Source organism: Lactuca sativa, chromosome 8 (assembly GCF_002870075.4).
Source record: "Lactuca sativa cultivar Salinas chromosome 8, Lsat_Salinas_v11, whole genome shotgun sequence".
NCBI classification, from domain to species: Eukaryota; Viridiplantae; Streptophyta; class Magnoliopsida; order Asterales; family Asteraceae; genus Lactuca; species Lactuca sativa.
Window position 1 is genome coordinate 200,041,288 of NC_056630.2, and position 72,089 is coordinate 200,113,376.

At 36.3% G+C, this 72,089-nt stretch overlaps 2 protein-coding genes across 2 annotated transcripts; one reads left to right on the plus strand and one right to left on the minus strand.

Moving 5' to 3' along the window:
- Window positions 1-27,386: 27,386 nt before the first annotated feature.
- Window positions 27,387-29,329, plus strand: LOC111904654 (uncharacterized). The gene is made up of 10 exons (XM_023900393.3): window positions 27,387-27,543; window positions 27,637-27,695; window positions 28,051-28,091; window positions 28,184-28,215; window positions 28,407-28,435; window positions 28,502-28,538; window positions 28,630-28,686; window positions 28,811-28,887; window positions 28,982-29,055; window positions 29,145-29,329. Exons 1-10 carry the CDS (start codon window positions 27,460-27,462, stop codon window positions 29,162-29,164), a joined length of 510 nt encoding a protein of 169 aa, XP_023756161.1. The 5' UTR covers window positions 27,387-27,459; the 3' UTR covers window positions 29,165-29,329.
- Window positions 29,330-37,767: 8,438 nt separating this feature from the next.
- LOC111904647 (uncharacterized) lies at window positions 37,768-40,080 on the minus strand. Its single transcript, XM_023900386.3, has 6 exons — window positions 39,770-40,080; window positions 39,060-39,140; window positions 38,707-38,835; window positions 38,528-38,590; window positions 38,304-38,431; window positions 37,768-38,214 (listed from the first exon to the last, which is right to left on the minus strand). Exons 1-6 carry the CDS (start codon window positions 39,851-39,853, stop codon window positions 38,022-38,024), a joined length of 678 nt encoding a protein of 225 aa, XP_023756154.1. The 5' UTR covers window positions 39,854-40,080; the 3' UTR covers window positions 37,768-38,021.
- Between the last annotated feature and the right edge of the window lie 32,009 nt (window positions 40,081-72,089).

Genomic DNA, 72,089 nt, shown 5'->3' on the forward strand with positions numbered 1-72,089 from the left:
TTTGGCCCTTGCCACGTCGTGGGATCCTTTTGCCACGTCGTGGGCTTGATCGTCATTGCATGCGTCATCCCAAGTTGCATTTGGGGGCCTCCCGGAGGTGTCAGGACACTTGCCACGTCGTGGCAACCTTGTTCCACGTCGTGGTCTCTGACAGTTTTGGGGTTTTGCGCCCCGAACTTCAGAAATTCATAACTTTCGCATACGAACTCCGTTTTCGACGTTCTTTATATCGCCGCGAAGGTGAGATTATGCTCTACAACTCTCGTTTAGACCCCATTGGCTAATTTTGAATTGATTTTTAATATATTATAAGTATATTACTTATATAGTATTTTTAGTAGGCCGAGACAGGAAAACTTCGTTCGAAATTCATAACTCCTTCATTTGAACTCCGTTTTCGTCTGTCTTTTTATCGATGGACTACTATCGAAGAAATCTTCGACTCTCGTTTAGATTACTAAGGATAGATATCTATCTACCTTAAATTCACTATTTACGTCGCGCTGGGTCGCGCTAGGTCGTGTCGGTTCTGTCGCGAAACTTCGACAAGTCATAACTTCTTCGTTATAACTCGGATTTCGGCGTTCTTTATATGCACGGAAACCTTGTGACATATACTACAACTTGGTTAATATTAATCCTTCTAAATAATCTTCCATAAAAAATTCATTTTTGATGCTTATCGTCTCTAAATTGACTAGCCCTAATCTACGGGCGTTACAATTATCTCCCCCTTAGGATGATTACGTCCCAGAATCATCAACGAAATAGGACTTGCATAATGATTCCACACGTTATTTATTCATCCTAGGTAATAACCGTAACTTCTATGTTTCCTCGAAAGAGTATTTAACTCTACGGATTTCTTGATCGCAGACGATGCCCAAATCTTGCATCTGCTTATCGTACTATGGTGTACTTTCAATCGTAACCCTCGAGTTACCAAATAAGTCGTTATTATGGACTCCTTCTTCTTCTCAGGATAATTACTTTCATTTATCTATTGTAACAAACCGATGGGTCGTACTCTATCGACCTCTCATCGCACGATGCGACGCTTAGACTCGGTCTTTAATAAAGTTAAATTCCAGAATGGAATATACCTTCCTTCATATTCTAATGTGATATAATCACATTTCAGCATGTAGCATTTCTACCTACAAACTTCTTTTAACAACGAGAGCGACACTATCAATCGCATTAACTTCAACCTTTTGACTTAAGTCAGATGTTACATCTAACTCGGTCCTCTAGACCACGTACATACTCCTCGCCGTCGAACTCAAATTTAAATATGACCACTAGGGTCGGAACAAGAACCATATTACTAGTCATTACCGAAACAAGGGTAATGACACACTTGAACAAAACGGAATCAATTACTAGTTTCTTGGTAACCTTGTGACTTTCCCTGATCCAAGTGCGAGTCTTGTGCTTCCGGTAGTATATGCATCTACTACCTTTCACACCTACTCATACTCGTCCCAAGTATTGTCCCGCAGTCGACCAAGTAACCATACAAGAAAATCACAAAACGATTTAACACATACAAATGTTTCCAAATAATCATAAACAATTTCCCTAGACTCTACTAGGACTCCTTCATTGCTCAATCTTCAATCATCAACTCTACTTCAACTCGATTGGTGATGGAAATTCCAGATGATAAAACAACTTCAAGAATTACACCAACCGTTCCATCATCCTGCCAATCGAAGGTGTACTTCAGACGTACCGTACTCCTCTAAACGTACTTTTATTTCATAAGACATACTCTAAAGGCAACATATCACTCTTACGATATCTTCTGATAGGTGTCATCCACTATCATAAGCCTTCTTCATTTCCTTCATTTACTCAAATATCTACAAGTCTTCACCATGACCTCTTGTACATCCAAGCAGACATTTGGTGTACCAAGCGAGAATTTTTTAAGATAAGAAAGTTTTTAATTACGATAAACGTATAAATCACCTTATCACCCCGAAACGTTTACATGCTAGTTCTAATTTCATAGTCGTACGCTTAGAATCCTAAACACATAAGGTTTCCAGATCCGGTCGGCAACAGACCATAGATCCGAACAAATAATAGCATCAATTTAGCTATCACACAAAACAATTAGCACATAAAAGCATTTTAGGCATCATTCCTAAAATAAACTAGTGCTTGTGTCAATTTACGTGTACTACCTAACATATTTTAAACACACTCCTCACAATCACTACTTAGAATTCTAAGTTTAAGTCTAGAAATTTCCTACATATTCCTAGTTCGCTTAAACTAATGCTCTGATACCAACTGTGACATCCCCAATTTCACGGCCAGAAAAGACCGATTTGTTTATGCTTTGTTTTATAAAATCAGAGTATTCGTTTAAAGAAAACGGTTGCGGAATTTGTTCCCAAAACAAGATATGATAAAAACATATCAAAACATTTCTCAAAGAGAATGTATTTTCATTTAAATAATAAAACCTCGGGATGTCATGTTCCGATACAGACACATAAGCATAAACAGAACATACATTCATTTACTCTAGTAATTTACATCTCCTTTAATCTCTCAGTGCAAAGCAGCTTCATATCGATACCTGTGATACAATTAAACTGAGTGGGTCAGGCTTGGGAGCCTGGTGAGCATATAGGGTTTTCAACCCACAATAATATAATTATTATATCCAATCATCAAACAATCAACCCAATTACCCATCCCCATTATTTTATTTTAATCTTCCCTAAAGATATTATCCTAAGGGTCATCTCCTCTATCATATTTACCGCTCATCTCCTTACATCTTATATCCTTATATGCTTGTTCCTAAGAACTTTTCCTAAGGATCATCGCCTACATTGCATAGACAATACTAATTCGGGGATCACTCCCTCAATATATGTCTAGTAAGGGTTAGGGTATCATCGCATGATTACGCAGCCACAACATCGCCTGGACTCGTAAATCATAATAAGGGTAAGACTATCATCGCATGAATACGTAGCCACAACATCGCCTGGACTCATAATTCATAGTAAGGGTTAGTCTATCATCGCATGAATACGTAGCCACAACATCGCCTGGACTCGTAATTCATAGTAAGGGTTAGAGTATCATCGCATGAATACGTAGCCACAACATCGCCTGGACTCGTAATTCATCACCTACAGGTTATGAGCCTGCTGGTGTTTCCACGGGGTCATCTAGAATAGTCCGTGGTCGCCATCTATACTCTGGTAGATGACTACATCGCCAAATTGCCACATCGCCGGTCAAGGTTATGGTATCTCCTCTCATCTCACATCACCTATTTATCATCACCTTTATATCATCACCTATTTCTCATCACCTAATTATCATCACCTATTTCTCATCACCTAATTATCATCTCCTATTTCTCATCACCTAAGTATCATCACACATCATCTAATTCATCTACCCATGTTCTACCCAACATATTTGTAGATATAATATACATATACATATTAACTCATTTAATACCTATATAAAACATCCACTCCATACACATCTCAAATAAACAACAATATATAAACACATAGCATGTATTTCATAGCCAATACTTATTATATATATGTTAGAAGAAAGTGATCACATACTCACACGTATAAACAACAATATATGTTCACATAGCACGTATTTTATAAAATACTTCATATCTATGTGTAAGATGAAAGTGACTATACACTCACACCAAACATATACTTAATACATTCAAACAATACTTGTATTATAATCGTGTTTATGAAAGGGACTATACACTCACTTGATCAGAAGATGATCGGACAGCACTACGGCTTGTAGAAGTAGTATTCTTCGGTGAAACCGGGATCACTTCACACACCGGGTTTCTCGCAAGCAGAGCTTCGGCTCGGAAACTCTTTTCTTCTCGGGATCTTCGGGCTTCGGGACTTGCTTCGGGTCTTGGGGTTGATACCGGGGCTTCGGGGGGGTTAAAATAGGGCTTAGAGGGTGTATCGGGAGTGGGAGAGAAGGGATGGAGCAACCATAGTCGGCTGGCCCTTCAAATCTATTTATAGGGCCATTTTGGCCCTTGCCACGTCGTGGGATCCTTTTGCCACGTCGTAGGCTTGATCGTCATTACATGCGTCATCCCAAGTTGCATATGGGGGCCTCCCGGAGGTGTCAGGACACTTGCCACGTCGTGGCAACCTTGTTCCACGTCGTGGTCTCTGACAGTTTTGGGGTTTCGCGCCCCGAACTTCAGAAATTCATAACTTTTGCATACGAACTCCGTTTTCGACGTTCTTTATATCGCCGCGAAGGTGAGATTATGCTCTACAACTCTCGTTTAGACCCCATTGGCTAATTTTGAATTGATTTTTAATATATTATAAGTATATTACTTATATAGTATTTTTAGTAGGCCAGGACAGGAAAACTTCGTTCGAAATTCATAACTCCTTCATTTGAACTCCATTTTCGTCTGTCTTTTTATCGATGGACTACTATCGAAGAAATCTTCGACTCTTGTTTAGATTACTAAGGATAGATATCTATCTACCTTAAATTCACTATTTACGTCGCGCTGGGTCGCGCTAGGTCGTGTCGGTTCTGTCGCGAAACTTCGACAGGTCATAACTTCTTCGTTATAACTCAGATTTCGGCGTTCTTTATATGCACGGAAACCTTGTGACATATACTAAAACTTGGTTAATATTAATTCTTCTAAATAATCTTCCATCAAAAATTCATTTTTGATGCTTATCGTCTCTAAATTGACTAGCCCTAATCTACGGGCGTTACATCCACACTCCTGGATCTATAACTGTGCCCAATCCATACTCCCGGACTAGGGACAATTAACTTAGCCTTAATCCATACTCCCGGACTAATAGCAAGTTTATCTCTTTACCTGATCCATACTCCCAGATCTAAAACTAATTTATTGGTCTAATCCATACTCACGGATCTAAAACTAGCCTCTTGATCTCATTATCCAACTCATCCTTTTATCACACATAAACTATCTCATCTACCCATGTTCTACCCAACATATTTGTAAATATAAAATACATATACATTTTAACTCATTTAAAAACTATATAAAACATCCATTCCACCAACATCTCAAATAAACAACAATATATAAACACATAGCATGTATTTCATAGCAAATACTTCCTACTTATGTGTTAGAAGAAAGTAACTATACACTCACTTGATCAGAAGATGATCGAACAGCACTACGACTTGTAGAAGTAGTATTCTTCGGTAGATCTGGAAGATCTTCACAAAAACCGGGCTCCTTGCGGACAGGGCTTCGGCTCGAGAATAACGCTCCTCGGGATCTTCGTGACTTCAGAACTTGCTTCGGGACTCAGGAATGATATCGGGGCTTTGGGATATAATTGGCACGCAAAACGATGCAAAACTTAGAGAGAAAGGAAGAAAATTAGCAAGGAAAATGGCTGATCTCAGGTTCTATTTATAGGCTACTGGGTCTGGGATTACGCTCAGCATAACCTCGAGTACGCTGGGCGTACCAGGCCTTACGTTGGGCGTACTAAACGTCACTGCATGCGTCACTTGGTGGCACTTGAGTATTGGTCAGGCAACTTGCACCCCTCTGAGTACGCTGGGGGTACTCAAATTACGCTCTGCGTAATATGACTCGTCAAACTTCTAAATTGCGTAACTTTCGCATACGAGCTCCGTTATCGACGTTCTTTATATCCACGCATAAGTCAGACTAATCTCTACAACTTTCGTTTAGACTCCATCGGCTATTTTTGAATTTATTTTTATTATTATATTTTTAACAGGCCGGGACAGGAAATGTCCGTTAAAAATTCATAACTTCCTCCTCCGACGTCCGTTTTCGTCTGTCTTTTTACCGTTGAAATACTATCAACGAGATCTTCGATTCTCGTTTAGATTATTTCGGCTAGAACTCTCTCGATCCCAAATCGAGTATTCGGGGTGCATACCGCTAAGCTGAAACTTCAGAAAATCATAACTTCTTCATGCGAAGTCAGATTTGGGCATTCTTTTTATGTAGGCTCTCAGTTTAACGAAATCTATGACTTTCGTTTAGATCGCTAAGGCTAAATATCACTCTAACGTAAATTCATTTTTTATGTCACGTTGTGTCGTGCCGATTCTGTCGCGAAACTTCGACAGGTCATAACTTCTTCGTTATAACTTGGATTCCGGCGTTCTTTATATGTACGAAATCTTTGTAGCATATACTACAAATTAGTTAAGATTATTCATCCTAAATAATCTTCTTATCAAAAAGTCATTTTTTTGACGCTTATCGTCTCTAAATTGACTAGCCCTAATCTACGGGCGTTACACCAGATCCAGATGAATCAAAACGGCTATAAACACATTTGTCAGATTGGTTTAAAGAAAAACCATTTGACAAAATAACTTCATCAAACTTGAAATGCCATTTTTTGGAGATTTTTTAAGTCCATACAATGATTTCACAAGTCTACACACTTTTTGCTCATTTCTAGGCAAAACAAAACCTTCTGGTTGTTTTATATAAACTTCCTCGTCAAGATCACCATTCAAAAAAGTTGTTTTAACATCCATTTGATGAATCACTAGATTGTGAATAGCTGCCAAAGCAAGCAACAATCTAATGGTCGAAATCTGTGCTACCGGTGCATACGTATCAAAATAATTGATGCCGACCTTTTGTCTAAAACCTTGTATGACCAGACGATCCTTGAATTTATCAATGGTTCCATCTACCTTCATTTTCTTCTTGAAAATCCATTTACATCCCAAAGGTTTAGAACCAGTAGGTAAATCAGATAACACCCAAACATTGTTCTCTATAATGGATGACATTTCTTCATCAACCGCAACATCTCGAGACTCCATAGCTTCCTTAAAAGTCTTTGGATCAGCCTCAAAATGAGAGGAATATACGTATTGTTTCTTCACTTTATCCCTCGAACCTTCAACCAAAAATAGTTGAAAGTCCTCGCCAAAATTTTTCGCGACTCGACCTCGTTTGCTTTTACGAAGTTGCTGTGTTTCTGGAATTGAAATAACTTCCTTACCATCTGATTTAGGCACCTCACTTGTGTTTGGAATCGGATCCTTTGGTCTTTGAATTGAAGAATACCGCAGCTCATCAAAAATCGCATCTCGCGACTCTATAATGGTATGAACGGAATATGCCTCATTAGGTTCTATAACATAAAACCTATAAGCTTTGGAATGTTCTGCATATCCAATAAATATGAAGTCAATTCCTCTTTCACCCAATTTTTTCTTTTTAGGTTCGGGTAATTTCACAACTGCTCGACATCCCCAAATTCGAAAATAATTCAAATTTGGTGCTTTCTTGTGCCAAAGTTCATAAGGAGTAACTTTGTTCCGTTTATTTGGAACCCGGTTTAGCACATAATTAGTTGTGAGCATAGCTTCACCCCAAAATCCTTCACTTAAACCCGAAGAAGAAAGCATCGAATTTACCATTTCTTTTAAAACTCGATTTTTCCATTCAACAACACCATTTTGTTGTGGATTGTAAGGAGCTGTGGTTTCATAAATGATTCCATCCGATTGAAAGTATTCAGAATCCATGTACTCTCCTCCCCTATCCGTCCTAAGACATTTTATCGAAATACCCAACTGTAATTTGACTTCGGTTTTATATACTTTAAACTTTTCCAAAATTTTTGGAATGTAACAAGTACACATAACAAAACCGACTTGAATCATCAATAAAAGTAACAATGTACTCTTTATTTCCTAAGGAAGGTGTAGCATGGAAATCACATAGATCACTATGAATCAATTCCAACACTTCTGATTTTCTATTAACATTTGGAAACGGTTATTTCGTGATTTTAGTTAACATACAAGTTTTGCATTTTTCAGAATTAATGTCAAAAGTTGGAATCAATCCGGATTTTGACATTTCAACCATTCTTTTAATATGAACATGTCCTAATCTATTATGCCATAACATAGAATTATCAAGATTAGATGCAGAAGTCATAAAAGTATATTTGACATGTGATGCAAAACAACTTATAACGTTTAACTTACAAACACAGTCACAATAATAACCAAATCCCACAAATATTCCACATTTAGACAACACATACTTGGTCGACTCCATAACTTGTTTATAACCCATACAATTCAACAAACCACTAGACACAAGGTTCTTTCGAACCTTTGGAACATATAATACATCAAACAAACTGATTGTTTTTCCAGAAGTAAACCTAATACTAACAACACCAGTACCTAAAATTGGCTTTGATCCTTCATCCGCCATGTGTAAGACAGAACCTTTATTTACTATGTTCAACTTCGTGAACCATCGTTCATCATTACACACGTGATGTGTAGAACAAGTATCTAGCCGCCATGAATCTGTATCAGCCCCCTGTACAAAAGAAACTTCTGGAGTTAGTAGCATAACATTTAATATTGAACATACAAGATCAATAGTTAATTGACATTTGGTTGCAGATTGATCATGAGACCCACTGCCACCACCAGCACCCTCTTTTCCACTACCACTAGCACCTTTATTTCCAAGTTTCACCTGCCAGTCACGTTTCATATGCCCTTTCAGATGGCATCTCCAAAACACAAGTTCCTTGGAATCCTTGTATTTTTTGTTAGACTTTTTGTTGTTACCCTCATACTTATGTTTTTTACCCTTGCCCTTGTGATTAGAATTGTCTTCTTTATCACATTCAACTATATGAACTTGGGGCTGTCCAAATTTAGATTTGCCCTTTCCAGTTCCTTTGGCATTCTCTTGATCACGAAGTCCTTCTTTGATTTTCAAATGACTCCCAAGTTGAATCAAACTTCTCTCTTCCTTTCTATGTTTCAGATGGTGTTTGAAATCTTTCCATGAGGGTGGAAGTTTATCAATCACACTTGAAATAGCAAAGGATTCATCCACGGACATGTTGTGTTGTTTGAATTGACCATAAATTCAAAGGATTTCATTATATTGTTCCATTACAGATTGAGAATCAACCATTTTATAATTGTTGAAATTAGAAACAACGAAGTTTTTACTTGAAGCATCTTCTGCAATATATTTTTCTTCAAGTGTGTTCCATAATTCACTTGCTGTTTCAATATTTTGATGAGTGTCAAAGAGGGAATCACACATATCATTCAGAATGTGACCAATGCAGATGTAGTTGTCATTCTCCTATTTGCTTCTCTTTCTCATCTGTTCCAGACTTGCATCTTCAACCTCTTCTGGTTTTGGAGTAGAAAGAACATAGACAACTTTCAAAGTGGTCAACCAGAAGTGCATCTTCTTTTGCCAAAGTCTAAAATCTTGGCCCTGAAATTTCTCCAATTTGCCAAACGAAGTATTCATGTCTTTCAGTGAATTGCCAACCATCTTTTCCAGAAAACGAAAATATCAAACAAGATTGTTGGGGAATTCAAAATAGGGCAATGGGAAATCTGGATCACAAACAGGAATCGTGTAAACACTTTCCTTGTTTGATATTTCGACCCTATATGCCTTGGGTATCACGAAATCCAAACTGGGATAATTCCTAAAACAACAATTCTGATTTTAGGCACAAAATTAGAATCAATTTTGATAAGATGAAGATGAAGAAGAAGAGTTCATCGTTTTCTCTGTGCTTCAAAAATATATGTCGTTTTCCTTAACTTATCCAAACAACGGATAAATGAAAAACAGTTTCCAACGGATATATGCCGTTTTCCTTGGGACCCCCGACTTGACACAGTAGATTAGAGTTCAGTACTAATAATGTTTAGTAAATACAAGTGTGCACTCCCGCACCTCCTAACTTGTATTATAATTAAAACATTATTCTTGAAACACTTGTTAAGTCCATTACACTAAAATATATTTGATGATAAAATAATCAACAATTATTGCATGTTAATGTTTCTATATATAATTTATCATTATTTTTTTCTAAACGACTTACCTTTAAACTATATCATAGTCATCTTTTTCGGTCAAGACCGTCCACTCCCACCATCATTGCCCATCTCCCACCAACATCATTCATCTCCAACAACAAACATTATTATCTATCACCACCGTTAGCACCACAACAAACATGAATTTAAAAATAAATAATATAAAAAGACTAGATAAGTAAATATGAGCAAAAGTTGTTTGTGAACTTCCAATGTTATTTTTCCTTTATTAACCGTAGGCTATAAATACATATATAAAGATAATAAGATAATGGTTTGAATTTAAACTGATAAATCATGTTACACGTACGGATAAGGGACAAGGCTCTGTACTTATCTCTCGTTTCCTTCAATTGATGTATCAAATACGATTTTAACAAATAATTCAAAATAACAAGACATAGTTTATTAGTAAAACAACTTACTCGTTCGATCATATATATTGTTTTGGGTAATTTTATTTATCTTATTTATTTAATCTGTTAAATAAAAAGCCCAAATTACTTAATTTTTAAATAGATGATCCAAATTACTAGGTGTAACAAAACGTAACATGTTTACTTACTTGACTTTAGTTGTGGAAGGATGGGGAAGGGGACAAGATGGTGATGCCGTTACGCGTTTTATGCAGGGTACTAAAAAAGGAAAGTGAGGTTGAAAATGAAAATGGACCCTTTGCCCACGCGTATTTCCTATGTGGACCATATTGCCATCGGTTCTTGTTCTTAGCCAAATTAAAACCATTTATTACACACACAAACCATAAACTAAATATACATGTTATAATAACAAGTATTTAACGAAACCATGATGGATGTTTCCTTTGTCCCGATGGTTTTTATGCAAAAAACGACATGTCCCATTTGGAAAATGTCTGGATTTAGACCAAACGTGGTCATTTATGATGAGTACTCTTCAATTTCCATTATATTGGTGGCAAAATATGTGGAGCATGCAGGCTGAGCTGTATGTGTTAAATATAATCAATAAGTGGTGCTCCATGTCATGTGCGTCGTAACTAACTCTGAGTTTCGATCGAGGAAAACATTGAACAGTCCTATAATTGTACATTCATTCGATTGATCATCTTCTCGATATCTCACCGGTTAACAATTAAGTCAATGCACCGAACGTGCATCGTGCATTGTCCACTAGCTCACCAGAAAAACACATCTCATGTCCTAACCATCTTCCAAATCTTTTTTGTTTCTAATTCGATTGTTATTTGTTACTTGTATGTTGTTACTGTTTAATAGTTTTGTTTTTTAGAAACTACGGATAAAATTATATATAAAAATAAAAGTCTACGATTAGCAAGAAGCTAAAATGAAAGCAACATACACGATATAATTACACGAGAAGATGAATAAAAGATGAATAATTTCAATCTACACAACCACCATAACCAATGTTACTTGTATTTACATCTAACGTATGAGGGAGATGACATTATCTACGATCTTGGTTGGGGAGACGCCTACCTTCTTAAAAATGTTGTCTTCGTCGCAATCTATATATTCCAAATGGTACAAAAAAGATAATACTAGTTAATAGTTAGCTAATAGTTAGTTGTTGTTTATTGTTTATTGCTAGGTATCCATTTGTTAATAATTAGTGATGGTTTGTTGAAACTTTGAGATGTTAATATGAAGAAGGTGGATATTATTTTCTAGGTTTCTATTAAGTTTGCTTTCATTTCAGTGACTAAGAATACAAGGGATATAATAAGACAAAGATAATAAAAACCATCAATTTCAAGATGATTAAGTCATAAATGGCAATTAATTGATGGTACGGGAGTGTTTGTCCTAGAAACCAAAAGTGTAACAAAAAATAGACGCATGTACTAAAAGTGTACAATGAAACATTTAGGCTAAAGATGCTTGTTTGTAGAGACCACTTTTTCGTAGAAAAAATACTTAAATTTCTTTCCATAAATTCAAATTGAAAGGGATATATATTTTGTTGGTTGTCGATAAAATCTCTTTCAATTCTAACAACATTTGTAAGATGGTTTTGTTATACCCGAAGCCTATCAATCTCTGCATTCGCACCTCGAATCCACTTCTTATACTCTTTTAGTTTTTTCCGAGTTTCAGCCACCTATTTTTGTTTTTCATTCAATTTTGTTGCTAGAAAGTCTTAACGATGTTTAGGTATCTGACTCAGAGTCCCTTTCGATTGACTTCTTCAACTTCAACCATAAATTCGAAAATTCCATCATACATCTTATATGGAGTGGAAAATTTGGACCATCAAGAAATGGGTTAATGTCAAAACAAATATAACAATTATCTTCTTTACAATGCTAAATATCAAGTTCAGATGAACTCATTATAAAGTAATTACTTTGATCATCTAGTTCGTTTACAAAACTTTAAACAACTTTGAAGTAAGTTGGTAGGTGGTAAATTGGAGATGGTAGGTGTTAGTTGAATATAGTAAGTTGGTACGTAGTAAATTTAGGGTGGTGGGTGTGTGTCCGGAATGTAATTATATTGAAATTTGTATCGGGAATGTATAGTTTCTACATTTTTTTCTCTAATAAATAAGACTTAGGACTTTAATATTTTTTACACTTGTTCTACAATTATTCAAGTCAAAACAGTGGTAAAAGTGCCACTTACATGGACTATGAACGATAAGATTGCACTCGTACGTTCTTGCAATATGATTACGAATGATAATATCGTCATTGGTCCCACATATTACTAATAGGATCATTTTGGATATAATTGACATATATGTTTCACTATAAATTCGGTCGTAGAGCCTATCGAACAAATATTCCAGCATGTGTGTTACTAATATACTAAGGGCATGTTTGTTTGCATCTTAATACCTCTTAATAATGGGTAGGTCTGAATCTTTAAGATTCAGACAGTTTGTTTACCTCTTAAGTTTTGGTTTGAATCTGAATTTTAGCACTTATCGAATCAAATTTGAAACTCCATCTGAAAAAATAAAAGACATGCTATGCCCTTAACCCTAAAACATTTTCTCTCTTTCTCGTCCCCTTCTCCTCCTTCTCACCCGCTTCTTCTCCCTCATCGATCTCCAATAATCGTCCACTTCCTCCGATCTACAACACCGTTGCTGCTAATTTCGCCCCCCCCCCCCCTCTGCCGCCAACTGTTGCAGCAACATAGACCTCCACCTATTTACAACGATGTCGACCTCTGATTGTTGTAAGGTTTTCGTCATTTTTTTGCCCTGGAAATCATGTATCAATAGATATAAACTTGGTTTTTTTTATGGAATGTATTGTTGATTGTCGACGTCTTCTCTACCTCCGGCGACTGCTGCGCCTTTGGCAACTTTGCCTCCCACGTTCCCTCTTTCTGAAGACTGATGCTATGGTATATGATGTTTGATAAATCTAAAAACTGATAAATCTTAAATGATATTATGGCTTGATTCCTGAAATATAAGTTGATGATCTTGCTGATTTTATTGTTTTATGAAATGTATGTGTATGTATAGTTGAAATCTGTTGTTGAAATCTGTTGAGTTTGTGTTTATTTGCTGAGCTATATAGCTGAAATCTTTGCTGATATTGGTGATTTGTGCTGAATTATTGTTGAATTCATTTGCTGAAATGGAATTATGAAATCAAATATATGTGTATGTATAGTTGAAATTGAATTAATTTGCTGAAATTGAATTCATTTGTTGAATTTATTTGTTATGGGCTTTGTTCATTTGGGTTTTTTAATGGGTTATGATTAGTGATTAGTGGGTAAGATGATGGTTCAAGATTATGTTTGCCAATTTTTTACGGGTTTCATCACATATGATTTTAAGGTGTGGTTTCGATGGTTACAGAAATAGAAGGAAGGAAGAGAAAACATGTTTTCCTAAAATAACCTTGGGTTAAAAGGGAGAAAAATGACTAGAGAAAGTTGGAATGAAGTGAGGGAATTGGTGAAATGTGAGGAAGGAAGATAAAACATGTTTTCCCACTTGTTAGAGTTTCTGTTTGTATGTAATTAGAGAGATACAAAACATGCATGCCTAGATAGAATTATAGATCCACAAAAAAAAATTATTCATACATTTATGTTTGATTTGGATTTATGTTTGATTTTTATTTATGTTTAATTTGGATTTTGCAGTGTTTATATTTTTATATAATTATTCATGAAGTTGATTCAGTTATTATTATTATTATTTATAATTATTCATGAAGTTGATTAAGTTATTTTACAAACAAAAATCTTGAATTCAACAAAAAATAATATAAAATGGTAAAATGATCATTTTTATCATTCAATATTGTAATTCAGAGGTTCCAACCAAACATCATTTCAAAATCCAGATCTTAAAAATTCAGACCTTCTTAGAAATTCAGACCTCTTAACAATTCAGATCTTAAAGATCCAGATCTTGCCAAACAGCCCCTAAGATAGTCTAAAATGTACATAGGCAGTTCGAAATGTTGAAATCTGTTCCAGAATGTAAGTCTTACATGTATGCTAGTAGTATAGTGTTGACTAAGTAAGCCTAAAATTGACTATGTCAGTCTTGGATGTATTATGCCAGATTATGTAGCAACTTTATGTAAGAAGTGATCGAACCCACAACAACCCAAGAACGGACTTAATTGCTCGTTTTTCCTTTAGTAGTTGTCTCTGTTTCTCTGATACGGTTGTTTCTGTAGTTGCAACAATCCGCTCTTTCTTATAGGATCCATTATCCGGGATATTGACTTTCTAGATAGCTTTTTAAAGCAAGTGTTGCGGAAATGCCTAGATAGCTGCCTCCAGAGTAGGTGCCTGGCATACTGGCACAACGTGATCCCATGGAAGTCCCTTTGCGTACTTGTCAATTTTCGTCAGCTCGTCTAGGAAAATGCGCAAAGCAAACTCCATTTTGTCTGTGAAGGCATTGGTGTATTCATCAATTGACATGCTTAGGGTTGACAATTCTCGACACAAACCGCGACACGACACGAAATAAATGGGTTTGGGTTGAGTTTTCAACCCGCCAACCTGTTTATTAAACGGGTCATATATGAGTTTCTAAAAATATAAACGGGTTGACCCGCCAACCCGTTTATATTTTTAATAAAAAAAATTATTTTATTTTTAAATGTTATTATGTATCAATTATTAATATTTAATAAGTATTATATAATATATATACCATTTGACTGTTTTGACATTTTGACTCGTGGTGGATGGCCTAAGGTCGTAAGTCATAAGCAGTAAGGCTATGTATGTAACCGTTTTGCCCATTTGCCCTAAATAATAATCTCAAAATCAAATCTTGTATGAGTGTATCTCCCTCTTCCAGACTTCCAGTCTCCCGGTCTCCCACACTCCCACTCTCCCTTTGTTACTCTGTGATCGAATTCAAGTATCAAAATGGTGTTGGGGAATTGACTTTGTTTTTTGGGAGAAAAAAATGGGAATTTTGGCTATTACTTTAGTACTTGAATTATCTATGTTTGTATTAGTGTTTAGTTTGAACATGTTTCTATGAATGTTTTTAATTTTCATTTGGATGTTTAAGACTTAAGTGTCTAAAATTCGGATATGTTTGCATCAACCATCAAGAATTTATTCATGTTTCATTGTCAATTTTATTTATGAAATATGACCATGAACCCAAATCTAACCCACGAACCCGCCAACCTGAGAAGCTGTATAAATAAATGAGTTAGGGGGGGTCATATATGGGTTTATGTTCCAAACCCGCCAACCCGTTACTTGTATATTTAAATAGGTCGTGATTGGGTTGGCATATTTTAAACTGCCAACCCGCTACACGCCAACCCGAACACGACACGATTTCCAGGCCTAGACATGCTTCCCTTCTTCAACGTCAGGAATTGGTTCTCTAGCTCAAGCAGATTTTGGGGCCAAGCAGTACTTGTGCTTAAAGTGCACCAAGAACTTTGTCCACGTCAAATGTAGTGGCTCATTGGGGCTTAGGTTTTTCCCCGGAGTGTTCCACTAGCGAACACTGCCACCTCTGAACTGACGCACGACAAATGTGGTTTGTAGCTTGCCCTTGCAACCACATGTTATGAATGCCAACTCTATCTCTAAGATCCAGTCCATAACTCCAACTGGATCTTCTTTCCTAGTGAAAGTCGATGGCTTGTAAGTCGTAAAGTCTTCGTACTTGCATGTGTTCCTCTTGATTCTTTTATCTTGGTTATTCCTCCTAACAACTGGCAGTTCAGCTTGACCAACGGTCCTAGTGTAATTCCCTTCCTCTGAATATCCGTCATTTAGTTTTGGTTATTCAACATGCATCATGGGTTCAACCCATATTATGCAGCAACATCTGCCTCATCTCTTCCCTCTGTTCGGCCATCATAGACCGAATCATGGCTTGTACTCCAGCCATTGTGATAGGCTTGGGTGCAGCTACTACTATAGGTACTTGCTCAATCAAGTGGGGTTAAGGCTGTTGATTCCTGTTCCCATTTGCGTTTCTAACTACGCTTTGGGTTCTTGCCATTTTGATCTATTCACCAAATTAGTCAAATTTAGATCTTTATTCACGATAGACGTTTAAATCCTCCTTATCACTCTGAAACATTACATGCTAATAGCGTAGTCGAGCGCTTAGAATCCTGAGTGCATAAGGTTTCCATATCTGGTCGGCAATAGACCATAGATCGAACAAATATTAGCATATGAGGCATCTTTATAGCTATAACATAAATCATTGGCACATCAAAGCATTTTAGGCATCCTCCCTAAAATAAACCAGTGCTCGTGTCTAAAATATAGTAGCCACTCATCTCATAATCATTGCTTATCATTCTAAGTTTAAGTTTAGATATCTTACAAATTCCTAGTTCGCTTAAACTAATGCTCTGATACCAACTATGACATCCCCAATTTAACGGCCAGAAAAGACCGCCTTTGTTTATGCTTTATAATAAAATCAAAGTAATTTTTTTTAAAGAAAGTGTTGTGGAATTTATTCCCAAAACTATGATAAAGATTTTATCAAAGCATTTTCGAAGAAATGTATTTCATGATATTAAAACCTTGGGATGTCATCGTCGATATAGATCAAAAGCATAAACTGAAACACTATAGGCCTTACAACGTGTATTTATATCTACTGGCCTATAATCCGTTATCCCTCATCAAGTCATCGTAACTATGCTCTTGTGTCACTACCTGTAACACAAGAAACTAAGCGGGTCAGGCTTGCGAGTCTGGTGAGCACATAGGGTTTTCAACCTACAATAAATAAGTTTATTATTTTCATCAAATCATTCAACCCGATTACCCATTCCCGTTATCTTCACTTTACGTCCCTAAGGCATCTTTTATAAGGGACCCAGCCTAAGCATTTTCATCGGGGTGACAACATTGCTTAGGGGATACCTCAACAATTTATGTCAAATAAGGCAACCATGAGGGGGATGGAGTACTACTGGTGAACACGTAGTCAAATAAACACCTACAGGTTGCAAGCCTGATAGCGTTCCACTAGACTGTCTAGAATAGTCTGTGGTCGTCATCTATACTCCGTTAGATGACTGGATCATCGTAAACATCGAGGTCCCTCATCATTTTATTTCATCACACATCAACTATTCCATCTACCCATGTTTTACCCAACATATTTGTAAATAGAGTAAATTACTGAAATCGTCCCTATGGTTTGGTCAAAATTGCATGTTTGGTCCCTAACTTTTTTTGCACTCGGATCGTCCCTGTGGTTTGATTTTGTTGCATTTTTCGTCCCTTACATACATAAAGTTAGGGACCAAACGTGCAATTTTGACCAAACCATAGGGACGAAAAATGCAACAAAATCAAACCATAGGGACGATCCGAGTGCAAAAAAAAAGTTAGGGACCAAACATGCAATTTTGACCAAACCATAAGGACGATTTCAGTAATTTACTCTTGTAAATATAAAATACATATACAATTTAAATCATTTAAAACATGTGTTAAATGTTCATCCAACATAGGTATCAAGAACACAGATAATATGCACACATGACACGTAATTTATATTAAATACTTCATATCTATGCTTAAGATGCTTCACTTATATTAATTTATTTTCCATTGACGAAACCTAGTATCATTACCACTAGATTTTAGTCTAATATTTACCGTGACTAATTATTATTATTATTATTATTATTATTATTATTATTATATAAGCGTTAAACAATACATTTCAACCACTATGTATAGACATGGATCGGACATGAAACACCAGAGAGCAGGACCATTTTGGCATTATAGCACTTCTGAAACCCAACAACCCTATGCGGCCCTTCAAACCAGATTCACCGTACTACGAACGGTTAAAAGATATTATAACAACACTTTTTATATCATATTTTATAATATATATTGTTTATAAGTTCATAATAATGATAATAAATTTAAACATAAGCTGTATTTAAAGTAGGCTAAGCATAACTTACTTACAAGGGGGTTTTCGCTAGGATTCGGGCTCTGCAGGGGCAGAACTCCGTCGCTGAATCTTTCTAAGAAAGACTCTTGCAGCGCTTCAGCGCTCACCTTACTATACTAAAACTACAGAAAGAGAAGTCGAATCATGAGGGCGAAATTCTCGGGGGATAAGAAAAGAAAGACGCTTGAATCAAGAGAATGATAAAAGAAATATGAGAGCCTAGAGGCTCTTGTTTATAGAATTGAATTTTCAAAAACTATCCTCCATAGTTACTTAATGACCTTATAGTTATATAAACGACTAAACACTCATTTATAATACTATTTTAAATAGATTTAACGATATTTATACTAAATTAATGTCGAAAGTACTCAACACTAGTCTTACAACGACCGCATCATCAATACCTTTCTAATGATATATACATATGTATATATGTATTTGTATATATGATTTATATTTTATTTTAATACGTAAATATGTTATTAAAAATTATTACTCGTTCATACGAACTCCGTTTTTGGCATTCTTTATATCCACGTGTAGCTACTGACAAGATCTACAACTTTCGTTTAGACTCCATCGGTTAATTTTGAATTTATATTTTTGTCCATATTTTTATAAAATTAAATTATTTTTCTAAAATCATAACTCTCTCATACGGACTCCATTTTTAACATTCATTTTCTCAAAATTCCTTTTTAAGGAGTACTACGATTTTCTGTTTGGTGGTATTAGCTAAAAGTCAACCATTCTCTTCATAACTTTTTACGTCACACATTCTTTGTGTGCGTCTGAATTTTATATCTTATAAAAATCATATCTAATTCATATGGAGTCAGATTTCTGCAAAATTTATATTTTCAGAATCGGGGCGACGTGTACTTTATATATATATATATATATATATATATATATATATATATATATATATATATATATATATATATATATATATATATATTGTTTTAGCGAACTTATTTTTGCGATTTACAAACAATTCAGCTGATTTTTCCTATTTTATTATATTATAATAATCATGAAACACATTATATTCACATAATTCTTTTTTATTACGTCAAATAGGTTACATTTGTTGACCCAAACTGTTACATCATCATAATATTGGTGGAGTCGTTAAACCTTCTTTCTTCTATTTTCGGAGAGTCAGAGACAACGCACCTAGATAGGGGCATGTAACGACACACTTACTCTCTGGAAAGAGAGAGAACATAAAGGAAATCAAGGGGCACCCTACTCCACCAACGCGGCAATTGTCTAAATCATTTGACTCTTCTTTTCACTGAGTAACCCCCCAACTTCTACTTCAAGTTCAGGGAGCTCCTGGAGGGGAACATGAGTCTCAACAGAACCTTCCTTTTTTTATCTCTCCTTTGCAGCGAATTTTATCCATTTGCTCAGTTGGGGAGCCGACGTACCTTCAAGCGATGGCTGGGCAGTGATCTTTGTGGTAGTTGGGTGAGGGGGGACAACCCCGACCAGCCGGCCTGTACTACTAAATAAAAAGGGCTATGGAGATGAATGATGATCTTTATTTGACTAGGTTAGAGAAGATGATGGTCAGACTAATCCAATCAGCAGAAACCATATCCAAAGGCATGTCTTCAATTCATTCAACATTCCTCCAATCCCAAGTAGCTCCCCTATCACTTTACAATCCTCATAACTTCAGTTATCCAATATCCACCTTCATAAATCAACATCAAACCCCTTCCAACAATTATAAAAGTCCATAGGCAAGTCACAATACCCATATTAGGTGGATCATGATGCAAAAACTAAGGCCTAAAATGCATATAATCTTGCTATGGCTTCTCACCCCTTGTCTTCCTCTTTCGAAATACGCTACTCCATAAGCCCCGTAAGGGAAGGAGTACATGGTCATTCCTCGATTCTTGATGGGTCTGCTTCTTTCCTTAATCTCAGCTCTCACCATTTCAACCCATATATAAAATAGCCCACAACTCTCACCAAACCTACCAGCTTTTCAGGCTATTCAATCCCCGTCATTCCATTTTAGCTCACCTCCAACTAGAAAGTGCTCACCGTGATGTTTTCTGAGAATACATCATTCAAAAATGGGATTTGGTTGGATGGATCTCGCAGAAAAATATCATTTTTCTAAAGGGGCGCTACAACTAGCAGCCACTTTCTTATTACTAAGATAGGTTGGCAGTAGGGGTTTAGAATCTAACCCTCAAACCTTTCCTTTAAGATAAAAAAAGCGTATCGCCCTTTCCTCTATCAACTACCATCGGAAATGCGGAGAGAGCCCATCTCTTACTGTTAAATCCAGTAAAGCTTAAGAGAGGTACTGAAAAAACTAAGTGACCCGAGAAGCCCACCCTTTAGGTCCCTTTTCATAGACAAGAGAATGAGGATCATAGTGTCGACGGTAAATCCTTCTTTTACATCCCACCCCCTATACAAATTAATAGGAAATGCTACAAGCCATTGTTGTTCTTTTGATAATGAACTGCTCCGGTACAACAAGCTAAAGTGACCTCTACGCTTCATCCTCGGTGCGTAGGGCCGATTCCCATGTGTTAGAGGGAGGACCAAAAAGTTTGTGTTAAGCATATAGTTGGTTCCACACGGAATCAATCGAAGGAGATGAGAAGGTATCGTAGATTGGGGTAGCAGTAGCTGGTCATAGTTAATTTATATAAAAAAATGTGCATCATGAAATGATTAAATCCTAATAATGAAATATAAGAAGAACAAATAAAGATCGGATTTGCTAAATGAAGGTGTAGAAGTGGTTGTAGTCAAACAATAGTAAGGAGAATTCGCTTAGTGTTTCGATTCAGAAGTACATTTAGTTTCACAACATTCTTCTTAATAAGATGAGTTTCTAAACACAGTCAAGTCGTAAGACAAAGAAAAGTGTATGTAACAATTTTTCTATGGAATAGCAAGCAATCACGTAAAGCAAGACATGGGATATTTATAATGAATAAGGAAGTCTTCTCGTCTTTAGACCCATCTAAATCCATCTTCCCTAGGGACTACGAAAACCTTCCATTTTGTGGTTTTGATCCTCTTTGCTATTCTTTCGTTTTTATGGTTATCCATCGGTTGTAGAAAGACTCTTTTTTTCGATAAGTGACTCTACCTCTGTTGAGGCCAAACATCAAGTTGATACCTATAGGTTTGTATGTGGGTATAAAACTAGAATCCTCAGGGATTAACTTTTTACAGATTCTGCATAGAAAACGATCGGGCTTAAATATTGGGTAGCCCCTCGATTTCGAGTCGGTGATTGTAAGATCAGCACAGATTAGAACTAAAGCAATTCTATGAGATCAGGAAGAAATTAATAAGACAAATTAGAAGTGAAAGATGAAAGCACTGTACCGAGGAAACAAAATATTTCTAGTTCTATTAGCCTCTTACTTATGTTGTGAAGAAAACAGGGACATATAACTACTCAGATTCCATGCTTCTCAAAGAAATGCCCTTGTCACGGTCTTTATTAGAGACTAGAGTCTAACCATTAAAGAAGTCTTTCACATGCTTTTGAGTTAAGAAAAAAGGCCTTATAGCACCTCTCAAGAGATAGGATTTGGTATCTGAATAAGCATCAAGAGTGTGAAGATGCCCGGTAAAGGTAATACCCTACAAGCATGAGCTCCCCCTCTGAAAGCGCCCTGAATGAATAAGAAATTTACAGCAGAGGTAGTTGTAGATTCTTATTCGAACAAGTTGAAGCTAACAACATGTCGATTACATATTGGGGTTGGTAAGAATAGAGGGATATTGCCCCTCTAACCTAAGTGGGTCTACCTGCGAAGCAACTGGTACTTGGGCAGGGATCTTGGGGGGGGGGGGGTGTGCAAGGCCCTCGCAACAGGAAGAGGCGGTTGTCATTTGAAAGAAAACACTCTTAGTTTTTATAAGGTTCCAAACCTTCGCACCCTAATGAAAATCATCAACTTTGTTCTAATTGATAAGATTTTCATCTAGATGACATCATACAAAGTATGATACCCTTCGATGGTACGACCTACGTATCGGTGAAATGAATAAAACTTTGAATAATCGAGACTAGGAGGCCAGGGAGTGGTTGATCTCTAGGAAAAGAAAGGGTTTTACAGGTCAGAAGGATAGAGAATAGGGTAGGAATGGGTAGGGCTAATAGCGGGTAGTGAGCTCTATGGGATCCCCAGGGTCGCTTGGGAGCACCTTGTTGCTGCTGAGGATCATAATTGGCCGGAGGTGCAGCGTTGTTATGAGGGGTCATGGAAAGAACATGTTCAAAATCACGATCAATTCCTTTTTCAAATCCTATTGCATATGTATGAGCTCTTCCTACGTGTCACAAATGCCCTACGAAGTTGAATGTGGTGTTCCATAAGGCTGTGATAAAAAAAAAACAAAAACTGAATAACGGAACCCAACCAAATGATGTTTGGTTTATTTCGTTCGGGTTATTCGGTTATTTGGTTAACTCGGTTTGGTTAACCGAATAAGGATACATTATTTGGTTTGGTTTTGGTTAAAATTTTGTTATTTTGGTTAAACTGAGACAACTGAATAAGCTATATAATTAATATATATTTTATAGTTTTATATCTATAAATTAACATTTTATATTGAACTTGATGGATTAGTTACTAAAAAAGATTTTGATAACTCATTTAACTATGAACCATTATAATTTTATAATTGATTATATATTATATTTAAAAAACAACAACTAATTAGCCAAATGTTAATTAATCTTCAGTCATTTCTTTTATCTTCATATACGAGTAAAGCTATTGTAACATCCCGATGATTTAAGGTACTCCTAGTTTCATCCCTTTAATTTATTTATATTGCAATTGGTACCAAAGTTCAAGAAATATATGCATGAAGGGACTTAAGCATTTTGGTAAAATGAAGCTTCGGAGTATGCCATGCGTACGTGATGTACCCTAGTACGTTGGGCGTACATCATTATATGCAGGGCGTACCAACTAAATAAGGAAACCCTAATTTTTAGGGTTTGGCTGGTATTTAAGCATCCTTATGGCCTCATTTCCTTTCATCTTACCAGCCACCATCCTCTTATTCATGTTTGCAACCCTAATATCCCCTTGAGGAGCCATTTCTAAGCTTGTGTGTATGTTTTAGTGCATTAGAAGAAGAAGAAAGGAAGAGAAGACCTCCTTAAAGGAGTGAAGCTCTCTAGATCCATAATCACACCACCTTTTGGGGCCATTTTGAGGTATCAAGTTCTGAACTTTGTGTTGTTTCTTATAGATATTGTTTTGGGTTAGATTTAGGTTCTTTTTGTCCCAAATGTGGTGTTTCTTGAAAAAAGCATGTTCTTAACCCTTTAAGATGTCCTTTCAGACCCTTGGGAGGGTCATGAGTCATAAAAATGAGTTTCATATGGTTGGTTTTGCTCCATGCATCTTGTAGAATGTCTTAATGGATTAAGAAGTTGAGATAAGCACTTAATGGGCATGTAAAGTCATAAAGTTGCAAACTTTATGACTCTAGAGTGTATTTTGGACATGGATCTGAAGTTGGGATGTAAGAGCTTAAACCATTAAGCTCTTAATGAAGTTTTTGGGCTTGCGAGGGTACGCCCCGCGCACTCGGAGTGCGTCCCACATACTCGCTCGACCACCTCGATGGTGGTCAACTGCGAGGGTTGGAGTACGCCCAACATACCTCCGGAGTACGCCCCACGTACTCGCATTGGGTCAGATCGGTTGGGTTGACTCGGTTGGGTTGACTCGTTTGACTTAGTGGGTTTGACAACTTGACTTGACTTTGACTTTGACCAAGTTTGACCTTAAGGGTATTTTGGGAATTCTAACTGAGTTGGTCATTTGGATGGAATAGGAGGCAATCAGAGCTGAGATTTAGAGTTGAGATTCCTTCAGCTTTTGCCCAGTTTGTGAGGTGAGTTTTCCCTATTGTCCTTACGGGTCGAAGGCACCAAGGCCGACCCATTGGCTTGATATTCTAGTATTCACTGATATGCTGAGTATAGAATATATATGCATGAGTATACTAGTTAGTGATACGATAATGGTAGATCTGTAGGACTACCTGTGATTTCGTCTGCATGATTATTTGTATATGTTATTATCTATTATATGCTGATATATTGTGTTGGGTTGGGTTGAGGCTGTACTGCTTTATGTGGTAGCCAACAAACCCTGGAGCAATCCATATATAAGCTGAGGGCCAGGTATGGCATGCCAGACTCATACTGAGGCTTCATGAGCATTCCAGATACGAACTGAGGGTCAGGTAGGGCATGCCAGACTCGTATTGAGGGCTTGGTGGTATTCAGTCCGAGGACTGATTTGGACGTGGAGCAAGCCAGGCATAAGCTGTGGTCCATGAGGGCAAGTCAGACTTATGTTGTGGGCTCAGTTGTAATCCATTCTTTTAGCTGTGGACTAATTACATGTTGTTATTGTATATGTGTTATTTGGTTATGTGTTGGTACTTTGGGGGAACTCACTAAGCGTTGACTTATATTTTTGGGTTATGTTTTAGGTACTTCGTATGACTGCGTAAAGAAGAAAGTGTGATCGCACACATCCTCTATTTATGATCTATGGTTTTGGGAAAACTCTGATGTCATAAATATTTTGAAAACTATTTGTAAACACTTTTATGGTTTTGGAATGTATTTAAAAAGTTTAAATTTATCTCAATTTTTATAGCTGTTATAGCTAAGTTAAATTTCCATTACAACTTGTATGTCTACATCGACACTTTAAAACAACATATCGTGAAAGACTGAATATAATGTGATGTATTAATGTATTTTTTCATTTGGTAAAATTTTAGTAAGTTTTTTTCTTTTAGTTTATTATTTATTTTTACAAGAGAAATTTTATTTGGTTTAACCAGTAATAAACTATAATCGAATTAACCAAAACTGATTAAACCGAACCTTATTTGGTTTGGTTATAGTTATTTTTAAGATGTAAAAAAACCAAAAAAATCGAACCGATTAAACGAAAAAACCAAATAAAAAAAACAAACCAAATAACACAACTAGTATTCTGGAGCAAGTGGTTCCTTAAAAACTAAAAAAAAAAAAAACTTTTGTTAATGAGGTCATTTATATGAGAAAAGTTCAATAGAAAACAATTCTTAATCAAGGAACCAAAGAATCAATCCAAAGCGTCGGAATTTAAAACGATCAACGGCAAAAGGAATGATTGTAAACTTTTATAATGGACGCACATGTACCAGATTATAACAAAACTCATTTTCTTTTTTTTCATTTAAAATTATTTTTAGGCCAAGTTTTTTATCGAAAAAAAAACCCGAATATACCGTTGTTCACGATTTTTCGTCCTCTTTCCATAAAGATCCATGATGATATATAAAAAACGAACTTTTTTTTTTTTCGAAAAAAACTCACTTAAGTTTCTTAGTTTTTTTTAATATTTAAGTTTATTTATATATAAAAAATATTATTTTTTTGTACTTTATTAATAAACATCAACACCGATTAAAAAAAAACTCGAGCAGTGTAGATTCACACTGTGAATATAAACTGTAAATATTTTAATTTTTAATATTCACAATATGAAAAATCTCGAACAGTCCAGATTTACATTGCTCTGAATTATTATTATGCACACTGTGAATCTGAGAATGGTCATAAAAAAAAACTCTCGATCAGTATAGATTCACATTGTGAATCTAAACTGTAAATATTTCAAATTTTAACATTCACAATGTGAAAAAGCTCCGATCAGTTCAGATTCACACTGTTAGGGGTGTTCGTTTGAATGGATCGGTTCGATTCGATCCAATTAAGTAAATCCAAATTGATTTCAATTTTCAAAATATGGATCCAAATAGTCTAAACTAAATTCAAATCGGATTCGATCCAATCCAATTACAATTCGGTTGGTTCGGTTTTTATGATTCGGTTTTCAAAAACCATAACATTTTAAAAAGACATAGAGTTATAATATGATCTAATTTTACAGAAGAAGCAAAAACAAATTATTTATTTGTGATTTAAATTTATAAACAACCACTAAAAGGCATATTATAGTTTATTATTTAATAGATAAATTTTTTTTTGAGAGAAAAGTACATATTTTTATTAGGTTAAACCTTTTGAACTTATTTAAAAATTTATAAAATTAATAAATAATTATAGATATAATGAAAATAAATACATAACAAATTGTTATTCGGTTTTTTTGGACTATTTGGTTCTTATTTTATAAACCAAAACCAATCCGAAATCCAAAATAATAATTCGGTTTTGTTGAAAACCAATCAAAAAATCTGAATATCCAAACCAAATTGTCCAATTGGACAATTCGGTTTTATCCAAATAATGTACAACCCTACACACTGTGAATCTGACTTATTATTATGCACACTGAATCTGAGGAGGTTCACAATGTGAATCTGAAACAGGTTTACAATATGAATCTGAACGGGTTGACAATGTGAATCTGAACTGAAATATCGTTTTTTTTTAAACATGAATATGAATCTATGTTTAAAAACTACAAAAAAAAATTTATGAATTTTGATATATTTATTAATTTTTTTCCTATAAAAAAATAGACCTTAACTTTTTTCATCAAAGAAATGAAATGAGTTTTTTTCGAAAAAAAAAATCGTTTTTTATATATCATCATGGATCTCTATGGAAAGAGGATGAAAAATCGTGAACAACGGTATATTCGTTTTTTTTTCGATAAAAAACATGGCCTAAAAAAATTTTTAAACGAAAAAAAGTGGTGATTTTTTTTGTAAATGGTGGATTTTTTTGGTATAATCCATTGTGTGTACGTCCAATATAAAAGTGTACATCGGCGGTTGATCGTTATGATTTCCGATTATCACGATTGGTTCCTTGATTAATTATGGTTCTCTGTTAAACATCACCCTATTTATAGGAGGGTTAGATTAATTTATGTCACTTATTATTTTGACAAGAGTAAACCGAGGGTTAAATTCGATGTAAAAGTGAAGGGAACTTTTGTAAGCATCTCAACCACAAGGGTGTTTTCCGACTTTAAGTAAAAGTTGGAGGAATGAATAAACTCGGCACCTGAAAACCAGCCATAGAGACCCTCGCAGACGAGAAAGAAAATGGCGAACATTCGAGTTTTGAAAGAGTGGTTCGACCGAGTTGACTCAGAAAAAACAGGGAACATCACAACAATCCAACTCCAGGTTCTTTCGCTTCCAACCCTTTTAATTCCAAGCTATTTTGATCCCGAACTTTTGAATTCTCTCGATGAAAATTGACGAATTTTATATTGTTAGACTGCTCTTGCTGTTGGCAATCTACAATTTCCCGTCACAGTTGTTCAACAAATGATCAGGTTGGCATAATATCCAGCTTCAACATCATCAACTGTTTAGATTTCTTCCAATTTCTGTTTTGTTCTTTATTCTGGGTAAATTGATGTCAAATTCATCAGGAAACTGAAAATTTTCGACCAACAAAGTCAAACCAAAAATTTGGATTCTTTAAAAGCTTAATTTTGTAAATCATAGCCTATTTATGATCTTTAGAATCTTCAAATTGCACTTATTATAAAGTAGCAAGTAGCAACTATGATCATGAAATGATGTAATGTCGTAATGCACCTTTTCCCCTTTACACAATCGCAGTATATTTCACGTTTATAATGTGCTTATGGATGTTTTGTTTTTGTTTTCTTCTATCTTCTACAGGATGTATGATTTTGACAGAAATGGAACCATGAGTTTTGAAGGTAAACCTCGTATCTTCACTACTTAATGCAAGCTTAATGTGTTAAATCTAGTGAACGTTTGAATTTGACTTAGTTTCTTTTCCTCTTCTCAGAGTTTGTGGCTCTTAATAAGTTTCTTCTAAAGGTTAGAACTTTTCTATGTTCTTCCAAAAAGATTATTCTCTATGACTTTTGAGGTCAATTATGCAAACTTTTCAACTTAAAAATGACCAAATCTTTTCCAAACAATCCACCTACATACAAAAAGAATCAAATAAACCACTTTGAGTTGCTAAAAAATAATAAAAATTATAACTTTTTCCAATATCTTTACAGGTTCAACAAGCTTTCTCAGACTTAGAGAGGTAAGCGACATTCATTTATCTCAATTAAATAAATGGAATCACTTAATAATGTTTTTGGTCAAACAGGGGTCGTGGGTTTCTTGTTCCTGATGAAGTCTATGAAGTAAGTAACATCATTGTGGGCCCCTGTATTTCCTCTATTACCCTTGTTTAATACGTATAGGCTTTTTACTCTGTGAATTCAATAATAATAGGCTTTGATGAAAATGGACATCTCTCTTGATTCTCCCGCATTTTACACTGTTTGTGAGGTATGAATTATGTATATGATATTACTTATTTAATCAATCATGTTACATATTATAATTTATAAACGTAAGGTGAAAATTATACTTCACTTTATGGAAATTGCACCAATTTACGTTTTGGATGTAGAGCTTTGATAAAGAAAAAAATGGAAGATTTCGGCTGGATGATGTCATGTCCCTTTGTATATTTGTTCAATCTGCTAGGTAATTAAGCAAGATCATATACCTTTCATTTCATACAAATTGTTCATAAAGATCGTAATGGGTGTTTGTGTAATTTTGGTGTTATGTTTTGTAGGAATCTTTTTAATTCTTTTGACACGAGTAAACAGGGGAGGGTGACTCTTGATCTTAATCAATTCATATTTTGTAGTGAGTTTACCTTCTTTAAGTATGTTCTAATGTTTATGGCTTTATATATTATAAATGACCTTTAAGCTTGTTTTTTGAATTATTTGCAGCTGCGAATTGTAGAATATGAAGCCTATGTGATATCCCACGTGGAAAATAACAATTTAGTTACAACAAATGCGATTGAGTTTCTATAATTGGTGTTAATATCTCTGTATTTATTGGGATCCATTATATAATGATTTGGTCTTTAGCTATAATCTCATTAATCTGTATGTACTATGTAGCTTTTATTTGTGTACAAGTGTTTGACAAAATTAGTTGTAGGCTTTTGATTTGTTTAAAATTATATAAAATAACATTTGAATAAAAGTTCAAAACTGAAACATAAAAGTTAATTTGCAGAGATTGTAAATATGAAATTTCTCACTTTTTTTTTCTCAATTTTCATTTTCATTTTGTGTCATAAAGATAAATATGTAACGATGATAAAAAGAATTATGAAGTTTCAAAATCACCACAAAAATGAAAATTTTGGAAGAAGCGTGTCCAAAACATGAATTTTATGTTACATGATTGCTCATATTCCTTCAGGTATTATTGCATTAATATTCTTTCTAAGAATTCATATCCATTTCACATACTTCTAAGGATTGCTCATATTCCATTATAAGGTTCAAATCCATAACATTTATGCCAAGAATGTTGTTATTTATAAAAAAAAAGTAATCATCTCTATTCACATATTAATCATACGTTCTATTGACCCTAAGTGAGTTTCATCTTACTATTCCTATAATTAAGTTAATTCATGTTAGTTTTGATTATACAAATTTCCTTCTTCATATCAAACATATTTTCAAACATGCAATATTAATCAAATCAAGTAAAATTTGAACCCAATTAAAAGCTATATTATCATATCGTACCCTCAATCGATGCCTTTGATGGTAAAAATGTTGTTGAAATGAGTAAGAATCTTCATTCTCAAGCTCCTAAATCACCGAGGATAGCTCTAGCAATTTAGTCAAAAGATGACTTTTTTCGCTTTTTGGTCCATGTAGTACTATCGTAAAGCCTTTTAATCCGTTGGTTGTAAAATGTAGAAGGTGAGCGTTTAAATTTGTGAAAATAATAGTATCCCCTATCTTTTTTGGTCCAAAAGTATATCTTTTAGAGTAATTTCTTAACTATAAATAACAACTTACTTATAATCCATTACCTATAATTATTGCAATGTACTTACATTTCTGTACCATAATATCAATATGTAACAAGTCAAATACATTTCTCATATTGGTGACTAGAGTAAAGTAAGTTCCTATGACCAACAAGGTAGAGCTGTAACATATCCATTACCTGTGAAACATGATTTAACAAGTGAAAAGGGTTCATTTGGAAAAATGTTTGAAAGTTTAATGGTTTATATTTATAAAAGGTTAACCTATAATAAGTTGTTTTCGTTGCAACTTGCAAGGAAACCCATACAAAATGCGAGGAGGGATCAATGTTGGAATCCGCCTTCTTCTGTGATTTGAATTCTCTGACCAATGGGGTGTTTGAGATATCTTTTTGAGAGGGAAAAGAACTTTTGGGAAAAGATAACATACAAAAGATGTTTGGGAAAAGCTTCTTGAAAGCTCCTTTTGGATTTTTTAAAGAGGGTGTTAAAAAACTACAATCACATTTTTCCCAACATCTTCATTTCTTATATCATTTAAGGACAAAGAAACAGAAGGTTTTCAAGAACATACATCAAAAAACCTCACTACAAATACCCTATTCTACTCTCGTAACAAAACACTCAAACCCTAATCTAGGATGATAATCTGAGATGAACAACTGAATATTGCACAATAGAACACAAAGAACAATTAGGAAAAAATATATCAGATCTACGACTCAACACTTCGATCCTTTCACAAAACCCTAATTGACAGAACTTGTACAAGAGAGAAAACGAGACAGAAGAACAGGATGAAGGTAGCTGAATCTGCCCTCTTTACACTCTCTCTCTTCTTTTATACCTGCTATTGTTAACCGGATATAACCCGACCCATATCTAGGTCCGCGCCTTTCTTTCTTTACCCTGCATATATCATATTTAACCAATACACATATACACAAAAAATAAATATAAGATTGTATACTTATTCATAATATTTTCAACATCCCCCCTCAATCGAAATATTTATTTTTCACTTTTAAAAACATCAACAACACCCATTTTCTTAGTTAGAAAATCATGCTGCTTAACATTTAAAGATTTAGTTAAAATATCTGCAGTTTGTTCAGATGAACAAATCTTAACCAACCTTATCACACCATTAGAAATCTTTTCTCTAATAAAATGCAAATCAATTTCAAAATGTTTTGTTCTTTCATGAAACACTGGATTTAAAGCTAATTTGATAGTTGACTCATTATCACAAAAAACTGAAACAGGAATTAAATCTTTAACTTCTAATTCAAACAAAACTTTTAATATCCAAATTATTTCACAAGTAATAGATCCTAAAGCTCTATATTCAGCCTCAGTGGAGGATCTAGAAACAGTAGACTGTTTTTTACTCTTCCATGATATTAAACAGTTATTAAAATAAACCAAATATCCAGACACTGATTTCCTTGTAATCATGCATTTAGCCCAGTCAGCATCTACAAACCCTTTAAGCTCAAATTTATCAGATTTGGTTATAAACACCCCTTTTCCAGGACTGTTTTTTAAGTATCTTAAAAGTCTAAAAACAATTTTTAGATGAGATTTTTTAGGCTTATGCATAAACTGACTGAGTACTTGAACAGCATATGAAATATCTGGTCTAGTAACTGTCAAATATATCAATTTACCAATAATTTTCTGAAACTCAGTTTTATTCTCCAATAATGAATTTTCTTTTTTATTTTCATCAGCCTTTATCAGAATATTTGTTTCCAATGGAGTATTTACTGATTTACACCCAAGCATACCATACTCATGTAACAATTCTAAACAATATTTCCTTTGATTTAAACACAAACCATTATTAAATTTTATTACCTCAATTCCCAAAAAATATTTTAAAGTTCCAAGATCTTTAATTAAAAACTGAGTTTTCATAAAGTCTTTAACTTTCTGCAATTCATGTTCACAACTTCCAGTTAAAATAATATCATCTACATATACAAGCAACATAGTTATAGATCCTTCAAATTTTCTAACAAATAATGAGTAGTCACTTATACTCTGCTTAAAACCAAACATAAACAAGGCAGAACAAAGTTTTTCATTCCACTTCCTAGGAGCTTGTTTCAAACCATATAAAGATTTTGTAAGTTTACAAACCCTAGAATCACCAACAGAAAAATATCCAGGAGGAAGAGACATATAAACATCTTCAGTTAAGTCACCATATAAGAATGCATTATTAATATCTAACTGATATAATGGCCAAGAATTGTGTACAGATAAAGAAATAATTATTCTTACAGTCACAATTTTTGCAACAGGAGAAAAAGTTTCTTCAAAATCAATTCCTTCCCTTTGATTATACCCTTTAGCTACTAAACGAGCCTTATATCTTTCTACTTCACCATTAGACTTATATTTTATTTTAAAAACCCACTTACAACCTATTGGCTTTCTGTTCTTAGGTAAACATGTAATTTCCCAAGTATTATTTCTATGGAGAGCTTCCATCTCTTCATTCATAGCTTTAACCCAGTTCGGATCAGTTAAAGCTTCCTTATAATCTTTAGGCTCAACAGTTTTATTCAAATTTGAAATAAAACATTTAGTATTATTGTCTAAAAAGGAATAATTAACAGTTCTTTCTATACCATATTTATATTTTCCTTCAACAATGTAATCAGAAAACTTTACAGGCATATGAGACTCACGTCTAGACCTAGAAGGACCTAAAGACTGTTCAACAGAAGGGATTAAGGGTGACTGACTCCTTTCCTCAGAAATGTTAGAAGAAGAAGGAACAGAATCTGCAGAAGGAGGCACAATTGCCTCGCCACTACGATTGACATCATTATTAGAATTGATATCATCCAGGTGAATGGCTGCATCAGTACCATCCATCTGTGACTCTACTCTCAGCTCATCAAGATTAATAGAATCATTTAAGTATTCATTTGTATCAAATTCATCATAGGAAAATGGATCATTTGGGCCATAATCAGAAAAATTTTTGTCAACATTAGCTGACTTCAACTTATATGGAAAAACAGATTCATAAAATTTCACATCCCTGGACATAAAAGAAGTATTAGTATCAAGACTAAGAAGCTTATAAGCCTTTTTATCAGAAGAATATCCTAATAAAACACACTTTTCAGCACGTTCAGAAAACTTATCAGAAACATTTTGTTTAGCAGCAAAACAAAGACAACCAAAAATTCTCAAATAATCAAAATTAGGTGTTCTTTTATAAACAAGTTCATAAGGAGATAACCCATGTAAAACTGATGTAGGCATTCTATTTATCAAAAAAACTGAAGTTAAAACAGCATCTCCCCAATATTTTATCGGAACAGCTGACTGAAACAAAAGAGATCTTGCAACATTAAGTATGTGTCTGTGCTTCCTTTCCACAACTCCATTTTGTTGTGGAGTGTAAGCACAGGAAGTCTGATGAATGATACCTCGTTCAATACAAAAATATTTCATTTGATTATTTACAAATTCAGTACCATTATCAGATCTCACAACCTTAACATTGACACTAAACTGATTCATCAAAATATTTACAAAAACCTTAAAGCAATCAAAAACTTCACTTTTAGATTTCAACAAAAAAACCCAAGTAGCCCTTGAGAAATCATCCACAACAGTCAGAAAAAACTTAAACCCTTCTACAGAAGCTAGTCTATAGGGACCCCAAACATCTAAGTGAATTAATTCACCCAACTGAGTTGAACAATGTTGACTAAGTGAGAATGACTCCCTAGTCTGTTTAGCCCTATGACATACATCACAAGGAGGGAGTGACTCATTTCCCAGTTTCAATTTATTTTTCAAAATATTCAGAGCCTGATCAGCAGGATGACCTAGTCTACTATGCCAAGTTAACTTTGAGACACAACACTTAGAATTAATCAGATTTACTGAATTACCTGAGGGAATGTGATCTAGGTAATATAATCCCCCAGATTCTCTACCATTCTCCACCATCTTCTTTGATAGTGAATCCTGAATTTTACAATTATGTTCAGAGAAAGTAATTTCACATCCATTATCCTTACATAGTTTATGTACAGACAAAAGATTAACATTAAAGTCTGGCACAGCAAACACATCAAATAAAGTAAGATTAGAGGACAATTGAACATTCCCAATCTTATTTATTTTAGCAGAAGAACCATTAGGATGTTTTACAAGTAGATTAAGTTTAGACACATCCACAGTATCTTGGAGTTGTGATTCTGAGGCTATCATATGTTGATTTGCTCCAGAATCAACAATCCAACTTTGAGATTTATTTGAAGTAACAAAAGAATTAAAACAATATGTTGTTGTAGTTGTTGTACCTGCCATATTTGCAGCAGCAGGTACATCCTTATTGTCAGGAGTCTCATTTATGAGACGAAGAAATTTTGAATATTGTTCACTAGTAAGATAGTGACATTCACTACCACAACCAGACTCAGAAGCAACCACAGAATTGCTGTTTGAACCAACAGAAGAAGAATTCACAGAAACAGATTTATTTTGATTATTATTTCCAATTCTTTGTTTAAAATCCTTTGGATATCCAATCAATTTGTAGCACTTTTCTATTGTATGACCTTTAAGATTACAGTGCTTGCACTGTAGCCCTTGATTTCTGAATCTATTTTGACCTTGACCTTTTTTAAAATCAGTAACCTTACTATTAAAAACAGATACTTGAGGTTTTGAAGAAACAACAGAACTCAATGAACCATTCTTTTGAAGAGACTCTTCTCTAGAGAGAATTGAGAAAGCAGTTTTAACATTAGGCAATGGTTCCATTAAAAGAATGTGACTTTTAACCTGATTATATATATCATCAAGACCACTTAAGAATTGCATTAATTTCATCATTTTAGAATGATCATTTAGTTTATTTGCAGCTTCACAAACACATTCAGATAAACTAGTCAACCCATCAAACTCTTTCCATAAACAATCAAGTTTGTTATAATAGTCTGAAAGAGAAGAACCACTTTGTTTTAAGGTGTTTATCTGCTGATGAATATTAAAAATTACAGAACCATCAGCCTTATTATAGGTTTCAAACAACTCATCCCAAATGTCTTTAGCATTATCAGAATACACATGATTAGCATATATTGCTTCAGATATAGATCCTAATAACCAATTACACACAACAGCATTCACACGTTCCCATTTAGATTTTTTTGTTTCATCAGTTTTTTCAAGAACAATAGTTCCATCCACAAAACCCAATTTGTTTCTAGCTTTAAGACCTCTAGTCATTGCACTACGCCATAAACGGAAATTTTCATTACCAGTCAATTTAATAGTTATTATGGAAGTAACTGTATTATCAGAAGGATGTATGTATAAAGGATCATCAAAGTCAACAGGAGAATCCTTAGGGACACCACTTCCCTCAGGTGTATCTCCAGCCATAACAGATCACAAAATAACACCAATCAAGGAACAAACAAGACAAGAAAATGTCAACAAGTAAAGAGCAAAAAACAACACTTATGTTGGCTTAAAGTCCAGATGGTCACCACAGTTTGTCGGGGCCCAAGACAACCAAACATAAGGCGAGCAAAGAAACAAATAGAATCAACAACAAGTTCCAGACACCAAATAATTCGATGTAACAAGAGCACTAGATCCAACACATCTATAACCAAACAAGAAAAGGAAAGGGAACAAGAAAACCTCACAGTGCTTAAGGCAAATTTCTTGTTTAAAAATCGACTCCCTGAATCTTTTTCTCAACGGGTTTATCGGTGATGAAATCCGACCCCAAAGAGAAGATTAGAGGGATTAATCGATAACGGACACACTTGTGATTTTCAGTTTCACTCAGAGATCAGCACCAGAAGGAGACTCAATCTGCAAGAACAACACAAAATCTCGCAGTACCAGGATCTCAAAAAACTTAGAAGAAGAGTAAAAGAATGAAACCCTAAGTCTAATACAGAGTAACTCAAACCAGGTTAATCAACCAGAAAACTAACCTCGTGACAGCGATGACAACAGATCGTAGTAATAACCACCAGAAGATGCGTCAGGAACAAGAACGACGAACCTCAAGCTCTGATACCATGTTAAAAAACTACAATCACATTTTTCCCAACATCTTCATTTCTTATATCATTTAAGGACAAAGAAACAGAAGGTTTTCAAGAACATACATCAAAAAACCTCACTACAAATACCCTATTCTACTCTCGTAACAAAACACTCAAACCCTAATCTAGGATGATAATCTGAGATGAACAACTGAATATTGCACAATAGAACACAAAGAACAATTAGGAAAAAATATATCAGATCTACGACTCAACACTTCGATCCTTTCACAAAACCCTAATTGACAGAACTTGTACAAGAGAGAAAACGAGACAGAAGAACAGGATGAAGGTAGCTGAATCTGCCCTCTTTACACTCTCTCTCTTCTTTTATACCTGCTATTGTTAACCGGATATAACCCGACCCATATCTAGGTCCGCGCCTTTCTTTCTTTACCCTGCATATATCATATTTAACCAATACACATATACACAAAAAATAAATATAAGATTGTATACTTATTCATAATATTTTCAACAGAGGGAAAACTGACTTTTTGGAAAAGTCAGGGAAACGTGACTTTTTGGAACTTTTCCAAAAAGTTCTTTTACCCTTTGAAAAGATACCCCAAACACCCCCCAAATTTTGGTTCAAAAAGTAACAGAGCATGAAGAGATCCAAACTAGCGAAGGCATCAAAACTCAAAGATGGAGTCGATATGATCAGCAACTTGTCGGATGATATTCTTCACTTGATCCTTTCACGTCTTCCTACCACCGAAGAAGTTATTCGTACCAGCATTTTGTCTACAAGATGGAGGTATTTGCACACTTCATTTTCCTATTCCTCTCTGGACATAGATTTTTCCCGAACACTGAAATCCCCAACACGATTCGAAATGAACAAATTCAAAGAGTTTATGAATAGGGTTTTGGCAAACAAATCCCTCAATCTCGTTAGTTTCCGTTTATGTTGTTCAAATTACGACAATCTGAGGACATTAGGGCGGTGGATTGAAGCAGCGGTTACGAGAAACATCAAACTGCTTCACTTGATGGTTTGCCCCATTGTGATAAACCAGAAGAAGGTGGGGAAAGTGTTGCTGATGAAAAAAATCCATTAATGAAACCATTTTGCAGGTTATGTATATCGTTTATATACCCTTGGAAATGTAGATTCCTTGAAGAAAGTCGTGATTCATTTAGGCGTGAAAGATTATCACCATTTTGGCCGAGTTTTTGCTCATATTTGGATAAAGATAGAATGCTAATGTTGACTGAGCATCTGAAAAGGGTTGACTTTAATGGAGAAAAGGAGAAACTATCTGATGCTACAACTACAAGCTTAGCTTTTTTTTATCTAAGTGTAATTAAGTTGTACTTGCCTATTTTGTTCTAATGTGGATGCTTTTTGAATTTGGATTTTTGTATCATGGGGCTTCATTTTTAATTGCTACTAGAAAAATACTTGGAAACTAACGTACGTTTCTTAAATAAGTTTGAGAATCGTAACATAAACTTTTTGAAATGTTTCATCATGATTTGGGCTATGTATGACTGAATAAGAGAAAAGCTAGCTGATAGTTGATAAGCTAGCCCGAAAAATTTAAAATAACATAAAAAGAAAACATGTAAATGAATAATTCAATATTATTCATTTACATGTTTCATGAATTAAAGAGAACTCCAAATCTCATTCATGACTAACAAATAAAATGATTTTCTAACGTTTTTCAGCAACTTGGTCACCACCAAGTGAGAATTTACACAACTGCCCTTAGCTGTCCAGTCAGCAAAGCGTGCTTTCGGTGTTGTGATAGAACCGATCGAACCTTAACAGCCGCCAGCTGTGCTGCCAAGTCACCACCATCGGGTCCCACTTGTTCACGAACCGCATTGACTATTGTCTGCAAGATTTGCAACGGATCACCATGGCTGACTATCAAGATTGCACATCTGCAACATCAACATCAAGGGCATTTACGTCTTTTTGCATCAAGAACAAGTCATTTATATACGAAAGAAAGTACATTGCCATTATTTACCCTTGAAATTGAGACTCGATCTGTAGCAAGACATTTGTGAGTCTAGAAGCAACATCAGCAACACTTTCCCCACCTTCTTCTGGTTTCATAAATGGATCTTTTTCATCAAGATCCCATATTTCTGTATACTGTTTATATATATAAAAAAAATACTATTATTATTATTATTATTATTATTATTTATTAAAAAAAACTATGAAGATAGTAACATGTTTAAGACTTACTTTCTCATGAGATTGAAGTTCAAATGAAGGACCGAAGTAACGCTCTCGAAGATCTTCAAAAATCTGTACTTAGGTTCATAAAAGTTCAACACAATAATAATTTCAAGGGTAAAATAGTCAATTACACACATTTAGATAGTAATCAGTTGAAAATAATGATTGATTGTGCATCGCATTACCTTAGCTTGGGGTCCTTCTAAGGAAAGATTTAGAACCGAAGCAACCACTTTGGCTGTATGAGTTGTTCTTGAAAATGGAGAATAACAAATTCTTAAATTTTCTAATGGAATGTTATTTTCCTTGAGTTCCTGCATACATTTTATATCATATTTATGTGAAAGTAAGATTTAAATACTAGAGCTATTAAAATTCCTTCATGTTTGGTTTGCCATATTCACAGATACCCTTGAACTACACAGATAGATTCATGCTAATGTGAGGCTAGTTGTCAAATGACTTAAATGCCCTCCAACAATGCAAAATGTAAGGACCAGAATACCAATAAAGTTGTCATAAAAGGGAATTGTTAAACCTTTAGGAATAATTCTCCAGCCAATTGTGCTTGATTGATTCCTTCTGAAGCTAACTTGTATTCCTCAAGCTTTCCATTTTCCTGTTAACATGACCATGGAACTATTATTATTATTATTATTATTATTATTATTATTATTATTATTATTATTATTATTATACACCAAATCAAATTTCAAAATGTTTCCCACAAACATCATATGTGATCCACATTTTATTCATCTTCCATCCAGAAATTCTATTTCAAATCTATCATATATAGAAAAAAAAAAAAAAACAAAAATTGAAATGGAATATGGATTGGAATCAAATTTCTGAACTTTCCCATCTGAACTATGATACAGAATCTGAAACATTAATTCTTCAATAATTTGATATTGTATGCAATTCGGAATGTGTTTCACGTTTAATTACCAAAATTCGTCCAAAATTTACCTTTACTAATCAGATGAACCAATCTTTACCTCCAAGATCAAAGAATTTTAGGTTTCACGGGGAAAAAATGTTTTAAGAAGCAAAAACATCAGAAAAGACTATGAAATCTGAAAGCTGCCCGTTTAAATTATGTAGAACAAAGTGACGCAAATGCCTGGGTTCGATTTCAGAATCAAATCTAATACAGATTGAAAAAGATCATCACATGAAACTGATGAAAGCAATTTGTGGAGAACGTAAAACCAATTAGGCAAGGGGAAATTGAGAGAAACTAACCATTGATGACACGATCAAACCTTTTTCATTAGGAATGCTTTTCCCGTGTCTCAGTACCCAGTATCTGTTTCTCATAAACCCCATTTTTATACACACTATCACTCACCAACTGATTCGCAAATGTGGGGAAGTAAGATTATGCTTAGCAGGTGTAAGCAATCCCCGATAAGCAACTAATCCAGTTTGAGAAAGGAAAGCAGACGACACAAAGCTTTTGGCGAACGATGTCGTTTCTTTTTCTTTGTTTTTTTAAGATAGCGTTTGGCAGATGGACCGAATGAATCAGAACAATTGAATTGGAGTGAACATACCAATAGAGAGGAGAACAATTTAATTGTAAAGCGTAGGACCGGAACAAAACCGAACAAAATGTAAAAAATGACCATATTGTCCTTCTATTTAAATAAAAGTAAAAAACTTCATTTATCAAAAATAACTTTAATGTTAACAAATTCATATAAAGAAATTCTTTAATTTTTTTATATTAAAACCAAATAATTGAATCAATTTATTTACATTTCAACTCTTTTTACTGAATGTGCTTATTAGCTCATGTGCAAAGTATATGTATTTTTAATCGGGACATTGCTCAAATATTGAGTTTCGATTACAAGCAATATATAAATGAATTACTATATGGTGAAAAAATAAGGGGAAATGACACAAATGTCCTACGAACTTTCTAGGGTTTACCCGTTGAGTCCTTAAATTATTTTATTGACTTTATTGAGGGAAGGAACTTGTGGGAGACTTGTCGTTTTAGCCCTCCTAACTTATTTTCACCGGTTTTCGTTTACACGTAGACTAGAAATGCCACGACACCCACTTTAGTCCACTCAGCCATAACCTGGAGTGTATGTGGCACATGCGAACAGTTCCAACCACCAAATTAAAACGACGATGCTTCATTCCAATCGTAGGCTCTAGGATTTGACTTTTCGTTTCCATTGTCGTATTTAATCGACCATTTCGTGCCCTAAAACTGTTAGATTCGTGTCTAAGTCTATAACTATAATTGATATGTACTTGACCTGAGAGTAGCGTGGTCCATTTGGGTTGCATATCATTAGGACAATTTGATAGGATGGACTTTCGAGAAAAAAGTTATTTATGATTTGTTAATATATTATAAGTTCTAATATATTAATATGAAATCATATTATGTAATTAGTATTGATCAAGAATTAGTTTGGAATTAATTTTGTGATCAAAAGAGACTAATTAAATAAATGAGGATTGATTTGGTAAATCATTCATTCTTATATAGTGGGCTTGTGATCTATAGTTCTTAATGTTGGGCTAAACCATGTTGGGCTACACCCATGTGGTGAACCATGGATACTCCATGGAGGTTAAAACCCATGGAGCCTAAGGAATGTGGAAAGTCATGCACATTAGGGTTTGCATGGTGTAACCCTAATTAAGCCACACTATATAAGAAGCCTCTTAGCCTCCAAAATTGTGCACTAGTTCTTGAAAGATCATTGAGCTGATTTTGGTGTGAGGATATTCTCTCAAAAGTCATCCTTTGTCCAAAGGTGTGTTGTGATTCCATTTGAGACATTCATACTATTGGTGCTACGTTCTTAAAGGTCCACGGTTTCTAACTACAACAAAAGGTATGTCATCTAACTAGAATTTTATACTAAAGATATTCCATTGTATGCTAGTTAGGATGATGCTTTGGGAAAACAAAGTTTGCATGTATATTAGAGAAAACATAGATCCAGAGCATCTAGGGTTGCATGTACACCATAGAAGTGTTAGAATGCTCAAAACCCTTCAGTGGTATCAGAGCCCAGGGTTGTTTTCCAATATACTTGATGCTACTTGCTTTCAAAAGTTGAAAAATCGATTTTCTGCTTTCTGGACAATGGACTCGCCAAGTCCACTAGGGAACTCGTCGAGTCCCCTCACAAAACTGACCAACTCGTCGAGTCAGTTCATGCACTCGACGAGTTGGTGCTCCAGAATGCAAATTTTCGAGTTCTAAGGCTGGAATTGGACTAGGATCATTACCCTAAACTGGTTTTGAACTTATATGGTTAGACTAATTACATGAAATTTGTTTGATATGAATTGTCTTGTTCTTATGAGTATAATTTAGATCATAGACAAATTGTTTGATTTTGTAAGTTACAATAGTTGATCTAAATGTTTTTTTGATGAATTCCATAACTTGTCCTCAATTTATGGAAAGTGAAGAGTCTCATTTTTAAATGTCATCTTAAATGGTTTTATGTCATCCATAACTTGTCCTCAAGTTATGGAACTTGAAGAGTCTTTTACATAAATATTTTATGAACTCCATAACTTGTCCTCAAGTTATGGAATGTCAAGAGTCTTTTCATAAAACCTATATTAAACTCCTAAGTTATGGATACCAAAAGTTTTTGAATAGTTCAAAACTTGTTCTCAAGTTTTGGAATTTGTAAATGCAAAGTCCCACTTTGAAACATTTAATTCCAAACCCTAGAATTTTAAAAGTTTAAAATTGAACCCTTATACTATTATAATATTATAGGTTTAGTATATATATATATATATATATATATATATATATATATATATATGTGTGTGTGTGTGTGTGTGTGTGTTTGTGTGTGTGTATAAGAGTAAAGTCAGTCTTACCGTTAGTAGGCCTCGTTCACGAAGTCGGTCTATAAGGGGGTATAAGGTTTACTACCTATAAAATGGTAGTTTAATGGGTGTCCACTCTCACCCACCACTTCCTTGACTGGTGGACGGTCGTTAGCCTAACGGGTTTGACAAGACATTCAAATTCTCATTAAAAGTATAATGAAATACTAAGTAACTAAACACTTATAAATTCTCAATCTTAGTTACTTTGGAAAATATGAATTTGGTGCTAACCCATGAAATTGCACTTTGCACATTGTTAAGTCGTTTTTGGAGTGTGTGTGGTTAATTGACACACTAATCTGAGACTGACAGTGCGTGGCAAAGGGTAGCTTGATGTTAATCATAGATCAATGGAGCATGTGTGGTTAACCGGCACATTGATTAGGTGGTTGTAACATTGAGTGTACCAAGCTAATTTGCATGGTTATTCATACCTTGTTTGTGATCCTTGGCATCTCAGTCACAAACTTGAAGGGCACAATCGAGATTTAAACATGTCATTGAATTGTTCAATGAATCTCAAAGGATTTAGGAGTTTCAATCCATTTAAAACCTAATGATAAATTTCGTTTTCATGGTGGGAATTGGTAAATCGTCATTTACTTACCTTCAAATATTTTGCATTCAAATTACGACATCCCTCTTCTGAATTGTAAAATATTGTGTTGGGTCCTAGCCTTAATATTTCATTTGGGTGTTATACTAAGGAATTAAATCAACTAACTTGAATTTCTCCCATTGTAGATGTCTTGTTCAGACAACTATGGTCTTCCCAAATCTTTTGGAACAAGATTCCCTCTTGAAGATGATGTTCCACGATTGGATCGTAGAAGTGGAAATCTACTTCACTTCCTCCACCTCCTCCAATTATTCTCCCTGACCCACAAGCTCGAAGACTTGAAAAGTTCAAGGTCACTCAAGCCCTACTTGTAAAGAAACATCAAGATGGAAGGCCTGTGTGTACTCACGTCTTAGAGATGAAGTCGCATATTGACAGGCTGAGAGCATTGGGCGTCTATGTCTCGAGGAAGTTGGTTGTTGACTGGGTTCTTCAATCACTTCCTGTGTCATGTAGTGAGTTCATTAAGGACTACTATGTGACAGACCATGACATGACACTTATTGATCTTACTTATTTGCTTGTTGTTGCTGAATCAACAATGATTTGGCGCACTGGAAAAGCAAATTTGATTGTAAGATCTACTTCTCAAACTTCCATGGGCATTGACAATGGAGACATTGGAAGTATAGAAAAGAGTTCTCTTCCCAATGGAAAGGGATCGGCCATGGTCAACCCGGTTGACCAAAAGGTAAAGAGAAAGGCTAAGTCTGAGATAGTCCTGTGTACCATTCCCAAAGAGTCTATATGTTTCTATTGCCAAGAGAAGGGACATTGGTTGTGAAGCTGCCCTGACTACCTGAAAGATCTTAGAGAAGGTAGAATCAAAAAGTTTGACTCTGCTCCAGGTAAGTCCACTATCTAACTCTGTTATGTTCCTAATTGTTGATTCTTAATACATGATGTGACAAGGTTTCATTTTAATTTTTTGTAGGATCATGCAAAAGGAAAGAAGCTTAAAGGAAGAGTATTCTGAAACTGGTCGCGAAGATGGATTTCAATCGCATGGTTCGATGATCGGATTTTTGAGCTGCTGCTTAAGAGTTATGATAGATTGCTTAAAAATTTGTAATAACATAGTTTTCATTTGTAGTTGCATTGTAAGGAAAGTTTTTTCCGCATTTTATAAATAAATAAAATTTTGTTTTATTTTTATATCTCCTTACAATGGCATTTGTGAAAAATTGATGTTTGTATGTTTCTATGTTAGCAATATAAATTTGATTCTTTCATTTGTGGTAGTGACGAGAATTTGCCAAATAGAGAAAGATTCTCATCACCCAAGTTTCAGTTGGATAGAAACTTGGAATCATGCAGCTTGGAGTGTGTGATGAATGAGAACCTTTGTCTTTGGGACATTAAGACTAATTCCTTGTTCACATGTATATGTGAGTCAAGTGAAGGACTAGGGGATCGGGTACACTGGGTGTGCGTTGGTCAGGTCCACCACAAAGAACGATAAGACTATCCGTCATGATTTACTAAAGTTTAGTAAATATGGTTATGCTTACAAGTTTAAGTATAATTCTGAATCATTTGGAAAGTTTCAATGTATGACAAAATGAATGAGACAAATCAAATTAGGAAAGATGGGAGAGTACTTGAGTATAGTGATCATCTTAATGACTATGAAAACCATATCACAATTGATCCTCTAAGGACATCTTAGTGTATTTGTATGGCTAAGAAGAGGAATTATAAATTGTTGAAATGGTTAAATCTAAAAGATGAGTCATACTTCGTTCTAAAAACAAGTCTTGGAGTCACACTCCATGCTTGTGCCTTGAGTGACACTAAATTAAGAAGGTTTATAACACTCATCAAATGTAGAGTAAAATGTTTCTTACTCTTGTACATTTGAAATTGGTAAGTTGTGATGTTTTGGATAAAACAAAGACCAACTAAAACCAATTGTGTGAAGTATTTGTCTTGATAAGAATCCGCACTGACTCTTCAATATTTGTTTGTCAAGTGATGTCTCTTGACAAAGTGAATCTTATATGTCAAGAGGTCAGTGGGAGTCATGAAGATCTTGAAAAGTTTCAAAACTAATCAAGAGTAAACCTATCATTAATCACTAGCACACGACTTGAGGTTTGTAACCTATCGTGTTTACATATTCTTGTTTCGGTGCCCATTCTAGTTAAAGTTGACTATGTATGTGAGTTCTATGAGTTCTCAGTTGTTTGCATAACAACTTGGAAGCAATGGCAGACCCTTGTGCTGCCAGGTGGCAAGAAATTAAGATTGAACAAGTTCAGTCCATATGAGTTTGGATTTGTCACTAACCTTGTCTTGTGATTATGGTTTGAAAAATTCACATGGATAAGAACACATACACCATAAAATCTAAGTGTCATAAGGTTTCTCTCCAATTCATGAAAATGATTGTGAGGAAACAATTTCACTAAGTAGATTTTAAGGAGATAGCAATTGTGTTATTTGCGTTCTCAGATTCGGTTATGACTATGACATCCCTCTTCATAGTTCGAATTGTGAGAAATGGCCAAAGGTCTAAACATTCCAGACTTATTTATGTAAGTTCTAAAATTGTTTAGACTCACATGTGAGCTATCTAAGGAAATGTGTATGAGTTTGAGAAGCCTAGATAAAGTCTTATCGAAGCATCTCGTATCAGAAATCTGAACTTTGGTAAGAAGGTCAATAAGTATTTATTTCTAGAAGTCCAACTGATTTCTGAATACATGTCAACGCTAGTGGGAGCATAAGTGTTATGCTAGCAAGATAATGATTATTATGCTAGTAGGAACATAATCATTATAATTGTTGCAAGTTACCAATGTTAATTATAGAAAATAAAACTTTCAATTTGCAAAGATGCAGGGTTTGAAAGTTATTTTGCTATAATTAAGGGAGAGGAATTCATACTTCATTTCAAATCTAAAAATTGAGATTTTTAATCAAATTTAGTCGAATATATATATATATATATATATATATATATATATATATATATATATATATATATATATATAATGTTATGTTGGAATGGTTCAACATAAGGAAATTTTATATATGGAAATGTTAATTACGTTCTCAAAATTTGATTATGACTACGACATCCCTCTTCATAATCAAAATTTTGAGAACATGACAAACAAATATACTATAGCAAAAGACTGATCAAGTATCATGTCTTTATGTTAGACATTATGAATCGTGTCCCATATGCTTCGGGTATAGGATCGATTGCATATGGTATATAATATTCTCGTGTTCTAATTTTCCAAATGCCTAGGGCATTAAGAGGGAAAAAGGAGTAGAACCGGATATAACTAAAGTGGTTAAACAACTGTTAAGGAAAATCTAAGTTTCACCAATGATTGATTGCTTAAGGACAACTGGAAGTATAGGAAAAGATGGACCATATTGACATTATTATGAATAAACAGAAGTCTATTAATAATGAGTTGTCGTATGGAAAATATGGAATATTTCCATATTGGGAGTTGAAGAATAGATGATAGAGTTAGAAACTTTTATGCAAGAAGGATGTTCAAAGGAATGTACTTTGAATTTGAGACTTCATTTCCATGGAATTGTCTTGTAACAATCTCCAAAGGAATATTTTGTAATATCGTTGGTCAAGTCTCTGTGACGTTTGGTGCCTAGACATTACAAAATAATTATTGCATGATAGTTTAGAATCTAACACTTTCTAGCATTGACAAGAATTTGGAATTCTTACACTTGCAATAAGGATTTGGAATTGTGAAGTAAGAATCATCGAAATGTTGTCAATTGATCTATTTCACAAAGTAAGGACCATAGACAAACATAGTGTGCATGCTTGGAGCATGGGACAACTATTGTTTTAATTCAAGTATTAAGTTGATAAATCGAAATATTATACAATGAATAATGAGTAATCAGTATGGCACTCAAAAGTTTTGGGGCCATATAGGATTAGTATTATTCTTGTCTTTCACTTTGCATGTTTTGACTTCCCGAATAACTAGGTTATTCAAACCATCCACAGTCGATCATACTTTGGAAGTAGGTATTGAGTCAAGACTGTCATGAATGGGTCTGTAGAGGTGTTTTAGTCATAGCACAAGTTGGCTACAATGTTCATGAGTACTCCTGGAATAAGATTCGAGTATTGGATTCAACCCACGCTCATCTGAATCACTTCATGAATTTTATCACGAGTGATTGTGAGACGATAATATCTTATATTCTTGAAACGGAGAAATGTGAGTTGTAGTTGCGAGTCGGTTGCACATTGACATATGTAAATGCACCAGTAACTTGGTGTTATATAACATATTGTTGTGTGTAATTTGATGAGTAAGTACAAGAGAGCATTTGGGTCAAAGTTTATCCGTTCCTTTTACTCCTTGTGGATAAAAGTGATATCTGTGGGGCCCCTCGATGATTTAGTGATGACACCCCTAAGTGCTTGGCCAAGCCTGGACTGATTTGATTTATTCAATTAGGTGGTCATCATAAATCCGAAATTGGGAAACAACATATGGACAGAGAGAATGATTATAATCCATGTCCCAGTCTATATGATATCTAGAATGGAGGAATATATGATCCCTTATCTAATGGACGCATCATTGACTAGGTCAGAGTTTGACAACGACTTTTAAGAGCTACGATTGCTAATCGGGTTGTGGAGTCGTACTTGCAATAATAGTTATTAGACTTATCCAAGTGGGAGACTATTGGATTAATGTTTAAGTCCATAACTAATTGGTATGTACTTGACCCGAGAGTAGCATGGTCCATTTGGGTTGCATATCAATAGGACAATTTGATAGGATGAACTTTTAAGAAGAGGATATTTATGATTTGTTAATATATTATAAGTTCCAATATATTAATATTAAATCATATTATTTAATTAGTATTGATCAAGAATTAGTTTGGAATTAATTTTGTGATCAAAAGAGACTAAATAAATAAATGTGGATTGATTTGGTAAATCATTCATTCTTATAAAGTGGGCTTGTGATCCATAGTTCTTTATGTTGGGCTAAACCCATGTGGTGAACCATGGATACTCCATGGAGGTTAAAACCCATAGAGCCTAACGAATGTGGAAAGTCATGCACATTAGGTTTTGCATGGTGTAACCCTAAGCAAGCCACACTATATAAGAAGCCCCTTAGCCTCCAAAATTATGCACTAGTTCTTGAAAGACCATTGAGCCGATTTTGGTGTGAGGATATTCTCTCAAAAGTCATCCTTTGTCCAAAGGTGTGTTGTGATTCCATTTGAGGCATTCATACTATTGGTGCTAAGTTCTTAAAGGTCCAAGGTTTCCAACTACAACAAAAGGTATGCCATCTAACTAGAATTTTGTAGTAAAGATACTCCATCGTATGCTAGTTAGGATGAAGTTTTGGGAAAACAAAGTTTGCATGTATATTAGAGAAAATATAGATCCAAAGCATCGAGGGTTGCATGTACACCATAGGAGTGTTAGAATGCTCAAAACCCTTCAAAAACATCACTTCGTCGAAACATTAATACTCTTACTTGAAAAAAAAGTTCCTACCCGAATCTCCTGCAACTTTTCTTCAACATGTCGCCATTACTGTCTCCCACCAACAGTCGATCAAGCAACAAACATGGTCACTATGGTGGAAGTAGTTCAATTGGTGTCTGAGAGGAAGATCTTGCCATTAGCTTGCTTCAAACTCAACTGGAAATGACACTCATCCAGGATGAGATTTCTATATACATGGTTCAGTTTCAGGAGAGCGTGGAAAGACAGTTGGATGCTCTAAACATGGTGGTGGACGACATTATAGGGCTATACAAATCGACTTGCTTAACACGGTGGGTGATCTGAGAAATCATTTCTACTCTCTTCAGGCATGTTATTTCAATCTCCTGATGAAGAAGCATGATGTGAAGAAGCGTAACTGGTTGGTGGGTTTTCTGACTGTGGTTACTTTGGGGATTGCAACCTATAAGTACCTCAACTAATGGAAGGTTGAACGATTTCATTCATGGTTTTGTAATTTTGTTGATGTAAAATACCCCTATTCTTAGTTGTTTTTTCGGTAGATGTTTTAAGGGGTATGTTAGTGTTTTTTTGGGTGCGGGGGGGGGGGGGGGGATGACTTTACTGGTTATAGATATTATCCTTTTATTTTGTATGTTTGTAGTCTTTTGTAACCACCTGGATGGAACGGTAAAAGAAACAAAACCAGAAGTAATGAAATCTTAATGTTTATTCTTAACTACTAGTGTTTTTATGTTGTTTCTGCATAACAAAAGACCTATGTATTATGCAGTTGGAACTTGGGACCACATGCCAAAAATAGTGGGACAAATACTATCTTATTTATATGGGACAAAATAGAACATGCACCCACATGGATGTACTTAAAGGGTACAAAACAAGTCCTTATATTACCATTTCTTTTGTTTAGTGGGGTCTATTTGTGTTTGGAAGATGCAACAGTACATGTACAAAAATAGCAATGTACCATGTTTTAAACACCAAATAAAAGTTGTCCAGATTTTTTTAATTATCACAAGGGCATTTACCTCTTAAATACCAAAGCCGCCCCTTATACCAAACATACATATTACATTACCAAAATTTCCCATAGTTCGTACATTAAATACCAAAACCGTCCCTTACCCTTATACCAAAAATATCCCTTACTTATATATATCCTAAATGAACCAAATGACTGTTGCACCCTCATATACCAAAATTGCCCCTAGGTTCTACACCAATCACAGACACGTTAACATTACAAAACCAAAAATTCGAATAACAAACATGATTCTCAAATGTCTCATACAAGATTCAAGAATGTCAAACACCATAAATACCCCACTTAAATGTTAAAACAAACACTGATATGTTAACATTACACACATACACAATTAAAACAATAATTACTCCAATTCCATTGCACTTACAGCAATGCTACCTTCACCTTCAACTACCTTAGCAAGCTTCATTTCCAAAATTCTCTCTGATTTTTTCTCTGCTTTAGTTTTCCTACACTAGCCACCTTCCTAATAGCTTCATTCACACTGACTACTTGTTTAGGTGCATTAGCATGCACATTTTGTTGTTCACCTACATCGGCTATAACTGCATCTTACCCACCATTTTGAAAATTCATCGATTCTTGTGTTTGGCTTACTCTTTGTTTGTTTGTGACACTGACTTTAGGTATTCGTTCCACATGACTACAAGTTCTTTGTTGTGACATGTCTGCTTGCATACACCATAAGTAATCTTTTTTCCTGCCTTTGAAACTCTGTGTTTTCCAGACCTTTCTGAAGCATCCATTCTTCTCTTGATGGTTGGCATGCTTGGCATTTTTCTTTTCACTGGAGGTAGTGGGGGTATGTACTAAAGGCCACATCTCGCTTCTATTCATCCTATGTAAGGGTTGTTTGTAAATATTATGGAAGAATGCTCCCAAATACATTGAATCAACATATGGCTTATCTAATGTCTAATTTGATGAGTTGTGAGCACTATAACATCCCTATGGTGCACATACAACCCTAATGCTTTGGATTTAAGTTTTCTCTAGTTATACATGCAACTTTAGTTTTTCAAAGCATGAAGCCTATCTAACATACAACTTGATATATGAATAGTGTAAATACCTGCATGGGTGGGTTTTATCTTCCCATCCTTGATATGTTGTAAGTATTTGGGGCAGCTTTCCTTCTAGTGCCCTTTGTCATGACAGTGGAAACACTCTGCTTCCTTTTGGTTGGTAGAGGGAGTAGTAGAACCACCTTTGGTTCCACTAGAAAAGGATCCATCATGGGAATTTCCCTAGCGGCTCTTAGTAGGAGTGGACACCCATTTGTATAAACATTAAACAAGCAAGCAGTCCACAAACCTTTGCATCTTTTATACAACCCATGAAAGGAAATAATGTTTCTCGCCATATCGGACGAATAGCAACAATTATTCAAATCTAATTCTAACCCACTACTAAGCAGTAAAGAATAAACTCCAATCTTGGTGACATGCGACACTTTCCTATTCCCCATGATTAAGTTTATCTTCCCGTGCTCCACATCCCTACTTCTTTTTAGTCCCTACAAATAAGAACAAATGTGAAAACCACAACCTGTATCAAGGACCCAAGAATTAGCATGTGATGAGTCATTAGACAGAATAGTGTAAATACCTGCATGGGTGGGTTTTATCTTCCCATCCTTGATATGTTGCAAGTATTTAGGGCAGCTTCACTTCCAGTGCCCTTTGTCATGACAGTGGAAACACTCTTCTTCCTTTTGGTTGGTAGAGGGAGTAGTAGAACCGCCTTTGGCTCCACTAGAAAAGGATCCATCATGGGAATTTCCCTTGCGGCTCTTAGCAGGAGTGGACACCTATTTGTATAAACATTAAACAAGCAAGCAGTCCACAAACCTTTGCATCTTTTAACATTTGATAATGAAAGGAAGGCCTTTCAAGAGCTTAAGCAAGCAGTCCATAAAAACTAGTTAGAAGATTACTTCTTGTTGTAGCTTGTTGAATTTGGCTTTTCAAGAGCTTAGCACCACACGTGTGATGCCTCTAACAAGTCACAAACACCACCAACAATTGGAGAACAATGAGAGAGAGCTTCCAGGCACCTAAAATTGGCTATACTCTTGCTAGAATACTTGTGTGTCCGATTTTGGCCAAGGGGTTACATATATATAGTGTAGAATTCCAAGAGTCATATGTAACCCTAATTTTTACACTTAAGCTTATGATCCAATAACCCATATGGACTAACTCTTCATGGACTCTCACATAAACTTAGTCCATCATAGATCAATATCCCAAACCATATGTATCACTAATTTACATAATTATTCCCCGTTAATTTAATTAGTCTCTTTTGATCACTAAATTAATTCCAAATTAATTCTTGATCAATACTAATTAAATAATATGATTTCTCCATTAATATATTATACTTATAATATATTAATAAATCACAAATAACCTCTTTCTCAAATATCTATTCTATCAGATTGTTCTGGTGAAGGCAATCCAAAAGGACCATGCTACTATCAGGTTAAGTACATACCTATTATAGTTATGAGCTTAGACACCTAATCCAACAGTCTCCCACTTGGATAAGTCTAATAACTATAACTGTAAGTAAAACCGATTAGCAATCGTAGCTCTCAAAATCTGCTGTCGAACTCTGACGCGTCCTTTAGATAAGGGATCATATAGTCCTCTGTTCTTCAAGATATCATGCGGACAAATACATGGAACATAGTCATACTTATTGTGCAGCCCATATTATAATTAAGCTAGATGATGCTTGACTCAAATAAATCAAAGTGTAGTTTTTATGACCTATTAGGGCTAAATTAGGTAAATTATGCCCCAAAATGGTTCATGTAATTAATTCATTTCATTTTAGGCCCAATTATGGCCCAAAATATTGAAATACATGGAAGTGGGTCCAACTAGAGACCATTTAAGAGTTCTAAGCCCAAGATGGTCAAATTGGAAGCTTATTGGTCCATTGGGCCCAATAAGAAATTCCTAGTCAAAAATGGACTTAAACAAGAACTCCTAGGGTTTCCAATTGCTTATTGACTACTTGAAATGCTTGCATGGGGTGTTTGTTTGAAATTTTATTGTCATAGAGTATGCATCATACATGCTCTTGTGTCTTTGATTCATAATTTGGCTTAATTGTTGTAGTTACAAGGCACAAAATTTCTAGTCGTGACATCATCCCCCCATTAGAGGGAATTTCGTCCCGAAATTCTTTTGAAAGCTAGATTTGAGAATGCTAAAATAGGTGAGGGTACTTTTGCTTCATTTGGTCTTCGCGTTCCCACGTGAATTCTGGCCCACGCTTCGCGTTCCACCGTACTTTCACGATCGGGATGCGACTTTGCTTAGTACGCTTCACCTCCCTGTCCATGATTTCGACTGGTTCTTCGACGAACATGAGATTCTCGTTGATTTCAATTTCGTCAAGGGGAATGACGAGAGTTTCATCTGATAGGCACTTCTTTAGGTTGGAAACATGGAACACGGGGTGTACACTGCTTAGCTCAGCGGGTAGTTGCAGTTTGTACGCCACTGGACCTATTCGGGCAACGATCTCGAAAGGTCCAATGTATCGTGGGTTCAGTTTTCCTCATTTTCCAAAACGAATGACCCCCTTCCAAGGTGAAACTTTTAACAGCACTCGATCCTCGACCTGAAACTCTAAGGGCTTTCGCCGTTTATCGGCGTAGCTCTTTTTTCGGTCGCGCGATGCTTGTAGTCGAGCTCTGATTTGAACTATCTTTTCCGTGGTTTCACGAATGATCTCCGGTCCCGTTAGTGACTCGACCGATGCCAGTTTCTTTGCTAGCTGGGTGTCGCCCACCTCAGCCCAACACAACGGTGATCTACACTTACGTCCATATAGTGCTTCGAAAGGAGCGACTTTGATGCTCGAATGATAACTGTTGTTATAGGAGAATTCGACTAAGGGTAAGTGGGTATCCCAAGACTTCCCAAAGTCTATCACACATGTGCGAAGCATGTCTTTGAGCGTCTGGATGGTTCGTTCGCTTTGACCGTCCGTTTGTGGGTGATAAGCGGTGCTCATGTCGAGATGGGTTCCAAGTGCTTTCTGAAGTGATTGCCAAAAATGTGAAGTGAATCTACTGTCTCTATCCGAGATAATAGACACTGGTACTCCATGAAGTCTCACGATTTCTCGAATGTATAATCGTGTCAGTCTCTCCATCTTGTAGGATTCTTTTATTGGCAGGAAATGAGCGGATTTTGTCAGTCGGTCAACTATTACCCATATGGTGTCTAATCCATCTGACGTCTTGGGTAGCTTGGTCACAAAATCCATAGAAATCCCTTCCCATTTCCACTCGAGGATCACCGGTTGCTGTAATAACCCCGAGGGCTTCTGGTACTCCACCTTTACTTTGGCACAAGTAAGGCATTTGCTGACATAGGTGGCAATTTCTGCCTTCATGTTAGGCCACCAATAATGTTGTTTAATATCCAAGTACATCTTGTCCGAACCGGGATGGATGGAGTATCGCGTATTGTGAGCTTCATTCATGACTACCTCTCTAAACCCTTCGAGTTTAGGGACCCAAATACGGTTCATGAAATAGTATACTCCGTTCTCTTTTTCCTCTAGATTATTCTCCATTCCGTGTAATACTTCGTTTGCTCTGTTTTCCGTCTTCATGGCATCTGACTGGGCTACCCCAATCTGAGTGGTTAGGTGAGATTGGATGGTTATTGAGAGAGTTTTCGCACGACGATTGGAGTACTCCTTCTGGATCAATGCATCAGCTACCACGTTGGCCTTGCCCGGGTGGTACTTGATTTCACACTCATAATCGTTTAATAATTCAACCCATCTTCGTTGCCTCATATTCAGCTCTTTCTGGTTCAAGATGTGCTGGAGACTTTTGTGGTCCGTGAAGATGGTGCACTTCGTACCATAAAGGTAATGCCTCCAAATCTTCAGAGCAAAGACCACCGCTCCCAATTCCAGATCATGGGTTGTATAATTCACTTCGTGTGTCTTTAGTTGGCGGGATGCGTAAGCTATCACTCTTCCACGCTGCATGAGAACGCAACCTAAACCCTGATTCGACGCGTCACAGTTGACCACGAAATCTTCCGTTCCCTCTGGTAGAGATAGTACCGGGGAACTACAGAGGGCTTGCTTCAGGGTTCGGAATGCAACTTCTTGTTTGTCCGTCCATTTGAATGGTACGCCCTTTTGTGTAAGCGAGGTAAGTGGCTTGGTGATCTTAGAGAAGTTTTGAATAAACCTCCTATAGTAGCCTGCTAGGCCTAAGAATTGGCGGATCTCTGTGGGTGTCGTCGGGATTGCCCACCCTTCGACGGCTTGACCTTAGAATGATCCACATGAATTCCTTCCCAACTAACAACATGACCTAAGAAGTTCACGCTACGGAGCCAGAACTCACACTTAGAGAGTTTTACGTATAGCTTTTCTGTTCACAGGGTTTCTAGGATTTGTCGGAGATGTTGGCCATGCTCTTCTTCGCTTCGGGAATAGACGAGAATGTCGTCAATGAAGACGATGACAAAGTTGTCAAGGAATGGTCGGCATATTTGGTTCATCAGGTCCATAAATGCGGTGGGGGCATTTGTTAGACCGAAGGGCATTACGACAAATTCATAATGTCCGTAACAAGTTCGGAAAGCGGTTTTGGGAATATCCTCTTCCCGGACCTTGAGCTGATGGTACCCGGACCGTAGATCTATTTTAGAAAAGTAACTAGCCCCTTGGAGCTGGTCGAATAGATCGTCGATTCGTGGGAGTGGATAGCGATTTTTGACGGTGAGTTTTTTCAACTCTCTGTAATCGATGCACATTCTAAAAGATCCGTCCTTCTTTTTGAAAAAGAGGACCAGAGCTCCCCATGGCGAGTAGCTGGGTCAAATCATTCATTTGCCCATGAGTTCGCTGAGTTGGCTGGACAATTCCTGCATTTCAGTAGGAGCTAGCCGGTAAGGCGATTTAGCGAGAGGGGTTGCTCCTGGAACGAGGTCAATTCGGAACTCAACTTGTCTATCTGGGGGTACTCCAGGAAGATCTTCAGGAAGTATGTCTGGGAATTCACGTGCTACTGGAATGTCTTGAATGTTAATCTCTTCCTTGGTTTTATCCACTATGTGAGCCAAGAACGTCAAATCTTTCTTTCGTAGATGCTTCTGTGCCTGGACGCACGAGATGAGACGAAGGCTCGTGCTAGGTTTGTCTCTGTAAATAACTAGGGTTCTATGATTGGGAAGGTGAAGGTGAACGGCCTTCTCGTGACACATAATTTCAGCATGGTAGAGGCTTAACCAATCCATGCCAATAATCACATCGAAACTCCTAATGGAAACAGGCATTAAGTTTATTCGAAAGACGTGTTGGTTCAGGGTTAGGGTACATCCGATGTAGATTTCCCCTGTGGATTCAGTTTTCCCATTGGCCATTTCCACCGTAAAGGTTTCATTGAGCTTCTAGGGTTGTTGTTTTAAATAGTGTTTAAACTTATTGCTCACAAAGCTTCGCGCTGCTCCGGTGTCAAATAGGATGCATGCATAAGTGTGGTTTAGGGGAAACGTATCGGTAACAACAGCGGGATCCTGAATTGCCTCCCCCTGACTTATGGCCAGCACCCTTCTTGTCCATCCATTTCTGGGATTGTTGTTGTTAGGGCAATCTCGACGAAAATGCCCAGTCCTTCCACACCCATAGCAGGTGTGGCTAGGTCCAGCATTGTTGCCGCCGGTGTTGGTGTTGTTGTTGTTGCGGTTGTTGTTGTTGTTGCTTCCCTGTTGTTGATTCTGAGGAGGGTAAGTCCTACAGTACCTTGCCGTGTGCCCTTTCCGTTTGCAACTGGTGCACTGCATCTCCCTGCACTCTCCGTTGTGATGGAGGATACACTTGTTGCACTTGGGAAGATTACCAGAATAAGGTCTAGGAGCATTTGGAGCAGCTGAGGCTGGAGCATGTGGTGTAGCTGGAACTTGCGCGGTGGCCGCATTAACCGCCACTGTCTGCTGCTTCTTGGAAGTCTCGTAGCCCTGATGCCCCTTCCTCTTGTTGTTCTTATCCTTCTTGCCATCACTTTCCTTCTTGGCCTTAGTCTCCGCTGGCTTCTCACCCTTCTTGTTGTTATGGTCATACAACTTCTTGGCCAATCTCTTAGCACTGTCGAAAGTTTCAGGATTTGTAGCTATCACATTTCCTTGGATCGGAGAGGTTAGTCCCCAGATGAATCGCTCGATCTTCTTTCATTCCGAGGTGATCATGCCAGGACATAGCAGAGATAGTTCGCTAAACCTTGATATGTAGGCATCTATATCAACATTCCGGACAGTGAGGTTCCACAACTCTTGCTCCATTTTCTGAATTTCACCACTAGGGCAGTATTCGGCTATCAGCATTTCTTTCATTTCTGTCCATGGCATGGAATTGGCTACGGGGAGTGTCATGGCTTCCACGTGTCCGTTCCACCAAGTGAGCGCTTGGTCAACAAAAGTGCATGCAACAAACTTCACCTTCATCTCTTCAGGGCAATCGCATATCTCGAACATCGATTCCACCTTTTCGATCCATCGTTTTAGGGTGATCACTCCTCCAGTGCCGTTAAAGGTTTGTGGTTTGGCGTTTGTGAAGTCTTTGTAAGTACATGTTTTGGTGGGTCATTGATTCATTCCGTAGTTCGAACTCCCGACCCCTTGTCTGTTGCCTCCTTCGTTGTTCCCTTAGTGAATTTGTGCCATTGTTGCGGCGACCACAGCAGATACGGCTGCCTGGAATGCAGTGGAGTCAACTTCGGGTGGGGTTGGTCCAGGGTTTCCGCGAGTAGGTCGGCAAGACATCTTTCTGTCATGAAACAGAAAGATGTTGAGTGTATGTGGTTTCTGTGAGGTTGTGATCCTACCGACTAGGTGCATGGTACGAACTTAAGTACTTCTACAAATTAGCATACAATCGTGGATTCGCAACACATAGCAGATTATAATGTCATAATAAAACACATAAAAGTTTAATAATATTATCCGCATTTGATACATGAAAATTTTGCTCGTAAGAGCATACATGAGTGATATTAGTTCGACAGCATAACGACTCTATGAGTAGTGTAGTCACTTAAACATAGAGTCGGGGTACATAGCATAGATCCTAATGACATAGTAGGATAAGTCCATCCCTTATCGCGATGAGCTGTGCTCGGGGGTGGTGCTGAGGAAGTGGATGCTCCCTGAAGGCGAGCCACCTGTTGTTCTGCATCCTGGAGTCGAGACTCCCATCTCACCTGCCTCATATGGAACTCTCGAAGAACGTCACATGTCTCCTGCTCTGCACGCTCGACCCTAGTCCACAGCTGGCGTACCTGGTCGGCGGTGCTCTGGGCGAGGTCGCCGGTGTTCCGTAGCCGTCTCACCATGACCGCAAGGGCTCGATCGGCCGGTCCTCCGTCCCTTAGGTCAAAGAACTCGCGTGACATGCCGAACGGGGGTCGTTGTCCCTGCTGTCTGCTCGATCTCCAAAGATCAATACCCCAGGGAGGTGTAGGACCAGTGGGGCCTACCCTGTAAGCGGGCACCCTAATCGGGTAAGGGGGTTGATGACTTCATACTCCGCATCCGAATCACCCCCTTCGCCGTCGTCGAGTTCCTCCTCAAAGCTTCCTTCATCTTCTTCCTCCTCATGTTCTTCTTCTGGTTCGGCAGGCTCGCCCTCGACTCCTGCCTCCGGTTCCCCGTCAGATTCCTCTTCGGGGTCTTCCTCAGGCTCCTCCTCTAACCATCCGTTATTTCCCTGGTTAGGGAAGTAAGGATCCCCGGGGTGATGGAAACCAGCCATGCTGTCTGCGAGAGTGTATAAATATGCTACATTATTCCTAGGACGCTATAACTATTGTACAGACTAAACGGATGTTCTTCTTTTGGTGCTAAAGGGGTATATTTTTAGGTTCCTTAGCTATCACGATCTCCTCAGGACGTGTGATAGTTATACCTTGGGGGGAATGTAGTTGATCAGGCTACATCCGCTCCTTGATACCACTAAGAACAGTCCTGGATTAACCGGGATACTAGCATTATCTTGTTTGGTTCGGCGTTATGTTCTTTTTCCTAGTACAAGCAAGGGTGTTTTTGTTGTTATGTTTTACTTGTTTTGTTCAGAGTTGTGTTAGTCCCTCTTTTGGTTTATAGTTGCATATCAATGTGTGGTTAGATATGCTAGTTCACTATAAACAGAGCTCTGATACCAACCTGTCACACCCCCGAACCAGACGGTGGAAACGTCCGAGGGCTATTGTGACTCAATTGATTACCATCACAATGATTATACATGAATCATAACATCATTCATCACCAAGCATTGAAATATTACAACTGATATTGTTTACGTTCAGTACATTGTTTTAAACATTACATTTCCATAACTTAAACCGTTCGATACTAATTTAAACAAAACACTGTGACATCACTGGATACATATTCTTCAATTTACCTGTTACCTGAGAATACAAGTATTTTAGAAAACGTCAACATATGAAATGTTGGTGAGTTCATAAGTCATGTTTGAAAGATAATGATTTTTGTGTAGTTTGAAAACCCAGAAAATCCGATATTTTCTGAAAAGAGTATTGTTTATAAAAAGTGTGGAGATCCGTAGTATGCTTGTCGACTTTTGTAAACGTGTATAATAGTTAAACCTTGTATACATCACATAGATAAAAGTGTTGAACTTCTCGGGAAAACCCGATGTTTTCCTCGTACATAAAATTTCGTGTCTTGTTTATTGTTATACTGATTCGACGATTGTTTCCGATAATTCCAGGTGACATTGGATTAATTATGGGTTGTGAGTCGTTATAATCATGCATTAATGAAGATGACTAGTTTATAACTACCAAATACAAACGATCCCTTAGGCTTCGTCTGTACTACTCACTTAATCCAACCACCCTGACTTCTCATAGCCCCACGACCGAGGAGAAAGGAAGGTACGAAGCCCCCATTATTTCCATAAGTCGTTCAAGGCTATCGGGAATGCGAAAGGCACTTGGCCCGACTCGCATTTGACTTCTCGACTTTGCTAGCAGTACCAATGGGCCCTTGGGGCCCAACAGCACAATAAAGCTATTGAAAGTCCTTTTACATGGAATTAGGTCATAGAAGGCCCAATAACATGTAAGCGCGTTCCCTTCGGGCCCAAAGATCATGTTATTGGGCTAGCTAGGCCCAACAAGCACGATTTGAAACTTTCAAGCCCAAAGATTGAATATTGACTTCTCGTAAATTTCGCGTGTTTATTGAAGTACTTATTGTTTATTGATTTTTGATTCGTTATTGATTCGAGACCGAATCAATTCGTTTGGTAACGATATTAGTGTTGAAAGCGTGTTTGTTATTACGTTTCGCCGGTAGCCGTGGTACTCGTATTTTATCTTAAGGGATTTATTGTTTTAAAAATAAGAGTTTACCTTTTTATGACCCTTCTTGGATAAAATTTACACTTTTAACCCTTTATATGAAAGAATTTCCATTTTTGTCCTTAAACCATTTTTCTTGACACTTTAGTATCAAAACTTATTAAAAAGGCATTTTCAGCCCAGATTTACTTGATAAACAGCTTAAGTCCTTCAAAAATGAATTTCTCTCGGTTGGAACCCTCATTTTCGCAACTTTACAGTTTTGGCCCAAAATGGAAAATTTTTGCATTTTTGATCCCTTTTGCCTTTGAAAAACATTTTTGACCCTTGAATTAGTTTTATTACACTAGTAATCCCCTGTTTTACAGAAATTTGCAGTTTTAGCCCCTCAATTTCGAAAATCTCGCAAATTGGGGCTTATTGGGCCGAAAAGCCCAATTTAGCCCATTAGGTTCAAAATTTACATTTTAAGCCCCTCAAAAGTGTTGATATTCAGAAAATTTATATTAGAAACTGTTTGGACTCTTTCCAACCTTCAGAAATTATCATTTGTCGTTTTGGGCCCCTTAGTTTTGTATTTTTGACAATTTGAGCCCAAAAATGGGTTTTAAGTCCAATAATGTTCATTCTAACCAACTAAACTATTTTTCTAGACTTGATTATTGTAAAATAGTATAAGTTATATTTATTTCATTCCTCATATTGTATATCTCGGTTTTTAGGTTCTTTTGGCTAACATATTCATCACAAATCACATAAGATCATACATACAAGCATAAAAATCACACAAGGCATACATTTACTCATAGATATACACATTTGCTTGTATTCTCCCCCATAAAAACTCATAAAAACCGAAAAGAGGGGGTATGAAGCTCACCTTGGGTGTGGTTTCGGTAGAAAATTCGGCCTTAGCAACCTTCCTTGGAAGATCTCGAACTTGGATGCTTCTAAGGTGCTAAATCATATGTTTGAATGGATTAAGAGGTGATTCTTGAATGGAATGAAATAACTAGCTTATGGATCTAACATCAACTTACCTTAGATGATGTGTTTGTGGGAAAAACCTCCTTGAAGCTTCCTAATTTTTGAACACTTGGAGAGGAGTGGAGAGAGTTTCTTTTGAGAGAGTTGAGTGAAGTGTGTGTGTGTGTGTTTTGGGTTCGGCCGAGAATCAAGAAGAAAGGAGAGAAGAGAGAAGTGTGAAAGGATGGTGCATGGAAGTATGAGTCCTCTTGCATGGAAGTCCCTTGAATAATTGTGAGGTGGCACACACAAAGTCAACTCTTCCTTCCCTTGGGCTTGGGCCGAGAATGGGAGGGAAAGAGGAGATTTTTGGGCTTTTTTTCCCTTAAGCCCATATTATAATTAAGCTAGATGATGCTTGACTCAAATAAATCAAAGTGTAGTTTTTATGACCTATTAGGGCTAAATTAGGTAAATTATGCCCCAAAATGGTTCATGTAATTAATTCATTTCATTTTAGGCCCAATTATGGCCCAAAATATTGAAATACATGGAAGTGGGTCCAACTAGAGCCCATTTAAGAGTTCTAAGCCCAAGATGGCCAAATTGGAAGCTTATTGGTCTATTGGGCCTAATAAGAAATTCCTAGTCCAAAATGGACTTAAACAAGAACTCCTAGGGTTTCCAATTGCTTATTGACTACTTGAAATGCTTGCATGGGGTGTTTGTCTGAAATTTTATTGTCATAGAGTATGAATCATACATGCTCTTGTGTCTTTGATTCATAATTTGGCTTAATTGTTGTAGTTACAAGGCACAAAATTTCTAGTTGTGACAATCTACAAGCCAAATTCATGACAGTCTTGCCTCAATACCTACTTCCAAAGTATGATCGACTGTGGATAGCTTGAATAATCTTATTATTCTGGAAGTCAAACCATGCAAAATAAAACATTAAACAATTGACACAAGATAATAACTTTACTCATAAATAAAAGTCATTTTATTCAATCATCAAATGTCAATTACATTTTATCTATTACATGTTTCTAAACAACTATCTAACCATTAAAACTAATATCGTCCTTCAGCCCAATGCTCCTCGCATGCTGCAGGTGCTTAACCATACTCAGTCCCTTCGTAAGGGGATCTGTTAGGTTCTCCTCTGACGATACCCTCTTTACTATGAGGAGTCCTTCTTCTACCCGATGTCTTATGAAGTGATATTTTTTGTCGACGTTCCTGGATCTGCCATGATCCCTTGGTTCCTTGGTTAAGGCGACCACACCCTCGTTGTAACAGAAAATCTCCATAGGCTCCTTTACAGTCGGTACAACTCCAAGGTCTCCGATGAAGTTCTTCAGCCATATCGCCTCCTTCGACACTTTGCTTGCTGATATGTACTTTGATTTGCATGTTGAATCAACTACATCCATATCACTCTTAAGTCATCACTCCCACCGAGGGTTAGGACCCAATCCTTAGTCCTCTGTAGGTACTTAAGAATGTTCTTTATCGTAGTCTAGTGAGCTTTACCATGATTCCCTTGATATCTGCTGACCATGCTCAAAGCAAAGGCCATATCAGGGCGAGTACAAGTCATAGCATACATGATCGGGCCAACTGCAGAAGCATATGGTACTCGAATCATCTCTTCTATCTCTGCCTCTGTACTCGGACTCTGAGTCTTACTCAGTTTGGTATTGCTTTGGATAAGTAAATCACATTTCTTGGAATTCTCCATATTCAAACGCTTCAACATCTTGTCCAAGTAGGTACTTTGACTAAGTCCTATTAGTCTTATACTCCTGTTTCTCAATATCCGTATCCCTAGAATATAAGCAGCTTCCCCGAGGTCCTTCATAGCGAAACACTTCCCAAGCTAGGACTTAACCTCCTGCAAGGTTGGGATGTCATATCCTATAAGAAGTATGTCATCCACATACAACACCAGAAAGCTAACTATACTCTCATTAGCTTTGACATATACAAAGGACTCATCCTCACTTCTTGAGAATCCAAACTCTTTGACTTTCTCATCGAAACAAAGATTCCATCTGTGAGATGCTTTTTTCAATCCATAAATGGATTTCTCAAGCTTACACACTCAATTAGGGTACTTTACATTGACAAAACCCTCTGGCTGACTCATGTAAACATCTTCAGCCAACTTTCCATTAAGGAACGAAGTTTTGACATCCATTTTCCATATTTCATAATCATGAAATGCAGCTTTGGCTAGCATAAACCTTATAGATTTAATTTTCGTTACTGGTGAAAAGGTTTCATCATAGTCAACTCCATGAGTTTGAGTAAAGCCCTTCGCAACCAGTCTCACCTTATGTGTGTGCTTTCCCATCCATGTCGGTCTTCTTCTTGAAGATCCATTTGCACCCGACCGTCTTACGACCTGGTACATTGTCAACCAAGTTCTGAACTTGATTGTCATACATGGGCTGAATCTCACTGTCCATAGCCTCTTTCCATTTTGCATACTCAGGGCCTGCCCTGGCTTCCTTGTAGTTATTAGGTTCAATCAAATTTATCAATGTACTATCACTGATAAACGTATCAACTTCAATTGTTATATGAAAACCATAAAACACAGGTGGAACACTAACTCTACTGGAACGTCTCAGAGGTACGGACTTGTCAATTGGTTCAATAGGAGTTTGCTCATCGGGTTGAGCACTAGTGGTTGAGGTTCCTTCATCACTTAACTCTTTAAGCTCTTCAAGGTCAATTTTCCTCCCACTGTCCTCTTAGCATATGAGTTCTCTTTCGCGGAAAACCCCTCTCCTCGCAATGAAGACAACATTGTCACTCGGTCTATAGAAGAGATATCCAAACGACTTCTGTTGGTAGCTGATGAAAATACATCTCTCACTACGAGGTTCGAGCTTGTCATGAGTCTCTTGTCTTACGAAAGCCTCGTAACCCCAAACCTTGATATGTGCTAACGATGGAACCTTCCCTGTCCACATCTCGTGAGATGTTTTGGCAACCTTCTTAGTTAGGACTAGATTAAAGATATGGGCGACAGTCTCTAAGGCATACCCCCAGAATGAGAAAGGTAACGAAGCTTGACTCATCATGGAATGAACCATGTCCAACAAGGTTCTATTGCACCTCTCAGCCACACCATTAAGCTGTGATATCCTAGGTGGCATCAATTATGAAACAATTCCCCATTCCTTAAGATACTCGTGGAACTCGATACTAAGATACTCACCACCTCGATCGGATCAGAACATCTTTATCTTCCTGCCCAGTTGATTCTCCACTTCTTGTTTAAACTCTTTGAACTTTTCAAAGGTTTCTGACTTCTGCTTGATTAAGTAGATATGGCCATATATGATGTGGTCATTAATAAAAGTCACATAGAAGCGGTTAACATCACTTGTGGAGGATCTGAAGGGTCCACACACATCGGTGTGTATGAGATCCAACATACCCTCAACCCTTTCACAAGTACCAGTGAAGGGTGACTTGGTCATCTTTCCAAGCAAACAAGATTCGCAAGTGTCATCCGACTTTAAGTCGAATAACTCCAAGACTCCATCCTTTTGTAGTTGGGCTATGGGCTTCTTGTTGACATGTCCAAGACGACAATGCCACAAGCATGCATTGTCCAAACCTTTAGATGAATCTATGTGCAATACATTATTTCCTAAGTTGTCTACAACCATCACAGTTTCATATATACCATTACAAGGCAATGCTTTAAAATTAAATGTACCATTATAAAAAGCATTAATAGAACCAATTTCATTATCAAATGAAAATCTAAAACCTTGTTTATACAAACCATGAAAGGAAGGCCTTAAAAGGAAAAAGGATTGAGGCCTTCTAAGAACTCTTCATTGAAGTTAACATTCAATTTCAGCAAGCAGTCCATAAACATTTGCATCGTTCGCAAGTGGGTCGTGATGGACTCTCCATCCTTCATTTTTGTTGTAATCATGGAGGCAATGATTTCATACTTTTCCCGTCGAGCACTTTGATGGTATCTTTCCATCAAGTCTTGGTGCATCTTGAAAGGGTAGTATTCTTCATAGGAATTTTTGAAGTTCAGCTGTCATAGTTGCTAACATGATGCATGACACCTTTGTGGCGTCCTTCTCACGAGTCCTATATTCAACAACTTTTTTAGGAGTAGCAGTTGCTTCATCAATCTCCTTAAGCTCTTTATCGTGGACATATTCCTTTTCCTCATAATGAGTGACCATCCTAATGCTCCGAATCCAATCATTGAAATTCGAACCATCAAGACGACCCTCCCACACAATTTCATGAGGGAGAAAGAGCCAGAAGGGTTTGAGCTAGAAGCGGTGTTGGAAGACATCTGAAAAAGAAAGACAAAGTTTAAATTAGATAAGAATTATTAATATAACACCCAAAAGAAAGATTAAGGCCAATACCCAACACAATATTTTACAACTCGGAAGAGGCATGCCATAATCCAATAACAAAATATTTGAAAGTAGGTAAATGACGATTTACCAATTTCCACCATGAAAAACGAAATTGATTATTAAGTTTTAAATGAATTGAAATTCCTAGATTCTTTTTAGATTCATTGAACTTTTCAATGGCATGTTTAAATCTCAATTATGCCGTTTGTGACTAGGATACCGAGGATCACAAACAAGGTGTGAATAACCATGCAAATATACTTGGTACTCTTGATGTCATTTATCACCTAATCAATGTGCCGGTTAACCACACACGCTCCATTGATATATGATAAACATCAAGCTACCCTTTTCCACCCTTGTTAGTCCAAGTTAGTGTGTCAGTTTACCACACACACTCCACTAACAGCTTGGCAAGGTGCAAAGTGCAATTTCATGGAATAGCATCATTTTCACATTTTTCCTAAAGTAACTAAGATTGGGAATTTTATAAAAACATTTAGTTACTTTATAATTATCATTATACTTTTAATGAGAATTAATGTCCTATCCTACCCGTTCGGCTAACGACCCTTTACCAGTCAAGGAAGCGATGGGTGAGAGTGGACACCCATTCAATCACCATTTTATAGGCAATTTCCTTATACCCCCTTATAGACCGGCTTCATGAATGAGGCCTACTAATAGTAAGACTGACTTGTCTTATACATATATATATATATATATATATATATATATATATATATATATATATATATATATATATATATATATATATATGTATTAACTTTTAATATTAAAATAGTATAAGGGTTGAATTTTAAACTTTTAAAATTCTAAGGTTTGGAATTAAATGTTTCATAAGAGAGACTATACAAATTCCAAAACTTTAGGGCAAGTTTTATAACTCTTCAAAACTTTTGGTTTCCATAACTTATGAGTTTAATGTTCATGAATGAGACTTTTCATATTTCATAACTTGAGGACAAGTTATGAAACTCTCTTCAAGAACCATTTAGATCAATTATAACTTATTCAATTATCATATAATTTATTATTTATCAAGTTGATCTAATCTAACTAACATAGTAAGGCAATTCAAATAAAATAATAAAAATAATTAACTTATTATCTTAAAATTTGATAATTGTCCTTTAATTGAATGAGGATAATCACTACCGTATAAAAAACGAATTTTATGATACAAAACAGTTTGTGGTAATGATCATTATCCAATTCTAGCAAAAAGGCTCAAAAATCTGCAAGCAGAAGGTTCTACTTGTCAAGTTGCTAGTTTGTTTGTGAACTCGTCAAGTCAGATCATTAGACACGTCAAGTTCATCAGTCAGAGGCCAGAAATGTGACCTTTTCAGCTTTGAAAAACAACCATGCATCAATATAATAGAAAACTACCATAGGCTCAGATACCACTGATGGGTTTCGACCACTATAACATCCCTATGCTGCGCATACAACCCTAATGCTTTGGATTTAAGTTTTCTCTAGTTATACATGCAACTTTAGTTTTTCCAAAGCATGAAGCCTATCTAGCATACAACTTGATATATGAATCATAAAAACTACTTAGCAGATTACCTCTTGTTGTAGCTTGTTGAATTTGGCATTTGAAGAGCTTAGCACTTCAAGTGTGATGCCTCTAATAAGTCACAAACACCACTAACAATTGGAGGACAATGAGAGAGAGCTTCTAGGCACCTAAAATCGGCTATACTCTTGCTAGAATACTTGTGTGTCCGATTTTGGCCAAGGGGTTACATATATATATATATATATATATATATATATATATATATATATATATATATATATATATATAGTGTAGAATTCCAAGAGTCATATGTAACCCTAATTCTTACACTTAAGCTTATGATCCAATAACCCATATAGATTAATTCTTCATGCACCCTCACATAAACTTACTCCATCATGGATCAATAGCCCAAACCATATGTATCACTAATTTACATTATTAGTCTCCGTTAATTTAATTAGTCTCTTATTATCACTAAATTAATTCCAAATTAATTCTTGATCAATACTAATTAAATAATATGATTTCTCCATTAATATATTATACTTATAATATATTAATAAATCACAAATAGCCTATTTCTCAAATATCCATCCTATTAGATTGTTCTAGTGAAGGCAACCCAAAAGGATCATAATACTATTAGGTTAAGTACATACCTATTACAGTTATGGGCTTAGACACCTAATCCAACATAATTATGCTAATGTAGCTACAGAATGAACGCATCCATACTCATTTAGTTGCCATAGCTTGCAACTACATTCCTTTTTTGAGACATCAACACTATATGTCCCAGCTAGTTTCCTTGTTTCAAACTTCATCCCACCACAAGATACAACATGCCAAAACCTTCATAATGTAATGCAAATTATTAGATTTCACAAAATATATTATTGTGTACTATGATATGTATACATACCTCTGTTAACTTTGAAGGATATTCAATTTCTCCCTGCTGTTTGGACAAACTGAATAACGACCCCATTTTTCTCCATTAGCTTTCATTGTTACCATCCTTTGCATGACATATATATGGATGTCCTCCAACATGATGATAATAGGTTTCTTCCTAGCATCTAATATGACACTATTAAAGCTCTCTAAAAATCCATTTTCTATAGATTCACATGGGGCATTGTGAACTCTAAAAAAATATAAAGACCATGTCTTTGGATCCCTCTCCATTAGATAAGTTAAGGCATCAGGGTTTAACTTTTCAATCTCTTTCATTGCTGCATTGAAATGAGCTTCTGTTGTTTCCTTACTTTCTCTCCAAAAAAATGTTTTTAAATTGTGCTCCACTAAATATCTTTCTAATAATGGCATAGATATGCCTAGCACACTACCTATGTTCTGTTGCTGGGAATACATCCTTCACTGCCTCAATCAAACCCTACATATATAACAACATATTATGGAGTTGTAAGTGAGATTGTGTGTTTTTATACATGTACAAAATTGAAGCATACCTTTTGTTGATCAAAAATTAAAAGTAGCCTAAGACGTTCATTCTAACAGTCCAAATCTTCTGTAATATTTTCAATGAGCCATTTCCAATTCTCTTTGTTTTCCACACATACAACAACCCAAGTGATTGAGAATAGTCCATTGTTACCATTATACCCACAACACAAAGAAGCTCCCCTTAGCAAAAACTTTTAAGGAAACATCCATCCAAGTTAATGATCCTTCTACACCCTCCCTCCATCTCCGTTTCACTGCATCAAAGCATATGTCAATCTTGCTGAAGTAAGTCTTCCCGTCATGAATTGCACCCACATTATTTTTAATTGTGGAGCCAAGATTTAATCTTTTAATCTCCTCACCATATGACCATATTCTAGAGTAATTTTCTATAATTGCACCTTCAACAAGATTCATAGCATACTTCTTTGCTCTTATACACTGACTCATACTGACATAAATGCCAAAGGTATTTTTTGACATCCTCTCTTAATACTCTCACACTCATCTTTTGATTGTTCACAAATTCTTGAGTAAAATGGGCACCTATCCATTTATAAGTGACAACATAACCTAATTTGAAATTGTTGGCACAAGTATGGTCACATATGAGAGACTTGATCCGAAAAGACTTATCATCAGTCATCCACGAACCCCAAACCCTAAAACTACACTTTCCTTGACAATGTTTGGCTAACAAGACAAAGCATAATTGATAACCATTCACAACAACATAGTTACAGAGCATGTGTTTCAATTATTTAGAACTATCAAACCTCATACCTAATACTGGTACCCGCTCCTTCCAGCCTAGATTTTTATTGAAAATGTTTGGAAATTCAGGATCAACATCTTCATTGTCATCCATATCTTAATCAACATGCTCAGCTACACTTGGGTTCGCATCGATGTCCGATTGTGTACCCTTATCATTTTTGATAAAATGAGACCTTCCATTTTCAACCTCATTGTCGTCCTCATCCTCGTCCTCAACCTCATCCTCAGCCTCATCCCTATTCTTGTGGCAAATGGGTCAAATTTTTTAGGGCCCCTTACTTCTTCCTCCATGTTATTAAGAACTTCCTTGTTCTCTTCATCTAACCATTCCTGAATGTCATTATTACCAAAATGGTCTACATAGATATGGAGTATGACACCACATTCATAAGCAATTGCTATAAATTCTGCATAATCCTTTTCATTCTTAATTAAGGTCAAACCTTTTGGAAAATCTATATTAGGTTGGCAATAGTAGAGCTTCTCACACTTTTCTCCACTTAACATTTCCATGAACGCATATCACTCATCCTTGTCCATGCCTGCAAAGTCGATGTCGACCAGCTTTTGAGTAACCCCGTCGGTGTAGCGTATTGGGTATTTCACGAAGATTCCTTGGAAGTGCAAATCCACAGCGATGTATAAAACATCCATCTTTGAGTTAGGAAAAGATGGAACGATGAACACTCTGTATTGATAATCGTCTTCTTATAGGCGTAAAGAACACACTACACAACTGATGTGGCATTAGTAAGGGAGGTGGAAATAAACGAAGGACACAGTCAACTCTCTTTGTTTTCTTATTAAAGGATGTGGCAAAAAATTGACTGGGTGACCCCTTCAAACCTTGAAAAGTGACTTATTCGACCCAAAAAGCTTAAGTTCCTTCCCTCATAAATCCAAGAAAATAATTTAGGGACTCAACGGTAAACCCTAGAAAGTTCGTAGGGCATTTATTTCATTTCCCCGAAAAATAATCCAAATTATTAGAGTGCATGTATTTTCAGAAAGAAGAAAGACTCGAGAGTAAGCATAGACCTTGACTACAAAATTTATTATAATCAACATCTCAAGCAACCGACCCCATTAAGTACATGTGTGGAAATTTGTGATGACACAAGCAATTGCCCTTCAAACTGTGACTACACATCCACGTAAAAAAACTATCAAATTATGCCAAACTATATTTTTGCAAGTGCAAAATCGCAACTCACTTCCTATGCCAGTTGTCAGAAAAAAACAAAACTGTTAACAAGAAACCTATAATCAGAACCATGCTCTTTGATTCCAAACAAATATTTTGGAGGTTCGAAAATCTATACCAACATACACCCAAAGACAAGAACGAATAAACAAATCATAACTTAAATTTTTGATACTTGGAGAAGCCGTCTAATGATAATTTGAAGAATAAGAAGAAGATGAAGATGATAAATACAATTGATTTTGCGTCTAAGAAAAAATAGCAAAAATGATGCAATGGATAAAGGCATGAAGCGAAGAGGGTGATTTATCAGGTGCGAGTCAATCTTTTGTATCTTAGTCTTTTAGTAGGGATTTTGATATGACTATTGGAGAATTGGAGTGTCCGTTGCAGGTTTCTATAGCCAATGAACACGAGGTTTCTGCATCGAGTGTTTATCAAGGTTGTGTTTTGGAGATCTTCAGGGTGCCTTACCCAATTTGATCTGACCCCTATCTCCATGGGAACGTATGTGTGATATTTGGGATGAAGTGGTTGTGCAGGTTTCGTGTGAAGATCGACTGTGAGGGTCTGCGAGTGGTATTTTGAACCCTAAGTGGAGGAGAACTGATTATTTATGGAGAGGGTACTAGGATTGGATCAGTCTTTTGTTCTCCTGTCAGGGGTCGACAATATATGCAACATGGGTGTATGGGTTATATTGCATATGTGGTTCACACCCTAGTTAGGAAGGAGGTTTCGGTTTTGGATGTACCTGTTGTTAGAGATTTTGTTGATGTGTTCTCGGAGGAGTTACCCAGTGTGCTTCCTGATAGATAGGTTGAGTTCAGGATCGATTTGGTCCCCGGTGTGGCCCCTATTGCTAAGGCGTCGTAGCGATTGGCACCACCGGAGATGCATGAGTTGTCCTCTCAGCTTCAGGAGCTATTGGCAAGTAGTTTATTAGACTGAGCAATTCCCCGTGGGAGGCACCGATATTGTTTGTCAAGAAGAAGGATGGTTCACACCGGATGCGCATTGATTACCGGGAGTTAAACAAGTTGATCGTGAAGAATTGTAACACCCCGTTCATTTATTAGATAAATGAATAAATTAATGAACAAATAGTAGCCCTAAAGTAAATAATTATATATTAAAGGATGTTTTCGAAGTGCTAATTGTCATAATTTTAGAAGTTGGGGGTTAAAAGTGTGAATTCTAGACTCAGTTGTAAATATTTATGAAGACAGGGGCTCCGTGGTAATTATTTGGATTTAATTTGAAAAGAAAAGAGGTGAAAGGGATGAATATATCATAATTAAGATATTGGGGGCTAAAGGGGTAACACAGGGAGCTGAATTGTAAAAAATTTAGAAGATGGGGGCTGTTTAGTAATTTATGGGATTTGATTTGAAAGGGATTTTCGAGGTCAGGGTTTAAAAGGTAAATATGAGATTTATTTTGAGATGATTTCTGGATGGAGGGGCTAGATTCGGCATTGTGGAAGAAAGTTTGGGGGATTAGGGTATATAACCCGTCACCCCTCCCGCTTCAGACCCTAACCCTAAAGAAAGATCAGCCGCCACCCCACCTTTATGTCTCCTACCGGCCGCCACCAACCTTCTTCACCTCCGGTCACTGCCATCGCCATGTGAGAACTCCAGCCGTTGCTTGCCTTCCTCTTCGCCATTGAAACGTCGCTGGACGTCGAGAAAGGACCGCCGTACGTGAAACGCTACCACCCGACTCCCCCTCGTTCTCCTATCTGTTGAATC

Excerpts from the sequence above, each read along its gene's own strand:
- LOC111904654 (XM_023900393.3), top strand. The coding sequence starts at position 27,460 with ATGGCGAACATTCGAGTTTTGAAAGAGTGGTTCGACCGAGTTGACTCA. Across the intron at positions 27,544-27,636 it reads TCACAACAATCCAACTCCAG|ACTGCTCTTGCTGTTGGCAA; the intron begins GTTCTTTCGCTT and ends TTATATTGTTAG. Across the intron at positions 27,696-28,050 it reads GTTGTTCAACAAATGATCAG|GATGTATGATTTTGACAGAA; the intron begins GTTGGCATAATA and ends TATCTTCTACAG.
- LOC111904647 (XM_023900386.3), bottom strand. The coding sequence starts at position 39,853 with ATGGGGTTTATGAGAAACAGATACTGGGTACTGAGACACGGGAAAAGC. Across the intron at positions 38,432-38,527 it reads AACTTCAATCTCATGAGAAA|TATACAGAAATATGGGATCT; the intron begins GTAAGTCTTAAA and ends ATATATAAACAG. Across the intron at positions 38,215-38,303 it reads ATCGAGTCTCAATTTCAAGG|ATGTGCAATCTTGATAGTCA; the intron begins GTAAATAATGGC and ends TTGATGTTGCAG.